The sequence below is a fragment of the Nuphar pumila genome, chromosome 2 (assembly GCF_984573655.1).
Source record: "Nuphar pumila chromosome 2, dmNupPumi1.hap1.1, whole genome shotgun sequence".
Taxonomy (NCBI): domain Eukaryota; kingdom Viridiplantae; phylum Streptophyta; class Magnoliopsida; order Nymphaeales; family Nymphaeaceae; genus Nuphar; species Nuphar pumila.
The window spans coordinates 35,005,701-35,077,789 of record NC_143250.1 but is presented as its reverse complement, the minus strand read 5'-3'; the positions used below and the strand labels follow the sequence as shown (position 1 = coordinate 35,077,789).

Genomic DNA, 72,089 nt, shown 5'->3' with positions numbered 1-72,089 from the left:
CTCCTTTTCAAAAATTGCGCATAAAGTATATAATTGTATAAACAAATAAATTACATTGCACATTAATTAAAAATGTCATTCTATTTGCAAATCGCTATAGAAAATAAATTAAAAAATGTCATGTCAATTTGTTTATTGTTTTGGTTTTACGCCTTTTATGAATCAGTAATTATGTGTTACACTTATTAAAAAAGGATTTATACACTTATAGAATGTCATGTTATAAAAAGGTAAATCAATTTCTATATATGAAGTTACCTTGATTTGTAGTTTACTAAGTCTAAACATCACGTCGATTTGTTTATTGTTTTTCTTTGCCTCCTTTTATGAATCAGTCATTGTGTAAATCGCTTTAGGACATATCATTCACATAGACAAAGCTCGTAAAGTAAAATTGCGATAAGATAAATCATTTCTGCTTTATGTTTGTGGCTTTAGGGTTTAGGGTTTTAGGGATTAGGGTTTAGGGATACACATCTACATATATATATTTTTAATTAATTTTATTTGATTATCAAATGAAAACAAATTCTATTTATTTAAGAGGATCCATTTGGAATTTAGATAGAACCAATCCTAAACCCCTAAACCCTAAACACCAAAACCTACAACCCCTAAAATCCAAAAACCTAAACCCTAAACCCTAAACCTAAACCCATAAAAGCCAAAAACTGAAACCCTAAACCAATACTTTACTAATTCTAAACAGGACGTCGATTTGTACCGTTGAAGCAATCATTGTATAAATCGCGATAGGACATATCGTTGACATAGACAAAGCCCGTAAAAGCAAATCACGATAAGACAAATTGGACACTTTCTCTATGAAAAATAATTCGCGATCTGTTATAGAAAGAATTATATAATCATAGAATGTTACGTTATATAATGAATTATAATTGGTTGCAAGTCAATCGATGTCAAGCAAATCGTGAAAGCATGTAACCTTTATACATACAAATCATTTCAACCTTTAATCAATCATTGTGCAAATCGCTTACGCAGAATATAACAACCATAATCATGATGCTTTGCCTTAATCATTGTACAAATCACTTACATAGAAAAGCAAACTAACAACTAAAATTATCTATATGTGCTATAAAAAAAACTTGCAATCGGTGTCAAGCAAATCACGATAGCATGTAGCTTTCATACATACAAATCGTTTCAACCTTTAATCAATTATTGTGCAAATCACTTATGCAGAATATAACGACCATAATCATGTTGTTTTGCCTCAATCATTGTGTAAATTGCTTACATAGAAAAGGAAACTAACAACTGAAATTATCAATATGTGCTGCAAAAAAAACTTGCAATCGTTGTCAACATTATTTATGAAGTTACATTGATTTGTATCGTTAAAGTTACATCGATTAGTACTTAACTAAGTCTAAACATTGTGTCAATTTATTTATTATTTTTCTTTTCCACCTTTTATGAATCAGTCATTGTGTAAATCGATATAGGACATATCGTTCACACAGACAGAGTTTGTAAAAGCAAATGGCTATAGGACATATCATTCATAATGATGAAATCGAACATGTCATTTATAAAGGAAACGTTGGTTCATCAGTTACTTACTGACGAAGCAAAGTGAAGCGACACCCTCCTGAACTTGTGCGGCGTGTCATTCATTTATAAATCAGAATTGTGTAAATCACGAAAGGACATATCGTTCACATAGACAAAACTCATGAAAGCAAATTGTGATAGGAAAAATATTGTTATACTATAAAACTTAAAGACTTGTGGTTGTAAGTCGATTTGTATTTATCAAGTTACAGAGATTTGTACTTTACCAATAGACATTGTGTCGTTATACCAGATAGTGTTCCATAGCGATTTACACAATGATGTTTGTATCGTTGAAGTTAACTTGATTTGTATTTTACTAAGTCTAAACATCATCTCAATTTGTTTATTGTTTTTCTTTTCCGCCTTTTATGAATCAGTCATTGTGTAAATTGCGATGGTACGTACCATTCACTTAAATAAAGCTCGTAAAGGCAAATCGCAATAGGATATTCAAACAGATTTGGTTCGATTGTTTGATAGGTTTAGGTGGGATGGTTGTACAGATCGTGATAGAATACCTTCTATAAAAAACAAATCTCAGTCTATTATATTACTGGTTGCAAGCCAATCGGTATCAAGCAAATTGCGATAGCACGTAGTCCTTATACGTACAAATTGTTTCAGCCTTTTATCAATGTTTGTGCAAATCATTTCAACCATTTATCAATCATTATATAAATCACGATAGGAAGACAGCTCGTAAAAGCAAATCATAATTTTTACAGTACACAACGCTAAATGTGTGTTCGATTTTTATTTATGAAGGCCGATCATTACAATGATTTGTTCAGTGACATTTGTATGCTACACTTATTAAAATAGATTTATACACTTATAGAATGTCACGTTATAGAAAAGATTTATAGAATTACAACGAAGAATTATAGAATCCCAACAAATAATTATCAGGACGTCGATTTGTATTTATGAAGTTACCGCAACAATGATATCGATATGTTAATAAAACCCTAATATAGATATGTGTAAAACCTTATTCTATGTAAAACCCTACCCGACCCGACCCGTTGTCCAGGTCTAAAACCCTAATCTATTTAACCTTTGTGGCAACACAACTTCTTCTTCTTTTTCTTCCTTTTCTTCTTTTTCTTCTTTTTTCTCCTCCGCCTTCGTCTTCTTCTTCTTCTTATTCCTTATATTTTTCTTTCTTCTTTTGTTCTTCTGTATTCCTTATACCTGTACTTGATAGATGGGGTTCGAAGCTTACGCAGAATATAATGACCATAATTATCCTCAATTGTTGCCGTCATACCAGAGCAAGCACATTTATTCTACATAATAGACAGGGGGTGATGTAAAACCCACAAAATTTTGATAATTATCAAAATAAATAAATATTACCATTCTTAGAAATAAATACGGTAAAGTGATCTAGAGTCGATTCAAATGGATCTTGTATCCAAACTGGATCAAATAGACCCAATATTTGGATTCAGATACAATGTATGGATTCAGATCTTGGATGGTTCCGAAACCCAATTAAAAATCCAATTTTCAATTTCAACTAAATTCTCAAACCATATCTTTAAATTTTCCTCTCTTGCGAAAAGCGCCCTCGTTATGACCCATATCCTATCGATATACGCTTTCCAGTAATTCACATGAAATAATGAGATTTTTCTCTCATTTGGGTCCCAAATTTGGGGATTTACTAGTCATATATATTATGAATTTGATTTATGATTCTCAAGAATTGATTCCTCATAAATAGTACTCACGCCACTTTGTACGTCTTACATGATTTCAAACCTCGCTCATCATTGAAGTAGTTTTAGTCGCAAAGAAGTGCAACCAAATAAGAGTTGGCGCACTGGCGAGGTTGGTTGCCTCAACGGGAAGAGAACGTAGTTCGAATCCCCTTGTATGCCAATTTTTTTTTAGAAAATGCTATTTTTGTAAAATGCATCAAAAGATGATAAAATGATTATTGTTACAAGAATATGCAACGAAACAAGTAGTGGAGCACTGGTGGGGCTTGTTACCCCTTAGGTTGAAGAACCCTAGATCAAATCCTCCAGTGTGCCAGGGATACCTTTTTACTAAAAATGTTTTGGATTGAATTTTTGAAATTCGAAAAAAAAAACCAATGTAGACATAAATGGGGGAAGGTCGACTTTCTAAAAATAGGAGGTTGAACGGTTGGACCTTATTGGAAGCCCAACCGTCCAGTTAGGAAAGGAGCCTCCCTTCCACCATTTCGAAATGGAAGGGAGGAGTTTCAAGAAAATTTTATAAAGGCAATAATGAGTGGGGCTAAGGGGAATCCAAAATGGAGGGGAGTTACAAAAAAAAATGGAAACTAAGGAGGGTTACAAAACTGAGTTTTTGGAAACTCGCCCCTCCTCTCTCTCAAGTTTTCCCTTTTCTCTCTCAAGTCTCCCCTATCAACCAGCTAGGCGACTCCTCATCTTCATTGCTTGCCGTCATTGATTTCGGCGAGGAGCTTGCATAAGGATACCGAGCGTCTGTAAGGAAGAATGCCTTACTTCCATATTCACATCTTCACGAGGTAGGTGTATTATTCCTATTTACTTATGCATATTGCCATGGAACGTTTGTGTGTGAGTCTGCATAAAATATTACAAAGAAATTAGCTTTCTTTTCTTCTATCTCGGTACCCTGCAAAAATAAAGTAGTAGAACCTGATTAGAAAATAACCTAAAATTGAGTGTAAAATATAACTATACCACTTGCATATGACACATAAATTCTAGCATATGAGAAACAATAGTTTTTATGGTTAAAAAAAGATCAGGTTACAAGAATAAAAAAAAAATGTCATGATATATGTTGCATATATTTGTTGATGCCCTACCATTAATGGGAACTTCCAGCTTCTATAAGATTGTTTCGCTGCAGTGTTTCATACTGTAGATCACAGTGACTGCGGACCAAACTGGTATGGTCGATAGTCTGCGCCCTAACCTGGGCCACTTGGCAAGGTGACCTATTTGTAGGACTGTTTACAAACTGGTGAGGTTAGGTCCAATAGATCGCACCCATCAACTCGACAGTTGTCCCAGGGTGGACCAATTGAGTTGCATTCACTCATTAATGGATTTGTATCTACCACCATGATATTCCTTATTCCAAACTATGGAAGCAAATGTGATCATAACTTCACACTTTTGACTATATAAACTTAGTCTGATGACATACGGTTCATGGGGTTCAATGAGATAATACCATCTAATACCTAATTGGGTTATTTATTTAGGGCTGTATCAAAGTGGATACTTAATACTACAGGTCAAAGTATCTTACTAAATCAACATGTATATATATGTTCCATTTATGGTTTAACTCTGGATGCTACTTCACAAATTTTATAAATCATGAAATCAAAGGAGTATATGACTTACACGCATATGAATATACATCTGCAGCTTCTATATATATATATTGAACCCGGAAGAGAGTGAGGGTATGGATTAACCTCAATGAATACTTTTTCTTTTCTTTTTTTTTGCGATATTGTGCACAGACCTGTCCCTAGTGGTCGGTTGGATCCAGTCCGGGTTCAGCAGATGAGTCCCATTGGTGTGGCCCTTGTCACTTGATTAAAAAAAAAACAGAAAAAAATGGTTGTCAGTCTGTCCAGCGGACTGAAGGTCGAACCTGGAACAGGTTCGATAGGGGTTGCGTGATGGGTGTGGCGCTGTTGCATCCCGATGTGTGACTGTCAGGTCGGTCCATTAATAGGATCCTTGTCATAACACCAGGGCCGGGCCCAGTAGACCGCGATCCTCCACGGGAAAGTTGTCTCTAAGTTACGACAAGAAAATATATATATGTAATCTGGTCCAACAGACTTGGGTCAAACCTGGAACAGGTTGTCGACGTTAGCAGCAAGATGGGTGTGGTGGCTGCACCTAGGTTTAATGTTAATGGGTTGACCGTGTCTGGATTCAGCATAATTGAGTCCCACCGTGACCTTGAATAATCATTGATAGGCGGAAATTATGGATTTTCCACTTAAAACTATGTGGTACTAATGTTGGGACTAAGCCCAATGTTTGTAGCAGTGGAATGTGGGGCTGTATACATACGATGGCTAACCGTGGATCATGACTCCAGTGTGGTACAACTCAAGTTGGAGTTTGAATTGTATGTCGAGAAAGACATAAGAATTATGATTATAGTGTGTATAACTCAAGTTAAAATTTTGAGTTATATGCCATGCGAAAGATAAGAAATTAGAGAACTAACTGACACAAGAAATCTTTGTTGAGTCAGCCGAGCATAAAATGAATGAGAGAAAATAAAGAAAAATAATGAATGCGAGAACTGGGTATACCGAAAAGGGTATATGTTACCGACTTCTCATTGCGTTTCTGGGTACACCACGATGGTGTATGTTACTGGATTCCCAGGTTCTGGGTACACTGGATCACAACGTATGTTACCAGACCCATGGTCCACTTTGGAGAGAGTGGGTGGTACACACTCCGTGGGACATACTTGTGTTGTGAGAGCGAGGCGTCTCACCCGATCCCCAGTCCTCGAAGTTAGGGGACCAGGATCACCAGTGAGTCCTAGGTGGTGGATCCAAGTCTTCTGCAGAAGAGTTATCGGTGCATCCAATGTTAGTTCTTGCCAATTTGGGCTCTCTCTCGGTCAAGCATCGTGCCCCTTTTTGGGTATCCGTACTGCTAGTTATACGGGTAATAAATAATGAACTCCTGAATAATCTCGGTCTGCTACGATGTCGAATGCCTGTGCGTACCCACAGGGTTAATAAGGGAATAAATAACATTATTAATAAAGCTGGTAATGAATAAAGAAAAGGTATAAGCTCAAGTCGTACAAAAACTTAGAAATTGAAATCATAGGGTCACTCATTTAGAAATCATACTAGATATGATAGAATTAGAAAGAAAAGTCATTTTTCATAAGTATTAAAAATTAATGGCAAACCATAGCTCACACATACATGTTCACATGACAATACACATATGTATTTAGGATTATATCACTTACTCAGACAGTGGTAGTCTGATTTCTTTGTGGTTTACTGTTTTCAGGTGAAGCTATAAATGAACTATAAGAGTGAGGGCGGCAGCATTGTCGGGCGATCATGGCACTACTACTTTTTTGTTTAATGTTTCTGGACATTTGAACTTGATGTAATAAATTTTGTTATGATGGAATAAGATTGAAGTTCTATGTAGCTTCCCATTTGTTTAGTTGAATGTTCATTTTTTTTTTGTTAAATTTACATTAAAAATAAATGGGGCGTTACAGGTGATGCTGATGACCATCTATTTGATCCATTCCTACTGCCTAATCTTCGATAAACTTTAAGACAAGTATGCTACAGTGACGAGGGATCCATACTTCTCTCTAAAGTAGCGCACAACAATTTTCGATATACTCCATCATTCACAAACTATAGTTCACAGTTGGAAAAATATCTGCCAAATGGTGTAGTGGGCTGCCATTACTAATGAACTCATTTGCTTGGAGAGAATGTATCCTCAACTGCACATAGAATCACTTTGCGGCAGAAAATGAACTCGACGATGAATGATATGGATGTTTTGGTGAACTCTTCTATAAAAATGAGAATCTCTAAAAGATAGATATGCGTTTGACAGAAATGTCCTCCCATAAATAACTTTCCACACCTGTATTGCATTAGAAGCACATCACTATTTGGACATGGGTTTCATACTGGTGATTATATCTGTCTTATTTGATGATGATGGTCATGTATTGTATCTAAGTCAAACCATTGGTCATGATGTATTGTAACTAAATACTAATATTTTTTTGTAAATGAATGTGGTTGTAAATCATGTGGATTTGTAGTTATGAAGTTACCACAACAACGATATGTCTTTGTTTGTCTTTGTGAACGAAATCGATTTGTATTTAAGAACTTAACTCGATTTGTATATTTGAAGTTATCTCGATTTGTACTTAACTAATTCTAAACGAGACATCAATTTGTACCATTGAATTAGTCATTGTGTAAATCGTTATAAAACATATCGTACAAATTGCTATAGCACATAGCCTTCATACATACAAATTGTTTCAGCCTTTTATCAATTTTTATGCAAATCATGATAGAAAGACCGTAAAAGCAAATCATAATTTTCATTGTACACAAAGCTAATCGCTTTTATGATTTTCATTTATGAAGGGCGAACATAACAACGATTATTCACATGGACAAAGCTCGTAAAAGCAAATCGCGATAGGACAAATAATGTTATTCTATGAAAGTTAAAGAATATTGGTTGTAAGTTGATTTGTATTTATCAAGTTACTTAGATTTGTAGTTCACCAATAAACATCGTGTTGATTAGTTTTTCTTTATCTTTTTCGCCTTTTATCAATCATTGTGTAAATCACGATAAGACAAATCCTTATACATATATTATATTTGAATCGTTATACAAGACAGTGTCCTATAGCGATTTACAAAATAACGTATATGTCGGAGGCAACGATTTGCCTTTGCTACAAATAATAGTCCAACTTATTGGCGTGTTTAGTAAAATTGAAATTTTATTTCAATCTAGAGAGATTTACATAATTTGTATACACAGTCTTACAAAATTTGCATACAAAATTTGTATATATAGTCTATAAAATCTGTAAGAAATCTCTATACATCATATTACTCCTGGAGGGTCGCGTCGTTCGTTGCCTTCTAGGTATTCTTGCCGGTTGATTTTTTTTCTCTTCCGCAATTAGCAACTTTGTCAATTTTTTGCATAGTTCTATGCAGAATCCAAGTATATCATCCTGCAACAAAAAGGTAATGTGACACCAATATATAAATTGAGTCTCCAATAATAGAGGATAATAAAACATGTTTAAGTGTAGAGCATACAACACCGAAATAAGGTTCTCGTCTATTGTATATTGCTTTAATATACTTTATTACAAAGGAGCATCGTGTGATAAACGAAACCTCCACTCGCCAATGTCGACACCCAAAATGTCTTTGACGAATCCCTACTGTGGTTAATGCAGAAGAAAGTAAATTCTGAGCCACCGTACAAGATACGATATACTTATAAATATAAACTTACCAAATGCATAATGTAACGTTGTACACCAGTGTGAAAGTACAATGAGTTATAGCACCATAGTTGTTTTTTCGTAAATCCATCATGTATAAAACCCAATGCTGAGAAGTTTGCCAGAGTGTAGGAATCAATATCTGCAAATCGATACAATATCTTACAAATTGATAGTATAAATTGTGTTAGGACTGTTATGCCTAAACCTTGGACAAGAGGTTTCTTCACTTACCTTTTCACTTGACCAAAAGACTCTGCAGTGATCATTGTTACCCCAACATGGTAATCCATCTTGAAATCCAATGGAGTATGCCATTCGGCAGATGAAACTCTGTTGAACAAAACAGTGATAATAGTAAGGTTAAAACACAAAGCAACAAGGGTAAATCAAAAAAGAAAATAAACATATAAGAGAATCGATATACCATGAAATAAGGAGTGACGACGCGTCTAGTATTGGTTGTTGCGTTGCTTTGAATACATAAGACACAATTGAATATAGTCTGTTTGCAACAAATATGCACGTGTTAACATACATACCCATGGCATACATAAATATATAACTGATAGTGGTTTCATACGTACAAAATTATTGATGGTGTTTCCTTCTGCAAATTCATCTTGCAACCGATTGATGTTATCTTTGAGCTCTTTGCTGAGTTTTCAAGCACTTTTTTTGTGGATGTTCTACTGACATTAGCATAATATTCTATAAATGATATTGAAATTCCTTTCTACAGTACACAACATAAATCGAATATACGCCATAAAAGAGACAAATTTTAAAGAAATTTGTCACGAGGTTTAGACAATATATATCTGATTCACCATCGTTAGCCGTGTAGCTTTCGTTGTCTCCTTCCTCATCATCGATACCCTCTTTGTGATGAAGCAGGTTATATGTTTGACCCACGAACACGTCGTTTATAAAGAAAATGCTGGCTCATCTGTTTCTTACTCACGAAGCAAAGCAAAGTGACACCCTTCTGAACTTGTGCGATGTGTAATTCATTTATAAAGGAAACGTCGTTTCACATACCACTTATTTTTACAAATCGCGTGCAAATAAATTGCATTGTATATTAATTAAATTAAAAAATATCGTTTCATTGGCCTTTTACAAAACTCGACTACTAAGTCTTGATTTTCATTTACAAAGGGTGAACATTTCAATGATTTGCTCACATAGACAAAGCTCATAAAAGCAAATCGTGATAAAACAAAAGTTGTTATTCTATAAAACTTAAAGAATTTTGGTTGTAAGTCGATTTGTATTTATCAAGATACCTAGATTTATAGTTTACCAATAAACATCGTGTTGATTTATTTTTTCTAATTTTTTTTGTCCTTTATCAGTCATTGTGTAAATCGCGATAGGACATATCGTTCACATAGACAAAGCTCGTAAAAGCAAATCGTGATAGGACAAAAACTGTTATTCTATGAAACTTAAAGAATTTTGGTTGTAAGTCGATTTGAATTTATCAAGATACCTAGATTTTTAGTTTACCAATAAACATCGTGTTGATTTATTTTTTCTACATCTTTTTCATCTTTTATCAGTCATTGTGTAAATTAGGGTAGGATATATCATTCACATAGACAAAGCTCGTCAACGCAAATCGCGATAGGACAAATCTTTTCTGTTTTATATCCATGGCTGTACAAATCGTTACAGTGAAATCGATTTGCAACTGTTACTTAAATCGGTATTAAGTTGTAAATCGATTTATATTTATGAAGTTACCTCGATTTTTACTTTATCTAGTATAAACATTATATCAATTTGTTTATTGTTTTTCTTTTTTGCCTTTTATGAGTCAATCATTGTGTAAATTGTGATAGGACGTATCGTTCACTTAGACAAAGCTCATAAAGGCAAATCGTAATAAGATATTCAAATGGATTTGGTGGGATGGAATGTATTCGATTGTGTGATGGGTTTAGGTGGGAGAGTGATTGGATTGGGTTGGTTGTGAGACCCATTTTGCTCTGAGGAAATCAAAACCCAATCTAAACTATTATTTATATATAGAGAGAGATATATCTACATATATATTTTTAATTAAATTTATTTGGTTATCAAATAAACCCAAATTTTATTTATTTAAGAGGATCCATTTGGAATTTAGATAGATCCAAAACTTAAAACCTAAACCCCAAACCCTAAACCCTAAAACCTAAATCCTAAACCCTAAACCCTAAAACCCTAAACCCTAAACACCAAAACCTACATCCTAAATCCTAAACACTAAACACTAAACCCTAAACCCTAAATTCTAAATCCCTGAAACCCTGAAACCCTAAACCCGTAACACCAAAACATACTTCCTAAACCCTAAAACCCTAAACCCTAAACACCAAAACCTACATCCTAAACCCTAAAACCCTAAACCCGTAAAACCCCAAAACCTTAAACCTAAACCCCAAATCCCAAAACCTAAACCCTAAACCCTAAAGCCTAAACCCTACAACATAAAATCCTAAAACCTAAATCCTAAACCCTAAAACCCTAAGCCCTAAACACCAAAACCTACATCCTAAACCCTAAAACCCTAAACCCTAAATTCTAAATCCCTAAATCCTAAATCCTAAATCCATAAAACCCAAAAACCTTAAACCTAAACCCTAAACCCTAAACCCTAAATTCTAAAACCTTAAACCCTAAATTTTATAAACAATGGGTGTACAGATCGTGATAGAACATCTTCTATAAAAAACAATTTGAGATCTCTTATAGAATTGGTTGCAAGTCAAACTGTATCAAGCAAATCGTGATAGCACGTAGCCTTTATACGTACAAATCGTTTCAACTTTTTATCAATGTTTGTGAAAATTGTTTCAGCCTTTTATCAATGTTTGTGCAAATTGTTTCAGCGTGTAAATCGTGATAGGAAGACAACTCATAAAAGCAAATAATAGTTTTTACAGTACACAACGCTTATTCAATTGTTATATATGAAGGCCGATAATTACAATGATTTGTTCAGTGGCATTTGTGTGCTACACTTATTAAAATAGATTTATACATTTATAGAATATCACGTTACAGAAAAGATTTATTGAATTCCAACAAATAATTATCAAGACGTCGATTTATATTTATGAAGTTATCGCAACAATGATATGACTTTGTTTGTCTTTATGAACAATATCGATATATTTGTAAAACCCTAATATAGATCTGTGTAAAACCCTATTCAATGCAAAACCCTACCTGACCCGTTGTCCAGGTCTAAAACCTTAATCTATTTAACCTCTCTTCCTCTTTTCTGAGGCAGCGCAACTTCTTCTTCTTCTTCTTTTTTCTCTTCCGCCTTCATCTTCTTCTTTTTCTTCCTTGTATTTTTCTTTCTTTTTTGTTCTTCTGTGTTTCTTCTACCTGTGCTTGATAGATGGGTTGTGATGCTGATAACGTAGTTATTTCATGCCGTGAAGAAAGATCTGTATAATCTTCGATGATGATTATGGTGGTTATCTTCTGTATATGCATCGATGTATTCATGACACATATGACTGTGACGTATTTGTCGTGAAGTATATCAAAGCTTACGCAAAATATAACGACCATAATCATCCTCAATTGTTGCCATCATATCAAAGGAAGCATAGATATTCTACATCGATATATTCATGCTTGTTGGAATCCATACCATATGCAACTTCGTCAACTCTGCCTCGAAGCTTTCTGCACTAGCAAGCCGGATTTCATGCACACCTGGATTGCATTCGAAGCACATCACTATTTGGACGTGGGGGTGATGCTGGTGATGATGTCTATTTTCTTTGGTGATGATGGTTATGCATTGTATCTAAGCCAAACCATTGGTTATGATGTATCGTTGAAGTTACCTCAATTTGTACTTTACTAAGTCTAAACATTGTATCAATTTGTTTATTGTTTTTCCTTTCGACCTTTTATGAATCAGTCACATATTATTCACATATACAAATCGTGATAGTACAAAGTCTTTTTACGTATAAATCATTTCAGGCTTTTATCAATGTTTGTGTAAATCGTGATATAAAGATAGCTCGTAAAAGCAGTTCATAATTTGTGCAATACACAATGCTAAACGCTTTTTCAAATTTTTTTTATAAAAGCCGAACATTACAACGATTTGTTCAGTGGCACTTGTGTGTTACGCTTATTAAAAAATGAATTATATATTTATAGAATGCCACGTTATAAAAAAAATTATAGAATTACAACAAAGAATTATAGAATTACAACAAATAAATATCAGGATAAAAAATTATATAATGTTTATTCAGTGACACTAGACGACTCAGATGAACTATGACATACAAATCGTCTCTTTCTTTTCCTTGGTGGACTCTCTTTCCTCAATAGCCGTTTGGTTCCCTCGATCTTTTATAAACGTTGGTCATCATCTCTACCAGTGTATCATATTGTGACCACATTTGTCTCCCCAAATTTCTCACATGCTTCCATAACTCCTTATTCTCCCTCTCCAACATCTCTAACCATATGGCAGATACTACCTTCTTTTTTGTGAGTTGTGTTCGCTCCTCATCGTGTACTACAACTGAGAGAATCATTATTGTAGCCGGAGGGACACGATGGATGTATTTTCTATGCTGGGAGACGACATGATGAGGGCCAGAAGGGACGCATGGGTTCCCAACATTTCCACGTTGCTTATTCTCAATCTCCAGATTTTGATGCATGGGTTCCTAATATTTTTTGAAATAGTTAAGGTCATATTGTTGTTCTTTATAATCATATGTTATGGCACGAACACCTCCTTTGTTCCAGCTATCCAATTGTTCCCTAAAACGTTCATGCCAATTCACGTTCCTAGTCCCACCATTATTCATCTTTCTTCTCACTTCCACAGACTACTTTGGGGTAGACTGACCCAAGCCAGCTAGTAGGAGAACTCGACTATCATGTTGCAACTCGACTTCAGATTTGCTAAACAGTCAAATATCAGCCAGACAATCTCGCAGCCTCAGAAACAACCTCTTGGTCCTCCTCCTCTCCATTTTCGTACGATCTCCACACAACTTGTACATTAGAGATTATGGTTTAGGTATAGACATAATTATTCATGCCAATGAATGCTAAATATTAAAATGATTTATAATAACGAGTGCTAAATATATTACAATGACGGTTACAAATGTGAGCTTTGTATTAAAATGATTTACACTAATGAATGCTACATATTACAACGATTTATATAACAAATATTAAATGCTAAAACGATAACGCTTTGTACTAAAGAAAAAAAATTCTGCAACAATTATTACTTAAGAATGCTAACGATTACAACAATTTACACTAATAAAAGTTAAATGCTCAAGCGATAACGATTTGTACTAAGGAATACAAAATCCTGTAATGATCATTACTTAAGAATGCTAACGATTACAACGATTTACACTAATGAAAGTTAAATGCTAAAGCAATATCGATTTGTATTAAGGAATACAAAATCCTGCAATGATCATTACTTAAGAATGTTAAACATTAGAACGATTTGTACTAATGAAGACAAAATCCTGCAGCGATGATTACTTAAAAATGCTAAATATTTCAATGATTTATACTAATGAATGATAAATGCTGAAACGATTGTAAACGATTTTAAACCATTTACCTCATTTAATTGGAGACTATCTAAAATGAACTTAGCATTATCTTCCTTGACATTTATTCTAGCCCATCGATCGATCTTTGAAAAATCACAAATCACAAAGTCACACTAAGGACGCAAGGCGACAATATGCTCCCACAACCATGCCTACAAAATTAATATATTAGCAAGACTATAACCTTCAACGATCTTAGTCTACAACTATAAAATATGTAATAAACAATTACCTGGACAAATGACCAAAACCCTGCGACAGTTTTTGTACCCTTACTCGCACATTAAAGTTGATTGTACAAGTGTGCAAGCATATCAACACCCCATGCATAGTTGTCAACTTTATCTAAGTCTTCCAAGAATTGCAGTCGTAAGTAACTTATCCTCGAACCAGACAAATCAGAAAATAAAGTAAGTCCAAAAAAATAAAGGAAGTCACGCAACTCTTGGTCAGCTCTTTCAGATGCATATGTAGCAGACCGGCCTTCTCATTTATTACGGAAAGAAGAAACTTTCATCAATGTGGAATTGCTTCTACCATAAATACATTGACTCCAGTCCTCCCTCGACATTCCTAGAAGGGTCGTGTACTTGTCCCTTGCATTATAATTTGAATCTTGTAATAGAACAACACTTATGGCCCGTAATCCACACCACATCTTCTAGGGTCATGGTGATCTCAAAAGAATCAAACTGGAATGTGTTAATCTTATGATTCTACTTATTTACTAGGTGGGTCATGGTGTTTCAACACGTTTTAAAAGAATGTTGGTCCAGAAAGCCGTCGAAGTGCATAGTTCGTAATCGATCATATGAATATTCACTCAATTGTTCATACCATAACAGAACTACAGGCCACTGACACCGCCTTCTGAGCTTTTCACCTGGTGCTCTACTTCTCTTTTGACCTTCCTGTAACACAAAATAACATATTATTTGTATCAAATCAAAATTAGTCTCATTTGTACTTCTACATGTCGCTATACACAATAATCGCTATAAATAATAATCGTTGCACACTCGCTATCACAGTAATCGTAATATATAGTAATCGTTATACATAATTATATTTAGAATAGTAAATCGTTCACAATAATCACTATCATAATAATCGCTATACATAGTAATGGCTATCACAGTAATTGCTATCACAGTAATCGCTATACATAGTAATCGATATCACATTAATCGATATACATAGTAATCGCTATTACAATAATCGCTATACATAATAATATCTATCACAGTAAATCATGACAGACATGATTGATTTACGTACCTTGATCACACTTTTCTCTTCTTCATCCCCTTCCTCCATCCTCTGCCTTTCCTCTTCCTTCTTTCGCTCATTCGCCTCCCTCCTTTTTCGATTTTTTCATTCATTTTCATTTCCTTATCTTCCTTCTACTTTTTCCTTTCCATTTCCTTCTCTTCCTCCTATTTTTTCCTTTCTCTTTCCTTCTCTTTCTCGTCCTCCTTCTCTTTCTCCTTCCTTTGCCTTTCCTTCTCTTCCTCGTTCTCCTTCTCCTTCATTTGCCTTTCATTCTCTTCTTCGTCCTCCTCCTTTCTTTGTCTTTCCTTCTTTTTCCTGTCCTCCTTCTCCTTCATTTGCCTTTCCTTCTCTTCCTTATCCTGATACTTCTTGCTTTGCCTTTCCTCTTTCATCTTCATCATTTGTATTTCCTTCTATTTCTCCTTCTTCTTCTTTAATTGCCTTTCCTTCTCTTTCTCCTCCTCCTTATTCTTTCTTTGCATTTCCCTCTCCTCCTCCTTCTTCATTTGCCTTTTCTTCCTTTGCTTTTCATTCTCCTCATCCTTCTTCCTTTGCCTTTCCCTATCCTCTGCCTTCTTCCTTTGCCTTTCCCTCTCATCCTCCTCCTTCTTCATTTGTCTTTTATTTCTTTGCTTTTTATTATCCTCCTCCTTCTTCCTTTGCTTTTCCTTCTCTTTATCATCCTTCTTCTTCTTTATCTTTAGTTCTTCCTCATGCTTTCTTTGCTCTTCAGCCTCAATATCTGATGGATAATACTCCGCATTATACAATTTCAACGCTTTGTCCCTGTCTTTATCATTCTCAATCTTCATTATATTTTGGTACCTTTCATAACACTCATATAGATGGGACTGGTGGATAATTTCTTTAATAGTCATCCCATCGAACGACGGGGGATTTTTTGTCTGACAAGCTTTAGACATTGCTAACATGCACAATACATAAATTTAACTGCATCATTATATGCTACAACCGCCTCCCCAAGTATATAATAATACAAATTATCTCATTCGTTAAACAATCACCAACATTACAAATCATCGCAATGTTTGGCTTTATAAGTAAACATCGTTGCAAGATTTAGTAAACTTAAGTACAAATTGAGGTAACTTTATAAATACACATCGTTACTGCTTTGAATGTATAAATTGTTGTTGCTTCAAACTTACAAATCGTTGTAGAAATCACAACCTTTGTAAGTACATATTGTTGTAACATTTGAGCTTTATACGTAAACATTGTTGTACAATTTATCAAACTTAAGTACAAATAGTGATAATTTCATAAAATCGTTACTGCTTCAAACGTATAAATCGCTATTGCATTAAATGTATAAATCATTGTTGCATTCTAACGTACAAATCATTATAGAAATTTAGCATTCATAAGTACATATCGTTGAAATATTTGGCTTTTATAAGAACAAATCATGTAAACTATTTTTCGATGCCCAGAAGGTGGATAGGTACAAATCGATTTGTTTCAGTATGAAAATAGGTGTTATTTAGCATGAATAGTACAATCGGTTGTAAGATTTAGCATTCAGATTTATAAATCGATTTGTTTGCATAACGAAACCTTACACAAAACTCACTGAAATGATACGAGTTTTGGTAATCCAACAGTGGAGGAGAAACACTTAGAATGTAGACACAACCGATGGTGACAACGATGCTGTCACTGCGCAGACGAGGGCAAAGGGTGCTCTGACGATAGCAGACGACGATAAAGGGTGCTCCGACGACAGCAGACGACAGCAAATGGTGCTTAGATGGCAGCAGACGACGACAAAGGATGCATCGTCAAAAGGAGCTCCTGTTACAGCAGATGGTGCAAAAGTTTACTGCTTAGGGTGAAAATAAAATGTTTGAGCTTTGAAGAGTTAACATCATCCTCGACTTTCTGGATAGATGATATTTTTGTTTTTTTCTTGAATCGTTGTTTCCTTTTTTTGGATGGAGAATATTTTTATCCTTTTGTCGAACCATTGTTTCATATGACCGAAAAGGATACTTAAGTCTTTGCAACCGCACCGGACTCCGATGCTAAGTAATGCTGACACACACACGGCAATACGAGCCCACATGCTTATATATGTGGCGGTCATTCGGACCCCCAAAGTCTTGGCCTTCCGTCCTTCCCGCACACCGTTTTCCGCTGGATCCGGCGAACGAAGATGCCTCGTCGAGACGACCCCAACCCTTTGACGAAGAAGACGTCAATCCCTTCTCGGTAAATAACTCGATCGAGCCCTTTTTTCGTTCTATAAAACTTCTCGCTCGTTCATTCCCTTAAATGCGTCTTTACAGGTTACTTTCCCCTGCATTTTCTATTTCACGCCGTTTTTTCATCTTCATTTGCGTTAAGTATAACCCTAACGGGATATCTTTTGCTAAATGCGGATAAAAACCGTCACTCTTGAAAATTCCTCTGTTGCTCTAAAAAATTCGTCGATCTGTGTTCATGCCCATCAGATTCAAGTTTTAATAGGTTTTACTCGTATTAATCTTAAAACTGGCTTTGATCGGTTCGAATCATCAGTGTCTAAGTCTTTTTTCTTTTCTTCTGTTTTATATGAGATGCTGCTTTTAGCAGTAAGATTTTGGTTTGCTGATTGATTTGTTGAAGTACCGGTGAAAATGGTAACATTAACGTTTTTAACTACTGCGTTTCGGTTTAGTCTGGCTGTTTGGATCCATTTATGTTTATAAACCCTAATTATTTTTTTGGAAAGACGTGATAGAAAGTAGAAACGTTGTTCATCTGAGCAGAGAAGTGAACACTTATCTGTTCACCCTGGATCGACGTCCATTGTGAGCTTCTATATATTTCTTAAACTCTTTTGGTTTTGCTTGTTATACATGCCAATTTATTTTTTGGAATTTCGTTTTACAGTTTATGCTAGTGGAAGTAAGGGTGGCAATCGTGTCGGGTTGGTGGGTCAGCATACCTCAACCCGAACCCGACCCGTTTATTAAACGGGTCGGCTGTGGCAAACACGAACCGGCCCGGCCCGTTTAATAAACGGGTAACCCGACACGACCCGCCAACCCATTTAATAAATGGGTTGGGTCGGGTAAACAGGTTCTCAGGTTGGCGGGTCGGGTTGACGGGTCGGGTTGGCCCGCCCGCCTAACCCGTTTATTAAACGGGGCAGCCAGGTTGGCGGGTTATACATGTCAATTTATTTTTTGGAATTTCGTTTTACAGTTTATGCTAGTGGAAGTAGGGGTGGCAATCGTGTCGGGTTGGCGGGTCGACCCGACGGGTTGGCGGGTCAGCATACCTCAACCCGAACCCAACCCGTTTATTAAACGGGTCGGCTGTGGCAAACACGAACCGGCCCGGCCCGTTTAATAAACGGGTAACCCGACACGACCCGCCAACCCATTTAATAAATGGGTTGGGTCGGGTAAACGGGTTCTCAGGTTGACGGGTCGGGTTGGCGGGTTGGCAGACGGGTTGGCGGGTTGGCCCGCCCGCCTAACCCGTTTATTAAATGGGTCAATCGGGTTGGCAGGTTGGCATACCCCCAACCCGAACCCGACCCGTTTAATAAACGGGTTAGGCGGGTCGACCCATTTATTAAACGGGTTGGCTTAAGCCCAACCCGAAGCCGCCTAAGAGGCGGGTTGGCGAGTCGGGTTGACGGGTCGTGTCAGGTTTTTCCACCCCTAAGTGGAAGTTCCCTCCCGACCTATTATGTACATTTTACTAGGACAAAATTAATATAGATTTTCATTTAAACCGAAAATGCCAAAATAGGAATAATATAAGCAAAAAGGATAATTAAAAAGTTTAACATGAAGAAAATTTGAAGAGAAAGGTGGGCGTGGGAGGGGGTTTACATATGAATAACTACAATAACCAATTCGTTGTTATTTAAAGTAACAATTGAAAGGTTGTAGGAAACGGATCCGTTACTAGGCAAGAGGCTGCTTGGTTGTACGGCTTTTGGATATGACTGAGAATATGTTTTGCTTGCTTAAGCAATGCTTTTGAGCTTGGATACAATAATAGCAGGGGAAAATTAATTTTTATCTTCCATTGGTACTGTCTACTAAACTTTGTTATTGTTATTTTGTTCATTTTTGAATTTTGAGGAGTTTGTTTCTTAAGAGCTCCTTCCTTCTTTGTCCAGTAGATTGTGGGAAAAATTAATGCTGTCAAAATTTAATGGGGGCATCCATGTTTAGGATGAAGTTAGTGGCTGGGTTATTCTCTTTGGGTGCATGCCTTTACTCTAAATGTCATTCTTTTGTATGAGAACTTAGTTGTCAAAAGTGCTAGTCGGAGCCTAGGATGAAGATCTTTAAAATGACTAGTTAGAGCCTAAGTGTGACAAAAAAACATCATGAAAAGTAGAAATATTACAATAAATAGTTAAATTTTAGTAACAAACATATGATCACGACCAAGGATGAAGTGTATAATTCGGTGTAACATATCACAAAATTCAAAAAATTGCATAAAAATGAGCATTATATATATATATATATATATATATATATATATATATATATATATATATATATATATATATATATATATATATAGCTTATCAGCAAAAACAGATATTAAAAATTGCACACACACACATGTATATGAAAAACATCAGCATATATGTAAAGAACAACATTAAAAAGAAGAAAAAAAGGGAAAATAAAGAAAAGAAGAGAGTGAAGGGGTGAGAGGAGGAGCAACAATAAAGTAGAAAAAGACAGAAAAAAGAAAATGGCAAAAAAGAAGAAGAAACAAGTTGTTGTGGCTCTCTCCACAACCGAAGCTGAGTATATTTCATTGGTTGTTCTTAGTTGTCAAGTTCTCTGGTTAAGGTGGATTCTCCATAAGCTGAAACATCCTCAATATGAAATCACTCATTTGTTTTGTGACAATAATTCAGCTATAACACTCACCAAAAATTCAGTTTTTCATGACAAAAGCAAGCATATTCGAATCAAGTATCATTTCATTAGAGACTTGGTCAAAGATGAAGATGTCTATGTCAAGTTTTGCAACACCCAAGACCAAGTGATTGATATTTTACAAAGCATTGAAGAATGAAACTTTCAATAAAATTGAGAGACAAATTAGGTGTCGTTATAGTCTAGCTTAAGAGGGACTGTTGAAAATATAAGCTAGACACTTTGTATTCCTTCCTCATTTAACTTATCTTGGGAACTTGTTTTGCATTTAGGATTTCTACAGCTTTTCTATGCAACTTTTTGTATTCCTCTCTTAATTATCTTTTTGAGAAAGGTAATAGTCTTTTAGTTTTTTCATAGTATGAATTTACTGTGTTAGTAAATTCGGTCTGGGCCTATATGCTATATATAGCAGTCTTGTATTCTCATTGTGTGATATTGGTTGGTTGGTTATTGAAGTCAGTAAAACTCTTGCTCCATTCTTGTGTGTTTTTCATTCTAGAGAAATCTTCTTCTCTAGTTTTTTTTGTTTTATTTTTTCCAAACAGAAATAAGCACCTACTCTGTAAGGATGTTGTGGATAGTTTGTTTAGTATGTGCACTATGATAACTATATGAATTGGGTTGGACTCTTGGAGATGAGGATGATCAAATAGTGGGCTCTCTAATTGTATGTGGTTTCGCCTTTCAAGCTCTGTTCCCTAGTCATACCTTGGCCACTGCTTGGGGGGGGGGGGGGGGATTTCTGTATCTTTCTTTCAGTTTTGGTTGTCTGCTTAACATCTATAAATGTTTGTTCTGTGCATCAAATTTATATGTATTTCAGAGGAGCCAAAAAATGAAGGGGATATGTTGAGCTTGATAATTAGAGTGAGAGGATATCATGCAAATGAAGGGGATATGTTGACCATCGATGATCCATCCTTACCCCTCGAACCGAATGTTGAGTGAAAAGGGGTTACCTTAATTGATTCCTTTGATGTGGAGCCCCACATCGTCTGATCCCTCTGTTTTTAAATTTGGATCAGGAGTTCATGTGCCAGCTGCGCTGCGATTGCTCTGCCTGATGTCCACCAATCAGCTGTTGGGACCCACAGCTCACAGGATCTCACACAGATGAGTGGTGGTCAGGTGGTGCAGCGTTTCACGTACTTTGTGCAATAAATTTGCACTTGATCCAGCCTCAAAAAAATTAGGGCGGGTGAGAAAGTGAAAAGACCTGATGGAGGTGTGGTGCCCAAGGCCTGATGGAGGGCGATCAGGTGTTTAATGCACATTTTTTTTGTGCAATCGTAATGCACCCAATCTGAACTCGGAGAGAAAGCCTAGACACTTGGGGATCAGAAGACACCATATCCTTCATTCACCTAATGGATTATAGAGTCAGCCCTTCTTGTCAATCACTCTCCGTCTACTACGTCTCCTAGTCTAACTCTTGTCCGTGCGTGTATGTATGTCATAGTAAGGTGTTTTTTGGCCGCGTGTTCTTAGGACACAAGTGGACACGCTGATCGGAAACCAGCATGTATCAGTTTTATTTTAATATAATTTCAACACTTTTTAATATTTTTTAACAAAAACATAATTTGTAAATATCAAAATATAAAAAATAGATTTTATTGACTAAAACTTAAAAATTTCTGTCACCTCATTTCCTATCTTTCAAACGGTTTCAAACTTGTAAGTGGAACCCATGTCATGTGTCCTTGTATCCTCGTATTTTTGTTCATCTTATTGTCTGAATGGAGTAAGAAAACCATGCCCAAACCATCTCTCTCTCTCTCTCTCTCTCTCTCTCTCTCTCTCTCTCTCTCTCTCACACACACACACACACACACACACATGAAAGGAATGGATGGTTGGTTCTGAATATATATGGGGATGTGCATATTACATGGGAGCAGTGGACCAACCAGTAGTGTTTCAAATCAAGGGACTAACGGCGAGACCATACTTTGGTTGCACGCTAGTTTGTGATACTCCATTTCTAAATACGATTTTTCAAACTAACCACGGTTGTATGGGCACTGGTAACATTCACCACTTTTCCTCAAGTTATTCAAATATATTTTCAATTTCCTGAACTTTACCATGGTATTTTTCATGAACTTGGTCATGTTTAATATGATGCCCCAACACTCAGTCGAACGGTGCAGCAAAGTAGTACTAGTTGGCACTTTGATTAACTAAGTGGGTCAAGCCGAGCTTCAACTAGGTACACTCAAAGGCACGCGTATACACGAGCTATCTTTCAAGCGATAGTTGCCTCACTTAGGGTCAAGTCCTCAGTGCAATGGGTATTCGTGCAACTATGTTCATATGATACAACCGAGCTTTTGCTTATTCACAAAAAAATCGGCCTATGCTCTGCACTGGGCGAGACCGATAACCTCAACACGAATCACCTTGAACAACCTTTTGACTAGGAGAGAAAGATCTAGGTTCGAATTTGGTATAGATCTTGAGTTTGAATATAGGTATGAATTTAAACTGCAAGTGGGTATGAATATGCACAACAATTAGATCAAGATCTTAGTAATGAATCTGAACATCAACTAGGTTTGGATAGTAGATGGATTTAAATTTGAATAACAATTGAATTTGGATTCAAATAACAACTGGATTTGGATTCGAATAATGATTGGATCATGATCTGAACAACATTTAGATATGAGTCAGATCAGCAACCGAATTTGGATCCTAGATAGAGATCTTGATAATAACTAAACTTGGATCCTGGATGAGGATCCAAACAACCAAATTTGGGTATTGAATAGAGAACTGAACTACAACTAGATCTGGATCTTAGATAGAGATTCAAACAATAATTAGATCTGGATCATGGATAGAGATCCAAACCAGAATCTCAAAAACCCAAAAGAAAAGAAAGAGGATAGATCTTGTGGATAAGAAAAGAGAAGAGAGAGAGAGAGAGAGAGAGAGAGAGAGAGAGAGAGAGAGCACTCATGAGAGAGGGATAAGAATGAAACGAGAAAGATGTGAGGTTTATATAAGCCTAAAGCCTCAACCCCCAACCACCAGAAATGCCATAATGGGTGTTTAAGAGGCCCAAAAGACTAAAAAAAAAATAGGTCAAGGCCAAATAAAAGCTCAATCGTTATGAAAGCATAGGTGAAAATTGGATAGAAATGATCCTAGTAAGGTCAAATTCGACCTCAATTGAGTCAAAAGTTAATGGTCAACTAAGCCAAGGATAAAGAGGGACTTATGGATTGTTTCTAACACACTACAACAAAGCAGTAGATTAGCGACGACCACATTCCGTCGCTAATCCGTCGCTAACATGGTTAGCGACGGATTAGCGACAACGAGGCGACAGTATGCTTACGTCGCGAATATTTCGACGCTAACTGGCGACGGAATGATTATGTCGCCAGGTCCGTCGCTAATTGCGACGGAATAACGAGCGCTATATTCCGTCGCCAATCCGCTGGTACTAAACGGCGACCATGGCTTGGCGACGGATTTACTTCCGTCGCTATGCCGTCGCTAGATTAATATGAATAGTGACGGATGGTTCCGTCGCAAACACGAAAAAAAATTAAAAAAAAAATTATTTGAAAATTAATTACCGAGAACTGTACAATTTCTATTTCCTGTACAATTTATATTTCCTGTAAATAAAAAACAAACCACACAAAAAAATTCATATAACAAGAATCTACAACAATTAATCGTTCCACCTTAAAATTAAGAAGTTTAATTATTTACAATTCAACAATTACAATTAGGAAAAATAAAAAGAATAGAACTTCTTCAACATAGTCTTCTAATCATCGCCAAGATTTTGTGCGTCTTCTTGTTCATTGTCTTTATCTGTCCCTTCAGCTCCACTACCCTGATTATCGCTAGCAGCCTACACAAGAAAAGAACAGTCAGTATTGATAAACAAAATATAATGAAATAAATTACACACTATATGTGATTCTATCATGTGCTCATGTGTGATCTAAGGCAATAAAAAAACTCTATATGTGACTCTATCATGCTCATATGTGTGCTAAGGCAGTCAAAAAATTGAATATGTGATTATAGCATGTTCATATGTGTTCTAAGGCATCTAAAAAAACTCTATATGTGATTCTACCATGCTCAGATGTGCTTTAAGGCAGGCAAAAAACTATATATGTGATTCGATCATGCTCGTATGTGTGCTAAGGCAGTAAAAAAATTGAATATGTGAATATAGCATGCTCATATGTGCTCTAAGGCAGGCAAAGCCAAAAATTTTATATGTGATTCTATCATAAATGATATATAACATGTTCATATGTGTTCTAAGGCAGTAAAAAAACTCTATATGTTATTATAGCATGCTCATATGTGTGCTAAGGCAGTCAAAAAACTGAATATGTGATTATAATATGCTCATATGTGTTCTTAGGCAGTCAAAAAATTGAATATGTGATTATAGCATGCTCATATGTGTTCTAATGCAGTCAAAAAAACTTTATATGTGATTCTATCATGCTCATATGTGCTCTAAGGCAGACAAAAAGTATATATATATATATATATATATATATATATATATATATATATATATGTGATTCTATCATGCTCATATGTGTGCTAAGGCAGTCAAAAAATTGAATATGTGATTATAGCATGTTCATATGTGTTCTAAGGCATCTAAAAAAACTCTATATGTGATTCTACCATGCTCAGATGTGCTTTAAGGCAGGCAAAAAACTATATATGTGATTCGATCATGCTCGTATGTGTACTAAGGCAGTAAAAAAGTTGAATATGTGAATATAGCATGCTCATATGTGCTCTAAGGCAGGCAAAACAACTTTATATGTGATTATAGCATGCTCATATGTGCTCTAAGGCAGACAAAAAAACTTTATATGTGATTATAGCATGCTCATATGTGCTCTAATGCAATAAAAAAACTCTATATGTTATTATAGCATGCTCATATGTGCTCTAAGGCAGTCAAAAAACTGAATATGTGATTATACCTGAGAGGGACCTGGAATCGAAGATCCCCTATCCTGAACAGCGGCCTTGATCTCATTTCGGAGAAAGGGGGCGACGGTGTATTGAAAGTAGTTATTCAGTGATTCATTAATGATCTGGCGTACATCATCACTGGAAAGAATATTCGGCTGCTTGGAGCTTATGTCGGCGCAAGAAGTCGGTGAGCCGTAACTGGAAGAACCAATAACTGGTGAAGTGTTCATATTACTCCCAAACCCGAACACGCGACCTTTTTTGGGTTCACCTGCTGCAGTCACCCATGCTGTAGGATCAAATGATGGATGCTGAGTAGCGTCATCGCCATATCGCTCTACCATCTGTTGCTCATATGCCTCCTACAAAATAATGTTTAAAGTATTCATTAATAATTAATGATAACATTATGATAACTTGCATATATATTGCAATGATTATTAATAGAATTAATACATACCGTTGTCGTTCTCGCCTTCTCTGATACGAAGACTCCCGTGGTCTTCCGTTTATGTGTTTCTACAAACACATCCTTATATGGTACACTGCCTCCTTTTTCTGCTTCCTGCGAAGTTAAATGACAAAAGATTTAGTACACAAGTTTGCAACAATACTTATAAAATTAATATTATATATTGATGAGTTACCATTTTCTTTAGGTGGCTCCCAAATGTCTTAGATCCACCTGTGTGTAGATGGGCTTCGGGCATCTTCGATCGATTTTGTGAAGTCTTCGCAGAGCGATTTTTAAATGCATCTCCCGCCCACTTATCGCACATTTCGTCCCAGTAATCTCTCCTGATAGTAATAGGACCATGGCCCTTCCACAGTAATGGATCATCTACTACGCCAGATGCTTTTTTTGCTGTAGTCTTCATAGTGTGCAGCATGTCTGCAAATCGATTGGCAACCACCTTCTGCCACACCTTCCTTGCATCATTTTCTTCCACCGTAGTTGCGAAGCGATTCGAAGCCTACAAATATTTTCAGAAAGTTAGTAGACATTGCTTAAATAAATTAAATATGAAACACATTAACTATGATGAACAACTATATACCATGAATGAGGACCACAATCTGTGTAACACCTCCTTTGGGTACTCTTTCCATTGAGCAACTGGTCCTGGTAGATGTTGAAGAAGTGAATTCCTAATCTCCTGTACTACTTCTTGTGGCTCAAACCTCGTGCTGCACATGAATTGTTACACAGTAAATATCAATATAAAATATTTAAAAGATATGCAATAATTGAAAACAAAATACTTACGGTCGATTATCGATATACACTATTCGAATGAGTCTTCTTGTGCCAGCCTGAGAAGACCATGTTTCCTGTGTTGGCTGTTGACTTGTGTGATCAACTGGTGTAGGTGGGTCGTGTACAGGCGCAACATCATCTGTAAAAAAATACATTAGAAATTCTCAGAATGTGCATTTGAACTAATCAAGCATCTAATTAGTTATATGATATACCTATCACAGGAGCCTGTGAAGATGAAGGTTGAGCCTGGCTACTACTGGATGAGCGACCACAATAACCTCCACGAACCATATTCTAACAAATAACATATGTCATACAATACATTCAAATAATTCACATCAAGTATTGCAATGCATTCAAGTCATTCACATCAAGCATTGCAATGCATTCAAATAATTCAAATCATTGACATCAAGTATTGCACTAATTCAAATCATTCATTAATTGCATAAATTATAATACATTCAGATAATTGAAATCATTCACATCAAGTATTACAATGCATTCAAATCATTCGTATCAAGTATTACAATACATTCAAATAAAATTTTTAATCATTCACACCAAGTATTGCAATACAACTCACATCAAGTATTACAATGCATTTAAATAGAGGTTTGTAGTATAAGATTTTGCTCACTAGCTTGAGAATTCTTCCTCGTCACTAGTTTGACTTTCTTCTTCTTCTTCTTCTTCTTCTTCTTCTTCTTCTTCTTCTTCTTCTTCTTCTTCATTGTTTGCCCATCCACTTGGTACATCATTTGGATCACATTCCTCTATGAATGTTTCATTGGCCAATGGAGATATGACATGCATATCATGCGCAACATCGTGACCATAAGCGAAGTCATAGACATCATCTGATTGATAGTAATCACTGTCTTCAACTAACTCATCTTCCTGTAACTGATCATACTCGGGATATAGTTTGGATTTCACCTTGCAAACTGCCCACCATTCATTTCTATCTGACTTTTTTATACTCGGATATGAAGTATAATAAACTTGTTGAGCTTGCGAGGCTAATATGAATGGTTCATATGTTCCAAACCTGGATTTATGATTCACCTCCACAATGCCTGAAGCTTTGTCGAGTCTTGTTGCAGTTGGATCAAACCAATGACACTTGAATATCGTAACCCTGTTATTCATGCCTAAGTAAGTCAACTCCATTATTTCCTCTATAACACCGTAGTAATCATGTTCATTTTCACCGTAGCTGCTACCCTTGACACACACGCCACTATTTATCGTTGATTTGTTTATACCGTAGTCTTTTGTATGGAATCGATAACCATTTACGATATACCCGTTGTAGCATTGCACAACTTTGGTCGAACCATTTTCTAAATCACATATTCCTTGATCTTTAACATCACCATTGCGAACCTACGCACAAACATAAACAATGATTGTGATCACGATCAATTAAGTAACTTAGTGTTGTTTATAAGTACAAAATTTATGTTAGCTTATTTACCAACTGTTTCAACCACTCCACAAACTTAGTTTCACGTTCTTTTTGTACTTCTGCATCAGTGAGATGTGAAACTTCGTTTTGCAACTCCAGATCAAATCGTCTGCAAACCACAAATACTTATATTACCGAGCCATGTATCCACATATAGAACATAAAAGGATTTATAATTGAGTTGCATATACATATACTTACTCGATGTATGGGTCGATCGCTGAGCAATTAAAAAGAATATAGATGTGTGCTGCATCTTGCTCTCGATCTATCAATAGCCTTGATCGGCAACTACCAAATGCATGCCCAAGTGGTTGAAATATCGACAGCTTGTCAGCTACAATTACTTGTTCTCCATCATCGTTACGGGGCGGGCATGTGTAACGTGTTGGAATATGAGGTTCGAAGTACATAGATGAGAAATTTGAAATCTCTTCTAAAGTGTACGCCTCACAAATAGAGCCTTCTACTCTTGCTTTATTACGAACCTTTTTTTTTAGGTCGAACATGCATCAGACAAGAATATACATTTCAAATTTTAAATATCTGTCATTAAAGAGACAAATATAAAAAAACATATACCTTTCAAATGGGTACATCCATCGATATTGCACAGGGCCACCAACCCTTAGTTCATATGGCAGATGTATGATCAAATGTTCCATAACATCGAAAAATGCTGGCAGAAATATCTTTTCTAACAGACAAACAGTGGTGATGACAGAGTCCTCGAGATTTTTTACATCTGATAAAATGACCTCCGATGCGCACAATGTTCTGAAAAATCCGCTCAACTCAGACAATACCCCCCATATAGGTTTGTCTAACATATCATGGAATGCTAGGGGTATCAATCGTTGCATAAAGATATGACAATCATGGCTCTTCAACCCATATAACTGTTCATCGTCAATCTTCACAACCCGAGCAATGTTAGAGACATATCCATCTGGAAATCTCAGTTGTCTCAACCATTGACATACATGTTTTATTTGATCAGGTCCGAGCACGTACTTCGCCTTTGGTTTCAGTACTTTGCCATTATACTCTTTGAGTTCCAATTCTGGTCTTTTACATATTAATTTTAAATCCATACGGGCCTTCGGATTATCCTTCATTTTTCCTTTAATATTCATTACTGTATTGAACACATTATCAAACACATTTTTCTCTACATGCATCACATCCAAATTATGTCGTATCAATAGGGTCAGCCAATACGGTAGTTCCCAAAAAATAGATTTTTTCGTCCAATTGTGATCCTTCCCAAATCCACGAAAGGGTGTAGGACTGCGGGCATCTGTTAATACATCTGGAAAGTATCGCAATCTTCTTAGAATCTCTATGCCGGACAATATTGAGGATGGACCTTCCGTTTCAGTTGTGCCTGCTTTAAATGCATTCTTTTGACGTCGGAACGGATGATCGCTGGGTAGAAATCGACGATGACAATCAAACCAGCAAGGCTTCCTTCCATGCCTCAATCTAAAAGCTTTGGAATCCTCCATGCAGTACGGACAAGCCAACCTCCCATGTGTGCTCCAACCAGATAACATACCATATGCAGGGAAGTCACTGATTGTCCATAGAACAGCGGCCTTCATGTTGAAATTTTGTTTTTTGTGGGCATCATACGTGGTAACACCGTCATCCCACAGTACTTTTAATTCATCAATCAATGACCTTAGATATACATCAAGATTTTGGCCAGGTGAGGTCGGACCAGGGATCAACAGAGACAAGAAAAGATTTGGATGTTTCATACACAAGCTTGGTGGAAGGTTGTATGGAGTTACAAATACTGGCCAGCATGAGTATGGAGTTGACCTACCCCCAAATGGATTAAATTCATCTGTACATAGACCGAGTCTAACATTTCGCACTTCCATTGGGAAGTTCTGATGAGTACGATCAAAGTGCTTTCAAGCTTCAGCGTCAACAGGATGCGTGATCTTGTTTTCATCGTGTCGAACTTTATTTGCATGTCATCTCATGTGTTTAGCTGTCCTTGAAGACATATACAATCGCTGCAATCTAGGAGTGATAGGAAAGTAGCGGAGCGACTTGTATGAAACTTTCTTTGATCTCGTGCTACCATTGCCTCTTGTCTTTGACTTGAACCGAGGATGCCCACATGACGGGCATGATATGTCATTTTCCTGCTCCTTGAAATACAACATGCAGTGATTTGGACAAGCATCAATCTTTTTGTAACCCATACCTAGAGCGTTGACCATAACTTTCGCACGATAGAAATTTTGTGGCAATTTCTCATCTTTAGGCAACATACTCTTCACAATCATGCACAAACGGTCAAAACATGATTGACTCAAATTATATTCGGACTTCAAATTCATTAGTTGAAGAACTGCAGACAAGATAGTGTGACTCTCACAACCGTTCCAAAGTGGCTCATCAGCATCTCTAAGTAAATAATAAAATCTACTAGCTGCATCGTTTGGTGATTCTTCATCTACGGCAGTTCTTACATCACTAGAACTCATAGCAGAACCCAGTTCTGTTCCTGCAGCATCAAATATCAAATTCGTATATGGATTATCGTGCACCACATTTACCCGTGCATCAAAATCGTTTCTAAATTCTTCTCCATGAAACGTCCAGTTCTGATAATCACTCACAAAACCCTTCCTGTATAGGTGATGTCTAACGCCATGAGGTTCTACAAATCGATTATTCTTACAAATCTTGCAGGGACACCTAATCCGACCTGTGGGATCTACCGTACTGACACTTGCCGTTGCAAATTCAATAAAACTGTCGACACCATCCATATATTCATGCGATAACTCATTGTCCACTATCCTACGGTACATCCATTCACGGTTTGCAGTCATTCTTTCGTATGATGTTACGAATAGTATCCTAACCAGTTAAAAGAGAACCATCAGAATGCTATGATGAAGAAAATATCAAATTTATCATGCAATATATGATGTCATACAATCACAAGAATTATGATGCATGCATTGATAACTTAATATTTTCATGTGCAAACTATTCATGACACGATACATTCATTTGAAGCATGCTTTCAGTATACAATTTCACATGGAAGACATAATCAAATTGAAAGCAACTACATGTAAGCATGGATACAATCACATCAAACATTACAATACATCGAAATAATTCATATCAAACAAATGTCAAACATGTACCTGCAGCAAACACACTTCAATATCCCACTAACTACTACCATGCATAGCATGGACTCCGTACTCCAAAAATAAGAACACTTCCATATTCATACATTAAAATCATGCTCAGCATGATCTCCGAACTCCAACAAAGCAGTCCTAGATATCAACAACTAAGTGAGTGTGTGAACAATAAAGTTTTACATTCAATAAATTAAATAACATGTGATGCGCTTGCATCACTTACTCACCACGGGTATTTACCCGATTTGCATTATTTTTGTCACTTACTTACCACGGGTGGCGGGGCACAAGCGAGTTCCGTTGAGAAATCTGCACAAAAAAAATGATGTTTTAAAATGAAGTCACCATGAAAAAAAACTCACTCTAAACAAATGATTTATAAAAGGGACACGCCTGGTAATAAACTAATTGGTTGGCCATATATGGTTAGAAAAAAAATGTTAAAATATTTATCTCTTATTCCAATAACAAAAGAACGTAAGAGTGGATATTAACAATGAAGGAAAAGGAGTAATTCTATACACCAAGTGGCTATTGAATTTTATCATGGATAAGCAGGCACTACAATGTAATAATCTAAAAGTTGAGCTAGTTTTTGCAAACAGAGTGCACAGGCTTTTGTAATTTATTCAAATAAAATAAAAAATTTTGATTTAAAGTCCTAACTAAATTAACTAAAAATCCTTAATTAAAAAAATTATGATTCAAATCCCTAATCATAGAAAATAAAAATAAAAGCTCTAATCAAATCCAAGAAAACCCTAATCAAATTAACTATAAAATGCCCTAATTTTTAAATTTTGATTCAAAGCCCTAATAAAACAAAATCAAATAAAAAACCCTAATTAAATTAACTACAAATAGCCTTAATTTAAGAAATTTGATTCAATTGCCTAATAAATGAAAATCAAAATAAAAAATCCTAATCAATGAAAATCAAAGAAAACTAAACAATGAAAATAAAATAAAAACCCTAATTTCTGAAAAAAGAAAAAGAAGAGCAAGAAACCAGGGGGTCGACCCCCGGCCGGACATCAAAAGGGGTTGACCCCCTGCCGGACACTGCAGGGGGGGGGGGTCGCCCCCCCCCCCCGGCCAGACATGGCGGGGGGTCGACCCCCCCCCCCCGGCCGGACACGGCAGGGGGTCGACCCCCGGTCAGACACGGCAGGGGGTCGACCACCTACCGGGGTCGACCGCCTGGCGGAGTCGACCCCCTGCCGGAAAACGCAGGGGGTTGACCCCCAATCCATTTCACGGTGAAATACCTGCGGTTGCTCCGAGCAGCGGCGGCGGCAGCGGAAGGTTGACGGAGATCGACTTCCGGCGAACGGTGGGGGCCGGCAGAGAGGTCGACGGGATGTATAGGGCGGCCGAAGGAAGAGGGCGGCAGGAGGGAGAGGTCGGCGGGCGGGAGCAGCGAAAGGAGAAAGGAAAAAGAGGGCTGGGATTAGGGGTAATGCGACATTTAGCGACGGATTAATTTCGTCGCTAAGCCATCGTAATTCAAAAAACCAAAACAGCGACGGAATATACTCTGTCGCTAAGCCGTCGCTAATTAGCGACGGATTCACGATGACAGAGTTCCCTCTCTAAATCCATCGCTGAAATGGTGTTCTTGTAATAAGAATTAGCGACAAAAAAATGCAATCGCTAATCCGTCGCTAAGTAGCGACGGATTAGCGATAAAAGTTGTTTCCTCGCTAATCCGTCGCGAATTAGCGACAGATTGTTTCTCTAGCTAATCTGTCGCTAATTCGCGACGAAAAAAATCCGTCGCTAATTAACAATTTTCTTGTAGTGACATTTAATGCCCATGAAAAAAAATGTTGGGCAGATTCAAATATATCCGAAAAGCATTAATGCTAGGTTAAAGTCAATTAATGGGCTTATCAAGAGTCGGTTTTAGACTTGAGGATTAAAACAATCCCAAGTATTAAAAAGATAAGGCAAAGAAGCTCAAAGCTCAATGTTCAAGATCTAAGAATAAGTGATGCAAAAGCCCAAGATCTAATGTTATTGCGGGCTTTATTCTTAAGGCACAATTGCTCTATATAAGGATACAAGGACAAGAGTTTTTGCAAAACCCTTTAACGTGGAAGTAAACTTTTGTAGAGAACTCTTTACGTACAAATTTAAGAAAAAATGAAAAATAAAAAGAATACCTAGTAATGCAATGAACCATGGGTGTGACCCACCAAGGTTTACCTTCTCCAATATCCATCAGTTTATATGTGCGTTTGCATGTTTTGTCATTGTTGAGGGCAGATCTGGTAATATTGTATATAGTCAATCATCTGGTATATTCAATCTCCAATATGACCCTCCTTTTTTTTGTTTTTTTTTTTAAAGGTAAGCTGTCGGCAGACCCCTACCAATTATATAACTATACCATTGGGTTTTGAACCTGCAACGTCCCAACAGTGAAGCTGCTCCTTCCAGACAAGCGGAGCCCCCGTTGGTATCCTTCTTTTGTGTGGACTTTCAATGCCACAAACTACAAGCCATGCACTGTATGTAGTGACACAGACAGAGAGACTTGAGAAAGCTAAAAGCTAGGAGGATTGTGGGGTTTCTGCATGTGGTTGCTAAACAATGTAAAAAATTCAACATGATCCTTAGGATCATTCTAATTGGACCACATCCCCTCCATCCCTCATATTTCTCATCTCCAACCAACCACCCTCCACCTGCCACGTGGCAGAGCCCTTTATCCACAGCTCAGCCCAACTTCACCATACAGCCTAATCATCATTAATTTACATTAATCACTCTTAAACATGCAGACAAAGCAAATTTTTTTTTACCAAAGACAGCGCCCCACGTTTCCTGGTAACTGTGTCCTTCCTCAGTGTTGCTACCTCTAAGGTTTCGTCTATCAGATAAATAAGGGGTGCATCATCTATCATCTAATCTAAAACCATTCTTCTTCACCCAAAATCTGAAGTTACTTTTTATTCTGATCCTATCTATCAGCCACGCAAGATTTGTTGTTTGTTCTTCTTTTGTATATAGTTAAAAGAAAGACACCATTTCCCTGCCCTCTACTGCCACTCTAAATGTGTGCTTCCAAATTTGGAAGAAACCCAATTTAGATAAACTAAAAAAGAGGGAGAGAAACCCTTTTGAGCAGAAGAAGAAGAAGAGATGGCTTCTTGCACAACAGTCTACTCAGTTTCCACCACCCCAACAAAAACCCACTTGGGTTTTCACCAAACCATCCACAGGCATGAGAGCCATGTCTTCTTCTACAGCAGCACAAAGAGAACAAGGAAGTTCAGTGGGTTCTCTGAGATCTCATGCTCTGCTGAAGAAGCAAAGACTGTGGTAATTGGGTTGGCCGCAGATTCAGGGTGTGGGAAGAGCACATTCATGAGGAGGCTGACCAGTGTCTTTGGAGGGACAGCTGAGCCACCAAAGGGAGGAAACCCGGACTCCAACACCTTGATCAGTGACACAACTACTGTCATCTGTTTGGATGACTATCATTCTTTGGATAGGAAAGGGAGGAAGGAGAAAGGGGTGACTGCACTGGATCCAAGAGCCAACAATTTTGATCTCATGTATGAGCAGGTGAAGAAACTAAAAGAAGGGATTTCTGTGGAGAAACCAATCTATAATCATGTCACTGGTCTTCTAGACCCTCCTGAGGTCATTCAGCCTCCCAAGATTCTGGTCATTGAAGGGCTTCATCCAATGTTAGTACTCTCCCAACTCTGTTTCTAATACCTTTTTTGGTCTTCTTAATTTTGTATCATTGAGTTTTAGAGCTGCTTCTGAATTTTTTCAAATGACTTCTTTTAGCTGTTCTTTTTCTTCTCCTTATATATTTTGTATAGCTTGCTATCTTTCTTTTGAGCTAAGATGGCCAGTATGGTCAGTTTCTTGAGATTGGTGTACTTACTGACCTATCATAAATTTATAACCATGCTTCCACTGTTTAAGGACTGCATTTATGGGAGCAAGGTTCCTACTTTGCTTGTGTTTGCCTTTTTGAAGAGATCTTGGATTTGGAATCTCAAACCAGAAGCTTTCATAATCAATAGCTACTCGGGAAATTTTGGAATTTATTCTTTTTCAGTCAGTCTAGTTTAGTGAAATTAATTATTAATTATATATTTATTTTAGGAATAAAGTTGTGAGTGCTGATGGTTCCTCTAAATTGTTCAATATGGGAGACATTCAGACAGACTTAAGAAAAAAGAGGAAGAGGACATTTTGGCACGTTCATATTGCTTGAGAATTGTTTAATAAAAGTAGGAAAATTGTTTGAAATTTATCGACTTTTAATTGTGCGCTCGATATGTAATGTATTGCTGATGTTATGAAAATGGTTTCATTAGCCGGTCCTGAATTATATCTGTGAAATATTTTCTGTGCCATGCAGGTGGAAGTTCATTTCCGAACTCTCTTTTTGGAAAAAAAGGCTTTATTTTGGCTATCACAATCACATGAAACAGAAACTTTGTATTTCCTCCATCATGTTAGAATTTACGGTATAAAAATGTTGAGTCCAATTTTATGGGATCTTTTGTTGGGTTAAAAATTTCTATTCAGAATTCTCTCACTTGAAATTGTTGAAATGTTTTACCGTATCATGCTTCCTCTTATACGATTACATGCAACTATCAGATAGAAGAAACAAATGCTTCATATCTATCTGACTTATATCTCAATATTGGCTTGTGCCATGTATTTCACTAATTCCATTAATGAAAGGCATGGATACTGAATGATCCAGCTATCAAATTATCTGAGACCTGCATGATTGTTTAAGATTGTCAGCACCAAGAACTTAAGAATGTTTTGTATTTTAGGCACTTATTCGACAATGGTATTTTCTGATTCTCAGGTATGATCCTCGTGTAAGAGAACTTCTCGACTTCAGTATCTACTTGGATATCAGCAATGAGGTCAAATTTGCATGGAAAATTCAGGTTTGTAAACAAAAAAAGGATATAGCAGGAAAGAAATTGATCATTGCGTGTTAATTCATTTGCACTGGTTTAAAAATTACAGAGAGACATGGAAGAGCGTGGGCACAGTCTTGAGAGTATTAAAGCTAGCATTGAAGCAAGAAAACCAGACTTTGATGCGTATATCGGTAGCCATTTCACTGAATTACAACAGAGATTTGATGCATTTGTGTCACCTGTTAGCTTGTTTAAGTATCTGAACTAATTGGTTTCACCACGTCAATCATGCAGACCCGCAGAAGCAATATTCTGATGCAGTGATTGAGGTTTTGCCGACACAACTTATTCCTGGTGACAACGAAGGGGAGATCTTGAGAGTGAGGTTGATAATGAAAGAGGGAGTAAAATACTTCAGCCCTGTTTACCTTTTCGATGAAGGCTCCACTATTTCATGGATACCCTGTGGGAGAAAGTTGACCTGCTCATACCCAGGCATCAAACTCTTCTATGGACCAGACAGTTACTACTCCAATGAGGTATAACATGTTTTTAGGCCCTCATCACTTAGTACCTTATCTAAATTTTCATCTCTTTGAGCTCGCCACTGCATCAGATCATTATAAATCAGTAGACAAAATTCTACCAACATCTCATGGTTCATGTAGAGTCTCTGCATGGCTGTGTGTGTGCATGTGCTGTGTACGTGTATGTCCGCGCGCATGTGTGAATCATTTCCAAGGAAGGCTTCCTTCTTCAATTGCATTTAATGGTGCATGTAGAAGACTTGCTGTGTGTGTGTGTGTGTGTGCGCGCACGAGAGAGAGAGAGAGAGAGAGAGATTCTCCAAGGAAGGTTTCCTTCTTTCATGATTTCATCTTCTAACAGAAATCGTGCCAATGTTTAACAAAAAAAAAAGACAGTAAACTTTCCCGTTGATTGAAAAGGCATGAAAAGGTACAGCTTTATGTTCACATAGTAATTTGGGTACTTTTCTTTCAGGTCTCTGTAGTGGAAATGGATGGCCAATTTGATAGATTAGATGAACTGATCTACGTTGAGAGTCATCTGAGCAACATCTCTGCCAAATTCTACGGTGAAGTTACGCAGCAAATGCTGAAGCATGCTGAGTTCCCAGGAAGCAACAATGGAACTGGTCTCTTCCAGACCATTATTGGCTTGAAAATAAGGGACCTTTATGAACAGATAGTGGCCAACAAGGTAGCAACTCCATTACAAGCTAGCAAAATCTAATTTGTATTAGCTTCATTCATTTTTGGTTGAATGTGGGTTCTTGTTATTAGTAGAGCCTTTTGTGTGTACTTCATGTGGTGTATGCAGAATTGGTGTAATATAGGACAAGATCAAATGTATTCACATTTCCAATGTTTGGCGCCTCTGAAAATCATGATTTTGCAGTTCCCCACCTTTCCTGTTTTATTTTATCTTGACTTCGTGGTCAAGATAAAAACGGCCAAAACAAATCGCATCTGTTTTTAACAACTTCCACTTTTTATCAATGTTAATCAGTGTCTGAACTGAATCCTTTTCAAATTGATTAAGAGAATCGGCCGATTCAGAATCGTTTTGAATGGAAATTTTTAAAACATTATAGAAAATGTTCATGAAAATCGATGAAAGTACATCAGTAAACTAAATGATGATGTCAGGTTTGGTTTGGACCCAGGTGAGACCAAACCCAGTTCTGATTTGAGATGCTGATACCGGGTCCAATCGAACTTACCAAAAAGAACCATACCTGGATCCTATAAGAATGACATGAACTAAACCCGGATAATACCCAATAAAATAAAATAATATATATATATATATATATATATATATATATATATATATATATATATATATATATATATATATATTTACATTGAAAAATTACAGATCTTAGTAAGAACTCTGGTCGGGCTGTGGTCTGGTATGAATTTTCACAAACCATACTCGTCTCCATATATTAATCCGATCATTTGAGTCTGACCCGGATTTTAATTGGACATCCTTTCAGGGTTTGATACTGACACGGGTCAAAGCTGACCCATTGACACCCGTACTTACAGTGTTCAATCAATTCTAAAATATACATTTAATGCCTAAAAAATCAAATAGTCAACAAATATTATAATTATTCTAAAAACCAAATCAGCCCATTCTTAAGAAATTCTGTGAAAGAGTGCTTCGATCTGAATGTAGTTCGATTCCATTCGATTCTGACAACATTGCTTTTAAAACCTGAAAAGAGAACACGGATCCCATTGTTTGAATTAGGATGGGTTCCATCCTACATTCAATCTTAACCATCCAATCAACCGTTAGATGGTTCTGCTGGACGGCTAGGATTGAATGTAGTTCAAATGATGGGATCCGTGTTCAAAGGTTACTCTGAGCATTTGGCTGAAAGAAGTGCTGACAAACCAGAACGGTTCAGAGCTAATACTCCTAAGCAAGTGATCTTGGGTTAAAAGTTAAAACCCAAACTGTTCAGACCTGAGATACAGAGAAAAAAAAAAGGCAAGAATTCCTGAACAAAAGGCTCGAACCATTCACAGTTACTGAAGCCCCATTTCTTCCCTACCTTCAAAAAAGCATCTGATAGGATGTGACGAGAGAAACGCTGGCAGGGGAGGAGATAACTTTGTTGAAATGCGTGCATTCCGTCCCTTCCACACTGCCCACCATCCAGCAAACGCCAAACGTATTTCCATTGCCTCCCTCGCAAACTGTCCCGCGGGTTAAGAAGCAACTCCCTTTGCCACGACTCCTTCCTTGCAGTGAGTTGAGAGAGTGACCAGGTTGAGTTGAAGAGGCATTGGAAAAAATGGCACTCCCAAAAGAGAAGTAAGTACTCTTCAGCACAAAGACAGAATGCATTGAGTGGTCAATTGGAAGCCCCACCGCCCAAGGTTACATTGTGTTTGAATCCTGTTAGATGAAAGGATCCAGACGAAAGTTTGGGAGCCCCAAATGGGTTTGCCGAAACATGACGATTCTCTAGGGGGGAAGGGAAGGGGGTAAGCCCAAGGAGTTTTACGCCTGTCAGGATAGCGACAGTAAGTACGAAAAGCTAGCGCAGCTAGTATGATCCTGAGAGTGGTTTTTCTGTGTAAATATTAAATGACAAAAAGACAAAACTTTGGGAAGAGGGGGAGAGAGAACCAGGACACCAGAAACAGTCACCTGGAAAGGAGGAAACATATAAACACTGGGGAAGAGTCACAGAAAGGTAGCAGGATGCCACGGTGAAGGATCCATCCTTTGAGCACTTCTGGATAATGCTCCCCACGTTGTTATCATTGTACTGACAGCATTTCACAAGTGGATAACGGATATCAACTCAGAAAATTTTATTCCCTCCATGACCATTTTGTTTTTTTTGTTTTTTGTTTTGTTTTTTGCTAACATGAAAGTCCTTAAAATAATGGTCAGCATGTCAAGCAGTTATTTCATGTGAATAACACACGAAATAGAATTCGTGAACCGTCGTCAGGTGATCTTCAATGAATTGTGTAAATAAGGGATGACCAAACAAAGAAACCAAAGACCATGCATTATCTTCGTATGTCCTACTGCCAGATGGGAACTCCTGTATTGCTTGTAGATCTCATTTCTATGTTATGCAAATGCTTCTTCCTTAGGACCGCTTTCTATAGATCGAGATAATGGAGGAACAGTTAGGTGTCAATCCATAAAAATAGAAATGATCTGAAATTAACCGAAAAGTCTCCCTCCATCAAGAGTGATTTTCCTGCTGATCTCCAGTCCAACAACACTTGCATGACCATATTTCTCTTGTTCATCTTTCAACTTCTATACTTATATTGTCCCAACACTGGTATCAAAACACTATTCGGACTAGGCATACACTGCAAACACCCCAGGATTGAGCCACTCAATCAACACATTCTTAAACGGTTAAGAATAACCCAATTGGCCCTCAATTGTATATTTAGGTTAGAAATTATACCTCATTTGTTGAGCAACCTGCACTCTTGTCACATCGCAAGGTCATTGAGACATTTCAACAAAAACAAAGACTGATAAAAAACAGATTTATAGTCTAAGCAGATTGCACATTTTTTACAATTGATTGTGATCAATTTTTTTTTTTTTTGAACCAACTACTACGATATATTACTGATGATTTAGGTCAGATCATTTAGAAACTTTTATATATGAAAATATTTATAGATATGTTAGGTAGACAAACCTCTTACTGGCCAATTTTCTCTGTAACTTTGTGCTCGCTGGAAAATATTTGAGGCTAAGCAGATTGCACGTTCTCTGTAACTTTGTGCAGATTCCACGTTCTCTGTAACTTTGTGCTCGCTAGAATTTAGCTTGATTTTGAGGCTATCAGAAGGCATCCCACCAGTGGTAGGGGCCCACCAACCCCACCTTGCTGGAATATAGCCAGCTAAGACCAGGCATTGCAAGGCATAGGTTGCAACACATGCATTTGCATTTGAAGCACTTTTCACCTGAGAACTTTGAGGACCATGTTGATACTTCTCGATAACTTTTTTTTAATGGTCTTAACACAACAATTTCATTTTTATCACGAAAACCTCTAGACATTATTTTTAAAATTTACATTTCAGTTTTTAGACATTTATTTCTCAGTTTTAAACTATTTTATGTCAATGATTCTGAAATATGTTACTGCATACTAATGGCTGTGATTTGGTCAAAATATAAGTAAACGGTTTTGAATATATTTTATGTCAATGATTCTCATGCTTTGGTTTGAGCTCCTTTCTTATGTAGTGCCTAAGCTCTGTTAACCTTAACAAGTATGGATCATGAATGCTCTTTTTAATGAACTTAAGGATTTAGTGTTTCATCTTTTGGGGGATGTAGATGTTTTATCTTTTATTTTTTTTCTTTTGGAACATGCAAGCTTTTTGCATGATCAATTCTGAACCAGGGTAAGAAATGGCAGTATGACTCAGAAGGCATTGAGGCCACCTCTTGTTCTTTGTGGTTATAAGCAGCCAAAGGCGTAGCTAGGGGGGGGCAGGACTGGGTTGTAGCCCAGTCCTGCCTCCCGAAACAGTTAAAAAAAAAAATTTTTAGAAGCTCAGTCCTAGCCCAGCCCTGATTCCATATGAAATAGATTTTTATCCATTTTTGTAGCCCAGCCCAGTCCTAGCCCAGCCCTGACTGCAGCAAATAGTTTGATTTGTCCATATGAAATAGATTTTTATTAATAATTGTAGCCATTTTTTATTTTATCTCAAAAAAAAAAAATTTGGGGGGCGCTGCCCCCGAACCCCCGACTATCGCACAAATAAATTTTTTTTTGCTACACCCCTGTTTGCCCCCCCCCCCCCCCTCACATGAATCCTAGCATTGCATGTATGTTTTTCACTTGACCAACTGAGGATATTAGCACTTATCACATGGTCCTTGAGTTATTTGGTGATTCTCATTGCATTCCTCGTTATATGTTTTGTTTACTGTAGATTTTAAGATCTTTTTTGTTCACTTTTCATTTGAAAAAAAAAGAGAGAATAAAAACCATGCTGGTTAAGGAATTGATATATGAAGATCATTTGTCCCTACTCAATCTAATAAGCTTTTCAAGCTGCATAGTATTGTTTACAATGCTAGTTATTTTCATCAGTCTAAACATCTCTATTGCTTCTTAGCATGTGCTTCTACTGTCACCTCATGAGCATGTCTTAATTGAAGTTTTTATATGCTGCACTGTCTTCCTGATGAAACCTGAAAGTGTTTTTTGTTCTTAGTTTTCAGTAAAGATAAAGTAGCTCCAGATGTATTGAAATTGAATTTGAAGCAATAAATGGTGACATGGTGGCATTGTGTGCTTGTGATGTGTGCATACTACAGGTAGATCTTTGCATAATAATTGATAAAATCTATCATTGCCAATATGTTGGTGTCGGAAGACTTGGATCATTGAACTGAAGAAGACCTTGTTGCATCTAGAATTTGACTGTTATTGCATCCCAAAATATAGAACCTGCTAGCTTTGGATGGAAATAAGTATGGAGCAGGCAATTAAACAGTAACATGAGTCCATTTTTGTAGCTAAAGGCTACAATATGTGGCCTTGCGTACAATGAAAGTTGACCTGCATGTGGACCTCAATCATTCTCTGATTTGTTGCAACAAACACATGGTTTCATTTTGGTAGCAACACTGTCTCTGTTTTACCATTTTAATTGCTAGCAGCTCAATTAACGTGTTCATAATTGTAAAGCTAGTGCATAGGGCTATTATATAGTACAATACAAAAATTTGCATCAATATGGTTTAGTCAGGAAGTTCCAAGCTTTTCATGTTTGTACACATTGTGTTTCCAAGTGGGGATACTAACATGAAAAACAAGCCTTGCGGCATTGAGGACCTTTATACCTTGGTGGTAGCTGTGGATTTCATTCTAGTTTTGCATTTTGGCGTCACCTAGTTTTGCATTTTGTGGTTGATAAGTGGTGATGGACAAAAGAAGTATGGATCATGTGGAATGAACCGCACGATGGGTGGCATTGTTATACCATCTCTCAAACAAGCTAGCAGGAGCTTATATGTATTGCTGTATTTTCCCGCACTGCAAAGGCCATGCAATAAGGATGTGTACGTGAAGGAATCTTTAATCTTCATTTCATTAAAGAGCTCTGTAGCAATATCTAGGAATCTTTAACAGTCTTTGGAATAACCAACGTGATTGTATTATTTGCATATTTCTTCTCACCAATCATGAAGTCATATCCTCTTTCACTAAATGATCTAAATTGCCAATGCCAAGTTGATCTAAACTGCAGCATGTCTAATTCTCCATGAATATGATGGCAAAGATCGCACACTATTTTTATTTTTAGATCATGCATTGAACTGCAAAATATAAAGACAATTGAAACTGAGACAAATGTGTATGCATAAAAGATATATCCCCCGAAGAGCTTTAAGCTAATTTTAGTCAACCCATTGAGACAAAGGATAAAATAACTAACAAGAACCTTGTGGGAGATTCCACAAATGCTATGAATTGAAAGATTCTTTCAATCTTCTTTACCTTTTTAAGACTTTGAGGTAATCCATAAAAATCTTCTTTACCTTTTTTTTTGGATAAATGAGAATGTAGAATAGTTTTTGAAAAATCATATTTGGGGCAATAAACCAATTTGATATCCATATTTGAGTCAAAAATCCATATTCACGGCAAAATCCAATTAGAGATCAGTATTCGGGGCAAATATCAAATTCGAGATCCATATTCAGAGCAAAATCCAATTTGAGATTCATATTCAAGGCAAAAATCCAATTTGAGATCCATATTTAGAGCAAAAATCTCATTTGAGATCCATATTGAGGATAAAAATCCAATCCGAGATCCATATTCAAGGCAAAAAATCCAATTTGAGATCCATATTAAGAGCAAAAATCCATATTCGGAGCAAAAATCTCATTATAGATCTATATTCGGAGCAAAAATTCAATTCCAAATCCATATTCGGGGCAAAAATTCAATTCCAAATCCATATTCAGGGCAAAAATTTATGATTTTAAATATAATTTCATAATTGGATCCATATTCGGGCAAAAAACCATAATAAACTTGTTAAAACATGTAAAATGATAAACGGATCGGGTCATACGATCTAAAAAAAAATAATTCAACCCATTATCCATGACTATCCAGGTTGTCCGCACATCGTCATCAAACAACGAACATTTGAAACATAGCATCTGAGTATGATCCAAACAAACGTTGGACTTGAAACAGTTGTTACAGAATGAACAGAACCAATGTTCTGTTCCATTCATTTTGTCTAAACCTGAACAAGCCATCAAACATGCCCTAAAAGAACAACGGCAAAAGAAGAAGAATTTAGCCATGTTGGTGCTGTCTCCTGAAACACTAATTGGGGTTGTATGCATTGATCCATTCATTTTAAAAATATACTCCATATACAAAAAAACAGAACTTAATATTGTGTTCATCACTTCAAAATTTCCATAATCCACAAAGCCTCCTTGGACAAGCAAATTGCTGAAGGTAACATGAGAACCATATGCAGAGCCCTCATACATCAGACTAAATGCCCAACTGATTTAGACAAGAAAAAGATAATTTTTGCAAGGGAAATGAGAAGCATATCGTGCTTGCGTGAAATGGTACATAGATTCAGTCCCAACTCCCAACAGTATCAGATAAAGGGAAAGAAAACAGAAAATGCACATGGAGCCATTTCAACTAAAAGTATGATAATACTACCTATTCTATCTGCACTTTAAATTAAAAAGAAAAAAAATATCAGATAAATTCTATTTGTTTGAGAAGGCAATAAGACAACCAACATTTCAGAATCAGGAGCAAACAAACGGGATTGAGAGTGGTTGAGCCAGGGAAATATGTGGATATCTTGGGTTGAGACTTGAGAGCATTTGAACCTAGAAAGAGAGATCCAAGCTGTGTGGTAAGGCAGCCTTGCCTACAAAGCATAACCTGGTCAAAAGCCCATAGCAGAGTCTGAATCGAACCACAGGCAACTTGGTTCGAGTTGCTTGATAACAGTAGATGTTTCTTTAAAATTGAAAACGTCCAAGCAGGCCAAGCATCTATGTCACATGGATACAGCTGTGGATACAGGGATCCGACCATTTTTATGAATCCAGTATAATTAATATATAAGGGGAAGGGATACGGAGTGAAAGTTAAAACATACTATCAGTGTGACAACCAAGATAGAACTAGCACCACAAATTTGTAAGTCATCACAGGAGATGCAGAGAACAAATACAAGATGCACGAATCCAACAAACAAAAGCAATCATGTATACTAGAAAAATTTTCACTTCATGACCTGAAATAATGGTTTTCTTGGAGAAACACACAATTCATGCATGTAAATCGCCCCATTTGGGATACTGATAGTATTTATTATCATTTTTTAAATAAATCACCGAGATGATCATTGGTTATGCATAAAGTTCATCAAATTCCACAGTGATCATGTATATACTCCATACAAGTCAACAATTCCATAACATGTGGATCGCCCTTGGCAGCAAAATATCAAAAATAGGTAAAGGTACCAGCAGATAACACACACACACACACACACACACGCAGAGAGAGAGAGAGAGAGAGAGAGATGACCAGTTCAACAATGTTCAAATGTTAAATGGCACTAATGCTAGTAATAGGGGTATTTCATATCCAAAGCATTTGTTAACATGCTAACACCAAGACAGTGAAGAAATCACCATCATACATAGGGTGTGGATGCAAAAGCTAACCTACAAAAGTACACACAGACGGACACAGGATTTACCATCATGGATTAATGCAATGCAAGTTTGATCAAAGTCCATATAAAAAGCAGTGAGATTTCCACTTCTTTGGACGTGAAATTCATGTAAAAACAGGATTGGGAAACATTTCATTTTGAGGAAACTACACAAGATCATGAGACAATTATGAACTGATGTTGATACATGTGGGGTCGTACAACAAATATAAGTTATTCTCCAATGGCCTCAAGTGCAATCCATCCCTAACTTTAAAACCATGCCACAAAGAATTTATCTAAAGTGAAAAATGCAGCTGTTGTACCTAAAAACAGAAAGAGATCTGACTATGTAAGAATTAAGTAATTTTCATTTTCTTAATAGTTCTGATCAACATTCAGAAGCCAAAGAAATGAAATGACAAGATACTGAGCTTAAATTACACACTTTATTTACAGCATGTTTGTTAAACATGCAAAAGGTACAGTGAGCAGAGAGTCATGTTAAAAAGAAAAGCATGAAATAATATTAACTGTAAAAAAGAAAAAGCATCGTCATCTTATCTACCTGATTGTAACAAATTTATTTGTACCATGTTTGGCCCAATAATTTTTCAAGTCAACCGCAGTAGAGAAATCATGGCCTTCAGCTGCTACTCTCTCTAATACTTTCCTATATGCTCCATTGCTCATCTTTCTTCCAGCTATACGTGCTCCCGGTCTTGTATGACCTAGTGGCAAAGGATAAACTGATATGCTTGTGGTGCAACATGAAGACTGCCATCCACCAGCTCCCCATCTATAACACTGGTGAGGGACACCAGTGCAAGAGCAAACTGGAACTGGTATACTTGAGATGTCATAAGTTGCCCCATTAATAACAATGTCAAGGTTCTTTTTATCAGAATTCTCGGGTGGCGTAGAACCACCCTCTTTGTTGGTAGATAAAGATTCCTTCCTCTTCTTCACCTGCTTTGGCTTTAAAGCCTTTGGCGCAGAGTTGTTAGATGTCTTTGTTGAAGCTCTTGGCTTCCTACCTTTTCCTTGTTTTGTATTGTTATTACCATTGTCTTCTTCCTGTGATGGTAGTCCAAACACGTTATGCATTTCTTTAACACCAATATCAGGGTTTTCCTCCGGAACTTGGGCTGAATTCATGTTAGGTGGAATCATAGCCCAAGGGTGGTGCCCTGGAAATCCCATAGAGGATGTGCCAGCTTGAGCTTCAGTAACTGAAGCTTTTCGTTCTGCAAAAGCCCCATTTAGCATGATTGCAGCTGTGCGCTCTGCAACGGTAACTGAACTGTCTAGGACTGCACCGCCAGCCAACGACTTCAACATTGAATTTCCATTCACCGGTTGCCCGGGGAAACCCCAACGTCTAAAATGATCCATCCGACTCCGCTCGTCCATGTAGAAGAAACACCACAAGATGAAATTTCAAGCTCAGCTCATCCAATAGATGTTTTGACCCACACTGCAAAGCGCTTCAAGAGTTAAGCCATGAGCTAACGCATACACTAGTCAGTGAGACCGGATCACCAGAATGAAGCATTCATTATAGAAAAAGACTAAAATTGAAAATACCTAGATTCATACAATTGAGTTCTTTCACATGCACTGCAACAGTGGTCTAATTGTTAAACTATGAGACAAATATACACTGGTCACTGAAACAGAGCAGCCCACATGCAGGATTTATTACAGCAGAGTACAGATCACACGAGAATTGTAAATTTGGCAATACCCACAAATAAATCTAAGACATGGTTCGCAAAGAACTATCCCTAACTGAAGCAGCCTTAATCTGATAAGCATCTAAAATGTCAAAAACCAATCTATAGAGAGATGTAATTGAGTAACTATCCGATCAAATGATTAGGTCTGGAATGGCCATAAAAGGAACAGTTTTTAAAGGAAACCAAAAGGGGAAAAAGGAAATCTCCTAATTTATGTTACAGATAATGATAAAAATCATCACATAGAAATTTCAGCACCATCCAGAAAGCCTAATAACACGAACAGAAAGAATCTGGGTTGTGAAGCTAACGGAAGACCCCAAAATACCAGATACAAGTGTAAAAATCAGATTTTGAACAGAAATCTGAAAGCAACCAAGACCACAAGGAGGGAATAGGAAACCCTAATCATCAAAAACATGCATGGAATTTCAGAACCATGAAAATCTAAGTGGGTCATGTGGATTTTCACACATGAAGGACCGATTAAGCAACGAAGAACGATTAAAGTAATAAGAATCCGGGTTTATAGTCGCAAGATGGGCATCCATCTAATTAGTAAATAAAAATATGAGGGAGAGAGAGACTTACATTTGGGAAACGGGCCTTTCAAAAAAATACATTTGGGAAACGGGAATTGAATGGTTTTCTTGGATTGTAGAGAGAGAGAGAGAGAGAGAGAGAGAGATTTCCCCTTTTTTGTAAAATATTTTTCTCACCCTTTTTGTGAAGTCCTCTTTTGAGTAGTCATCTAAACGCAAATAAATTTTTATTTGATAAATTACGTATTAGCCCCTCCAGATTGTTGGGAAAAATTACGAGAATATCCTTCAGATGTTACGAATTTGTAAAACTACCATTTGACCTGCACCCAGAGTCCAGACCCATAAAGCATAAACCAATGGGTGCAAACGGCTCGGATACAGGCCGAATCATTGTTGATCCGAATCCAGACCTGAATACTGGGCAGGGAATCTGAATCCGAATCTAAACCAAACGAATGATCAGTGTACTACAGTTGAATCTGGATTGGAATGTGAAACGTTAGTATCCAATAAAAAAGGTTCAAAACAAAGGGTTTACATGTAAGAATGCAAATGAATTGGATTTGATTTGATCCAGACCCGAATTTAAATTCGAGTGAAAGCATCAATCGAGATATAAATCCAATTTCAGAAAACGTCCGATATCGCTCCACTCTGAATATTATTCTGAACTTATTTTCAACACATATGCGTGATTATTCCAAAACATTTTAGAAACGGGTCGGGTTTGGATCAGGTACCCATACCATTATCAAGGATATACAGTGGCGCGGAGAAATGCGTGGCTCAAGTATATTTTCTATACAGGCCCACAAGGGCAACTCTCATCTGGTAGGAACCACTTGTAAATGTCATCAAGTTGACGGAACGTCACAAGTTCGAAACCCATGGGTGATGTCTCTTGCGGCAGGGTCGAAGCTGGGTGTACTCCCCCCGGTGGGCAGCAGGACCTTAAGGGTTTTACCAACTGGGGGCCAGCCAGAGTGCGATCAGTGATGAGGTTTTTCCCTTGGATTATCCAAAAAAATGTGTATTTTTCTATACAGAATACATGCATTTTGAGATGAGAAAAATGATGATAAATATGAATGGATCATTTTAGATATGGATTTAAGTCCAGTTATAAATGGGTACACTCAACCTATAGTCAAGTGACTTCTAGGTATTCCTCATCTCAAATGCATCCCACCGTGGATCAATCCAGGACACATCCATATCCCACCTGTCTCAGAGGTGTAAAGTGTCTGAAAAGTTTTGGATCCTGGTAAGGTCCATGTAGTTCAATTGATTTCCATTATATAGTCATGTTGGGTCTAGACATGGTTCTAATCAATTTTAGATAGATAAAGGGAAGTAATAAAAAGCATGCCATAATTATTGCTGGTAAGTGGACCTGCCTGGTCGCAACTCAGCTCGGTTGGGCTTGGTAATGAGTTCACTCATGCTTGTGAAGTAGGCTTGCTTTCAGCTGGACGAGCCTATTTTACAGATTGGGTGGTCTGAGTGAACTTACTCACCTGCTACAACTGACCCAACTGGTTATAAAGTATTTATATGTTAGTTATCAAATAAGAATTACCAATGCCACAGAGAGAGAGAGAGAGATATGGTTCTTGGGATCCGAAATACCTTAAGCCAAAGAAAATCCAAACACCAAAATTCAAAGTTTTCACCTGTTGCAGTTGATCAAATATTCAAAAGTGTAATTTCAGAAAGAAAATTTGATAATTTTACAAGTGGTGGCAGATGACTGCCTGATCTTGTTTTTCAAGTGCATAATGGGAAAAAAACAAAGCTTTTGTTACTTTCAAGTGGTAGGGTTACGGGTGACCAGCGGTTCGGCCCCACCCGTCCTGATTAGGGGCCAACAGGCCCAACCCATCTCTTGGCCCGAGCTCGGCCTACTTATAATGAAACGTGAGTTGGGTTCAGGCCGAACCTTTTAGGTCCGACCCAGTTAACAGGCCAGGCTTGTCGGGCTCTGTGTAAATTACATAGAGCCCGATTATCTAATCGGGTCAGGCCTAGCCTGACCTCATTCGGGTCTGGGCTGAAAAATGCAGTCCAAGCCCGAAGCTAGCACCCGGCCCGATGGCCAACCCTAGGTAGGGTCAAGAACTTATGGATCAAGAGTCGAAAAAAAAGATTATCACTCAAGTTGAAAATTCCAAATTTCTTTTGGCTTAATCTAAACGCAGTCATTTTTCTGGCCGAGTTGTGGATTCGAAAATCAAGTCCTGTCAGCCGACTTCTGCCACGTTCATGTAATAAAAACCTTTTTTTTTATAAAGATACCTCCAAAATTAGTATTAGGAGTGCAAATGGATCGGATTTGGTCAGATTTTTCTAAATCTGATCTCTTATATTTTGATTTTGACTTAAGATTCTAACTTAAATATGGAGACTTTTCTTATGGTCAAACCTGCATTCAGATCCAGCTCAAGACTAATCCATTTGTACCTTTCACATATAAAACGCTAGTTTTCAATATGTATTTACCATATCCAATTGTGGATCTGGTTTCAAATCTACTTCACCGGATATATTTTATAAACCCAGGTTCGAGCTTGGATTTACTGCTTAAATTTTTGAATCTAGATCCAGATCAATTGTGATCCAACTGCGAGCCAACAGCTCATCTGTAGGGGCAGTCTCTGAACGTCACCAGGGACATTGCAGGTTTGAGAAGTGAGTTCCTGCCACAAGGTTGAAGCTGGGTGTACCCCCTTAGTAGGCAAACAGGACCTTGGGTTTTACACCAATGAGCTCGAATATAGCAGAGCAAGGTGATGTCTCCACGGCTTATACTTTAGAGGATCTTGGGGAGCTCCAATATAGTAGAATGAGGTGGCTTATCTCAGTCTTGATTATGGTACAGCAATGACCAAATCATTAGGACCATCTGGTTAACACAGTATCACCACTCAAAACACAAATTTATTTTGTCTGCTGCAGACAAGGCTTCGCGGCAGCACTTGCCATGGAAGCGTAGTCTGCAAAAACAAAGTCGGACCACCCCCCAACAGGAAACCTTTCAGCGGAAAGGGGGTCCTTGCATTGAAACGAGGGCCTCTTTCCTTGAGGAAAGGAGTTCCTTTGTTTGTGTGGCTGCAGAAATGCATGAGGCCCCCTGACATTTCTGCAGAAAGCCCTCACTTTCGACACAAACGTGCCGTGCCCTTAGGACGCTTTTGTTTGTCATATGCAGCACCTCTTTCGCAGAACCGCCTCCCCCCCCCCCCCCAAAAAAAAAAAAAAAAAAAACACTGAATCCATGTAAAGGAGGTTGAGTGCTGTTTTCCACAAGGAAAGCAGACCTAAAAAAATGACACGAGCACCTATGCATTTTCGTGAAAAATCCCCCTTTTCCATGACATGCAAACAGGCCCTTAATCTTTGGGCAGCAACTGGCATCATGTGAAATGCTGGAGTTTGTGAACTTGGCCACTTTTCAGGTTCATGCCATGAACTCCAATTTCTTTTGGCAGAAATGGTGGAGCTCATGCATTTGGACTCGTTCCATTTGATGGCAACATAGTAGCAAAAAAGCATTTTTAAAGACAGCCATGATAGAGGATGCAGACTGTTAGGATTTCGGATCAGAAAATATATTGGAGGATTCAGGATAGCCAAAATTTGCAAAAAGCCCCTTCCTCAATCCCACCCGTTTGCAACCCTAGCCCATGATCTTAGACATGCTTCAAACGTGCCCTTTCTGGACACTAGTTGGCAAAACTCCATTTAAAACGTGTTTTTCAATTAAAAAAACATTGAAAAAAAGAAGAGAAACCCCATCTTTTTCAAAATATCCATAAAAAACTTGCATAGTTAAAATTCCTGCTCAGTAGCAAACATTCATCAAATACTTGAAATGTTGTGGAGAAGAGAAAAACACAAAAATCAAATTCTCTACTCCAAAGTAAATTTCAAACATGATGGAAGGGAAAAAATTTCGCACCCAAAAAACCAAAACATACCAAAAGGCAAGGCAAAGCAAGTTTTTGTAGGCCCAGAAGGCGGGCTTTACAATGCCTTATCACCATGGTCACTGCCCAGCATCCTTATGTGAAGCCCAGCTTCAGGCTTAAACCTCTCAGAATACTAATTCAGTTAATGATGGCATTTTGCAAGTAGAGTCCAGATTGGCACTTCATTTTAGCCCGGAGACAAGGTGGGGATGAATCAACCTAAGTCAGGGTTTGCCACAGCCCCCTGAATCAAACCCTGAACATTGAGGTTTCCAGTATGACTGACTCCAAATTCGAGATCTTTTTCCATTCAAACTCTTGTTTTTCTTGGGTGATACTTAACTACTCAAGTCAAACGCTTGGAACAGGATATGTGCCTTTGATGCAGATAAACAGGCCCATATTACATGAAGCAATCGAATAAAGTTTATTGGTATGACTAATAGTAATAGCCAAAAGAAGAACTCGTCCTTATTTCCAGTTCAACTCTTCAGTAAGTCATCAATTGCAGGAAATTAAGACATTCAAAATTCACAAAACCATGATTTTAAAAGAATTGACTTCACGACAAAAGGTTAAGAAAGCCAAACCGACCAACTCTAGTGACAATCCTATTCAGGATTAGTTAAGATTGCTGGATGCTGAACTCCAAAATCAGAATATTTTCTAGGTCAGGTATGTCTATAGACCCTATACACCTTTTGTTAGACAACTTTGCATATCAAAACCATCTTGTTTGACACTATGCGCAATGATTCTATTTTCCCACAAATAGTATTTCAAGAATGAGTTGCAAGGTGGAAATGGTGAAGAGTGAAGACTAAGCTGAAATTTTTTCTTATTTACATTCCACATCTTTTACAGCACCAATCTCAGCAAACCACTCAAATCTTCAAACATTTTTTTTTTGTTCATGAGCTCTAGATGTTTAACTTGGTAAGAAACTAAAACCGAGAAAATATCTATACAAACAAATCGGCCATGTACTTGCATACATGGCATGCAATGAATCATCCAACAATCAGCAGCAAACTTTGCCTTACAGTTGGAACTGAACAAAGTAATGAAGCAAATATACCTGTTAGTGCATAAGCAATTGCACAGAATGGCAAGGCCTCGGGTTCCTTGGCTGATAATGCTGCTGTTCCCAATCCATGAGCACTGAACCATATTAAAGGCAACTTCAGACAATTGGAAAATGGCATTACAAGCCACTGAAACAACAAAGAATCATTTCAACATTGTTTTAAAAGGAAGAGAGTGTTGAAACTCAAATCTGGTCTAGGGTTAAGGTATTTCACATGGGGCACAAAGGAGAAGACGAGTGAAGCACAAGTTATCGTAGGCTTGTATTCAATAAAGACTATAATAAGAGGGTATCATCTCAAGAGTAATAAAGGGGTCAATCCCCCTTGTGTACAAACAAAATGAAATTAATGGACTTGTTAAATTACCCCCAAATATTAGGTTATATACATTAGGTCCTAATACAAAGGGGTACTATGTTACTTAATGTAAAGTTGTAAACCAACATAATACATAGACTTCAATACTCCCCTTCAAACTTGGGAGGATGCAAAGGGATCATTCCAAGTTTGGAAAGGAAGGTACTGAAGTGAGAGGGACAGAGACTTTTTGTAAACACATTTATAGCCTGAATCTTTGAACTGATATGCTCCAAAGTTGTAATCCCATCTTAATAAGTCCTTGTATAATGAAAGTCAATTTCAATATGTTTTGTGCACTTATGAAACTCAGAATTCTTAGCAATATGAATTGCACTCATATTGTCACAATATAATTGAGTCTTCTTTTTACATGAAATTCCTAGTTCATTTAACAACCATCTTATCCAAGTAATCTCAGCGGTGACTTGAGCCATAGCTCTGGATTCTGCAGTAGACAAGATCTGTTGCTTCTTGCTCTTTCATGAGATCAAAGAACTTGTAAGAAAAACACAGAACCCTGTAGTAGAAAGTATGTCTAGTAGATCCTCCAAAATAAGCATCACAAAATGCTCTCAACTCAGTACCAGATGAAGCTGAGAAAAACATTTCATAGTGCATTGAGTCTATTACATACCTGATAATTTTGAGTACAACTATTAAATGAACTGATCTAGGAGCGCTTATAAACTGACTAACTATAAGAACTGCATGAGTTATATCTAGCCTAGATATAGTCAAGTATATAAGGCTTCCATATATACTAATTGGATCTTCTAGCTCCACTCCATCTTCATCTTCAAATTAGTCTCCATGGGAGAATTTACTCTTTTTGAATCATCAGCTAATCTTGCTTTCACTACCGAATTTGTAGCATGCTTATGTTGAAACAAGTATAATCCCCTTGGGGAGTATGTTATTTCAAGTCCAAGAAAGTACTTCAAGCGGCCCAAGTTTTTCATTTCAAACATGTTAGCTAGTTTCTTTTTGGTCTCTTCAACCTTCTTTACGTCATCTCCTGTAAGTATCATATCATCAACATAAAGAAGCAATATACATCTCCCAAGCGCAAAGGAAGATACAAACAAAGCAGGATCATAATGACTTTGCTCAAAGCCGAGTGATCTCACTGCCAAACTGAACTTCTCAAACCAAGCTCGAGGCACTTGTTTGAGTCTATATAGTGCTTTGCGAAGTCTGCAAACTCAACCTTCTGGATCTGAGTATCCTTGTGGTAGCTCCTTATATACTTCCTCCTGCAAATGTCCATTTAAAAATGCACTCTTGACATCTAACTGCCAAAGATCCAACTGTTGAACTGCAACCACTGCTAGAAGTATACGAAGTGTGATCATATGAGCCACAGGAGCAAATGTTTCAGTAAAGTTAACTCCAAAACGCTAGTTGTATCCCTTAACTACTAGTCTAGCTTATACCTTTCTACAGACCCGTCTGACTTTGTCTTCACTTTATACACCCACTTGCTTCCAATTCTTTGGAGGAGGTTTCACCAGTTCCCATGCTCGCATTCTTTCAAGTGCACTCATTTCATCAACCATGACTTTTTGCCACTCATCTTTTCCTGTTGCTTCTGCATAGGACTCAGGCTCAACATACAAATGGATTAAGGCCAAAAATGCACGATGATGATGAGCAAAGGACTCATAGGATACAAAATGAGAGGGAGGCAAAGAGAATCTAGAACTTTTACGTATCTGAGAATGAGTAGAAAAGGAAGATGACACTTTAAACCTTGTTGGCCTGGATTAGCTGATAGAGGAATGGGATCAGAATTGGCCTCTTCACTTTCCTACTTTTCCACTTGATTTAGAAAGGAAATTTCAATTACATCTTTATGTCGCCTTAAGTAAGACTGACCAAACCTATTTTCCTTCGAGCTCATTCTCCCCTTGCACCCCTTGACCCTCTATTTCTTTTTTCATATAATCCTTTTCTCCAAAAGAAACCAAAAAGAACAAGTCAACCTCATTTCTTGTCTTTTCTTCATGCTAACTGAAGTATAGCGTATTCTTATGAAAAACATACCCATACTTTCTTTTCAACATGATCATAACACTTATACCCCCTTCTGTCCATTAGCAAAACAAAGAAAACAACACTTAACAGCCTTAGGAGATAATTTATCTATGTATTTGTGAGGTAATAGAACAAAACATATACAACCAAACATCTTCAATACATCATAATTTGAAACTTTTTCATATAATTTTTGAAAAGGAGACATGCCCTTAAGAACTCCAGAAGGCATACAATTTATCTGATAAATGCTTAGTTGCACTGCATCTGCCCAAAACCTTTTGGGTACTTCTCCTCCAAATAGAAAAACTCTTGCCATCTCCAATATATGTTTGATCTTTCTTTCTGCTACATCATTCTGCTTAGGGGTGTAAGGACAAGATTTTTGATGAATCACACATTTCTCCTGCAAAAACCTTTCAAACGCACAACTTATATATTCACCACCAGAATTAGTTCAAAGAATTTTAATTTTAAGATTCTCAATCATGACAAAAACTCTTAAAAATTTCAAAAAGATCACTTTTATTTCTCATAAAATATATTCATGTAAATGTTATACAATCATCTATTAAAGTGACAAAATAGGATGATCCTCCTTTTGACAAAACAGGAGAAGATCCCCACACATCTGAATGCACCAAGTCAAACGAACCTTCTAACTCCCTATCACTAGACTTGCACGAAAAAGCATGACTCTTAGCCAGTCTACAACTTACACAATCTTTTACATGATTTGACACAACTAACATGAACTTTCCAAGATTTTCTAAAGACACTAAAAGTTGCAACTTAGAGCTAGAAATATGCCTAGTCTCTGGTGCTACAAAACCAACTCACCTATGACGGAAGCTCCATATCCAGTTTTAACTTTCTTCTTCTCACTCATATCAATCCAGTCCAAGTAGTAGAAGTCCCCTCTCCTATGGTCAGTCCCAATCTTCTTTCATTTCCTAACAATTGATCTTGCACAACACAACCAATAAGAGAGAAGATAACATTACCGTTAAATTTGGTAAGTTAACCAACAAAAATAATATTCATAGCAAGAGACAGAACATGATACACTTGAGAGAGATTAAATTTTCTATCATAATAAGAATCACAAGTAATTGATCCTAATTTGGAGACAGACATAGAGGAATCATCCGCAGTACAGAAATTACCACGACAGGGTTTACAATTTGCTAGAACAAACTCATGAGGTGTCATATGACATGAAGACCCAAAGTCTATTAGCCAACCAGAGGAATGACCTAAGATACCTAAGAAAGCAGTACCAAATGAAGAGGCAGGAGTGAACGAAGAAAAGGGGACAATAGCTGACTGAGTAAAAAGCTGCAGTTGTTGAATCTCATGCTCAACTTGTTCTAGCCTTTGAAGCTTCCCACCACCTAATGCCTCACTACTAGTAGGTGATAGGCCAACTGACTGCTCCTCATTGGATATTAGACCTTGATTATCAGAAGAAACTACATATGCCCAACATTTCTTTCTCTTAAGAACTGGACAATAATTTTTCATATGCCCAAAGTTCTTACAATAATGACACTGAATAAAACTAAGGTCACCTCTTCTACCAAAACCCAAATCTCCTAGTCTTCACATCCTACCACCACCTCTACCTCCAACTCAACCACCCCTAGGCACAACCATAACATTATCCCTAGATAGCTATGTCACATGGGTGCGGGTGCGGGTGCGACACGGGTGCGGCGCAATTTCAAAATTTTTGGACACGGGGACTCGGCTATATATATATATATATATATATATATATATATAACAATAATTCTAGTAAACAATTAAAATTAAGTAGCCAAAACTATATAAGATAAAAGGATATTATCATTGTACAGATATAATTTAAATTGACTTGTAATAGTAAACTTCAAGTCTGCAGTAAATTAAGTAGCCAAAACTATGACCTTAATTTTTTCGAAAGTTTCAATTTGGCACTCCCATTTCTTTATGGTAGTTCTTAAGCTAGCTTTTCTAATACTTGTGAAACTAGTATTTTTTTAAACTGGAAAAGCATTTATTTAGCTACCTCAAATGGTTGGGTTACCTTTTATCGTGTTTTATACATATTTTTACATAAGTTGTGAAACAGTCACACAGACTGTGCACACAGTCTGTGCAATGCAGTCTGTGACTGTGCAGACTGTGCACAGTCACACAGACTGTGCACAGTCACAGACTGTGTGCAGTGACTGTGCAACTGCATTGCACAGTCTGGTTATATATTAAAAAAAAAGATATATAAAAAATGTTTTTTTGTCTTAAAAATGGACATTTTTGGACTCGGTCAAAGTTGACCGAGTCCAAAATGTGGACGGACTCGGCCTTGACTCGTTGACCGAGTCCGACTCGGCGTTGACCGAGTCCGGGCCGAGTTCGAAGCCGCACCCGTGTCCGCACCCGTGTCGGGGCGTGTCGACTCGGGTGCGGCACCTCCCTAGCCGAGTCCGTGTGACATAGCTAGATAGATATAATCCAAGAGACTTCATCTTAGTCTCTTCTGCAATGACTTGGGTCACAGATGGTAAGTTGGAGCGATGCAGAATAGCACTCTTTGTTCCATCAAACTCAGGTCTAAGAGCCATAAGAAACTCAATAACTTTGTCATTTTCTTTGTGTTGATCAAGAAGCCCCAAACATATGTACAAGACTCAAGCTTAGTACATTTCTCACACTTCTTTTGACCCTCCATAAGAGCCAGAGCATCCCAGATTCTCTGCATTCCAGAATAAAATTCTTTAATCGACTTGCTCCCTTGGCGCATGCTCTTCAACTCGAGTGAGTTGATAGTGATTGGTCTAATTTTTTTGTCAATAGACTTGCCTGAGGTACCCCCAAGCTTCATTTGCCTCATGAAATTTTGAAATATTCATGGCAATTCGCTGTTCCACAAACCCGAGAATCCATGCCTTGACTCTCACATTATTCATGACCCATTCTTCTATAGATTTATCAAAATCTTCATCCGAAGCCTTGGGTTTTATCTTCGAGCCATTCAAGTAACCTCCCAATCCTTTCCCCACAATTAATGCTTTCATGAAGTAAGCCCAATATGAGTAATTAGTTCCATTCAATTTTACTAGAATAATTTCAATCGAATCACTCTTCTCCATTCTTACAATAATATCCAACTACAATATCAAGTGTTGCACAAAGACAACAAACACAACAAGACAAAAGCCAAATAGAGGGAGAGTACGCACAAACTCAACTACTACTAGGGGTGGCAATCGGGTCGGGTTGGCGGGTTGGGTTGGCGTGTCAGCATACCTCAACCCGAACCCGACCTGTTTATTAAACGGGTCGGCTGTGGCAAACACGAACCCGACCCGTTTAATAAACGGGTAACCCGACACGACCCGCCAACCCATTTAATAAATGGGTTGGGTCGGGTAAACGGGTTTTCAGGTTCGCGGGTCAGGTTGGCGGGTCGGCAGACGGGTTGGCGGGTCGGGTTGGCGGGTTGACCCACCTGCCTAACCCGTTTATTAAACGGGTCAGCCGGGTTGGCAGGTTGGCATACCCCCAACCCGAACCCGACTTGTTTAATAAATGGGTTACGCGGGTCGACCCGTTTATTAAACGGGTTGGCTTAAGCCCAACCCGAACCCGCCTAAGAGGCGGGTTGGCGGGTCGTGTCAGAAATTGCCACCCCTAACTACTACTGTTTGATGCAAACCAAGTACCCCAAAACGAGAAACAGATCAGATTTTCAAGATTTGTGAAATCTGGTCTGAAAATCACATTTCAAAAAAAAAAAACTTGAAAAGCAGTCTCACACTCCAATGCTCAACCGCAACTCCAATATAGCCTACTAAGGAACACCCAATCAACCTCTCACAACAACTCCCTGCTAGAAACACCGAGATCAGGGTTCTAATGACCCTCACACGAGATAACAACAATACCCAATAATGCAGACCCAACAATCCCAATAAGAAAAACTCAATCAACACAATATTAAGAGTTACAATCTGTGTCAAAGACCCAAACTTTACTCCAAGACACTCGAAGAGCAATCCAAAATGCTTAACAACACCTACACAAGAAGATTAATGCTGCAAACAACACATACAAGCACAATACAACACTATTGACACCCAAAATCACTATTACTGTCACCTCTATGCAACCAAAGAAGCTTCAAAACTCCACCAAATCAACAAATCAGGCCAAAAACCAACTTCTGATAGATTCTCTATATAAAAACGACCAAAATGGAACAAAACCCAAACAACAGAGCCCACCGATAAGATCAGAATAGGCACAGGAATCAAAACAGAACACTGTTCATCGCTATTTCAGAAAAATCTGAGAAAAATCATAACAAATCCCACACTGCTCCCATGATCAAGATTTTTTATTCAAAAGTTTTCTAAAATCACACACTAACAAACCCCCAATTCAAATCTACGATAACTTGAGGTAACCGAACGACTCGCCCCTCCAAAAGCTGACGTCAGCTTGGCAGCCAACCCACGAACAACAGCAGCTCCAACTCTTCCTTCTCTAATCCTTCTTAGTCAATTCTCAGGCTATAATACCATGTTGAAACTCAAATCCTGTCTAGGGTTAAGGTATTTCACATGGGGCACAAAGGAGAAGACAAAAGTGAAGCACACAAGTTATCGTAGGCTTGTATTCAATAAATACTATAATAAGAGGGTATCCTCTACAGAGTAACAAGGGGTAGACCGTAGACTCCCCGTGTGTACAAACAAAATGAAATTACCCCTAAATATTAGGTTATATACATTAGGTCCTAATACAAAAAGGTATTACATTACTTAATGTAAAACAACATAATACACAGACTTCAATAGAGACATGGATCACACACGTTACACTGGCTGTAACTCTAATTTGATACCTTAAGCCAAGCAGGTTGTGCCCCCAGTTGACAAAGGCGAGCTAATAATAATACAATGGATGGATGAAAGCATAAATGCACCATCATGCTATCAATGTGCACCCACCCAAACAGCTAATTACACACACATATATGGTAAGGTCACCATGACGACTGAATGAGTTTTTTTTTTCTTTTTTTGTTGTTTTTCATGAAAATAACCATATGGATGTGATCTACATGGTTTGATTAGTGGGAATCTCTGACTATGACACATAGGCATGATATTATGAGCCTAGAAAAATCAACTGCCTATAATGTGCAATATTTTCTCAGCTCATAAAATCCTGTTCATATACTAAATCCATCTATGAGGTCTTATTGGGTCCACAGGACCTAAACCTATGATTTATAGCTCGTTCAAATAGTGAGGTCAACATGACCAAATATCAACCATATATGTGTGTGTGCGCACATGCAACCAGTTCATTTTTCATGCATAACTTGTTTTTTGAGTGATAAGCTTTACTACACATTTTATAAAAATCATACAACTGTTAAAAAATATGTGCAGAGGCAGAATTGGACAATATTACACAAGAATTTGACCCGATGGTCACAAAAACTACATATGAAATCACAAATGATGGTTTTTATAGTATTCAAATTAAATCAAAGGGAGAAACAGTATGAATTTGACTAACGAAAGAAAGTTACATACCTAGAAGCTGTTGCGATTCCTCGAGCAATAGGATCATATAATCCAAGTTTGTCAAGCATTGCTTGCACAAAATTGGCACCGATAAGCCCAGTCAACACAACCACAGCAGCTGTCAGGGATGGATTGGCAGCTGAAACATAAAAGGCAAAACCTGAGACCTTTTTCCTAAAGCATTCTTGTTGTCCAGTAACTAAAAATTAGGTCTCATTTTATGTTTGCGTGTGTGCACAATATGTTATGCATGCACGTGCATGAAAAATTCTCATTCCATGTTTAAAGTCATCTTGGAAAAATAATTATATAATAACATCATAGAGTGGAAAAAGGCAATAAATAGCAAATTACATCATTCATGGATCTAAAAGGAGACAAAGAAACTTGAATAAGCAGGGTTCTATGTTTAGAATATGTTACCTTGACACTTCTAGACGGCTAATGTTTCGGTGACCGACACTTGGACACCGACACTCCTAGACGTTCCATGGACACTTAATTTTTCAACATAGAAGTGTCCAAGAAGAAATGGAAAATCGTCATCGTATGTCAGACACTTTTGAATGTCTTAGACACGAAAATTCTGATGTCGAACACTTTGTGTAAGCCTTGCTTGGACTTTAGACCTTATTTTTCTCTCCATATAGTTTATTGGGTCCTAACTCCATGAAAATGAATCGTCGTAGCCTTTTATTAGATAAAAAGGACTCTCTCTCTCTCTCTCTCTCTCTCTCTCTCTCTCTCTCTCTCTCTCTCTCTCTCTCTCTCTATATATATATATATATATATATATATATATATATATATGAATGAGTCGAGCTAGTTGGTAAAAGACTCTCTCTCGTTGTTGCCGCAGTTGAACCTCACTCAATCTCATTTAAGAACCAACTCTTCTCTTTCACAATTTTGATGAATTTTGTGGTGCCACATACAAGGGAGAGAGAACAGAGGATGTCTCCCTCTTTTTTTTCAGAAATAATTCTTTTACTTAACCACTCATCTCTCTCTATACATATATATTATTATATAGCCATGTCCACATATCTAGTTTTTCAAAATCCACGGTGTCCAACACCGACACTGTGCTAGCGTCCAAGTAACACAGTGTTTAGACCGTCCATTGCAGAGCACACTTAGGCATGGTATGCTCCTTTTACCAGGACAGTGGTGCAAATCATAACAGAAGCACACCTTTAGTTTGACAATGTTTGCAAACATTATCACATCGCATAGTTGATATACTTAGCGAATTAAAATAACAACAGCTATTTTTTTCATAGAAGTTCCTTCTAGAAAGTAGTTTTTGCTTGAAAGAATAATCACTATTTGTTAATTTGTCATCAGCTTCTTCTAGAAGGTACTTTCTGACTCAGATAGATAATGATGATAATGGGAAAAACTCAACTCCCTCATATCTTTTTACCTTTTCTTTTTCAGTTCTGTGGGGATGGAAATTATGCACAACTATGTTTTCCATTTTCAAATGACGAAAATAGTTGCATTTTATTCACTTGCATTACGATGTTGATACACTGATGCCCATGAAATTTAGAAGATAAAGTAGTTAGATAGAGTTTGGTTCTATTGCCCTGTTAAGGCTTTGAAACTGCTTAACAGCCTTGCAAGAGCATACTATCATGAAGTGGTATGGAACCCGAGACACAAACGAAAGACAAATAAAGAGGAATAAAAGCCATAGACATAACTCATTTGACCATAAATAAGAAATAACATGTTTATACATTCATAACAAGCATATACTAGTCAACAAAGAATAGAAAAAATATCATGTTCTCAAATTTCAAAAATTGTATATGAGAACACATGCTCGAAAAGGATCATTTGCATACATGAATATGTTATCATTCCAAAAAGTCATAGATCAATGCTATACGTGCATAATCAGATGCATATACTAGTCAACAAAGCATAGAAAAATATCATGCATCCATAGTGCACACAAGATACAAATGCATTTTATGCTATAAACCCAAGATGCATAAATATTCAAGGTGCCTATAAGTAAAACAAGAATAGCATCATGCACTCATAACTCAAGAGCATAGGAAATAAAATCACTATAGCCCATGCCAACATGCAAAGCATGTATATGTAGAAGGCAAGCATCAAAAGCTTATAATTATCTATAAAACCACAACATTTTTTTTTCAAATAAGAGAAGGTTTTTATGACAAAAACAAAAAACAAAGAACCAAGAGCATATTAGGTTAAAAAACAAATACAAGAACACACACCAAAGGATAACAATATCCCAACTTAATACAAATGAACTATTTATCAATGCAAAAACAATTTAAAATCACGATAAACCAACATCAAACTTAAAACATCAAGTTGAGAAAAAATAAACACCAAATAGACATTTCCTAGGGCAAAACAACTTATATTTTTGAAAAACAAATGAGTCATAAGGATTTTTTAAAGGGAAGAAATTTTACAACAAAAAAACTCTCTCACACACAATGCATGAGAGTACCAAAAACAAGAAGATTTTTTTTAAAAAACATCCTAAGAAAAAAAATTGAGATACATACCGAGATCAAGGAAACCTTACAAAGCACGTAGTCAAACCAAGAGGATCCCGAGTCCATCGCCAAAAGAAAAACACCAAGGTGCCCGAGACAAACAAAAGACAAATAAAGAGGAACAAAAGCATAGACATAACTCATTTGACCATAGATAATAAATAACATGTTTATACATTCATAAGAACACCAAAAAACAAAATAATATTTTTTATTAATAATAAAAAAACAAAAATTACATATAAACCATAGTTGGCAAACCCGGTGAATCGACTTAGGGATCGCACGAGTTGACCCAGATTGGACCCCAACTGGGTCACTGATTCAGCACTGCCAATCCGCATGCTTCTTATGTGTTTCTTCATTCATTTTGTGATTTTAATGCATACCATAAAAGAATACTTGTTATAAAGAATCATATGTTTTCAAATCATAAACTATGTCACAGAGATTCGGCTAGCAGGGTGCCGCACCCGCGTCGATGCGACTCGACGCGGGTGCGAGTGCGGGTGCGGCACCGGGTGCGGTCAACCCGACCCTAGGTGCGTTGACCGCACCCAAGGTCTTAAAAAAAATTTCTGCGGAATTTAAAAAAAAATCGTAAGAGTGAACTTCCCAAAACTAAAAGCACCGGACATCGCGAAACCATCGGAATGCAAAACATAGCAATTACGTCCATAAATTTTCAGAAAAAGCACTCAGATCTACAAAACTTCAAACCAAAACAACGAAAACAAACAAGAAGAGAGACCAATCTTACGAACTCCTGGAAGAAACCCGCAAGAATAGAAGGATAGGAACGATAAACAAATCGTTGTTAGCTAACTCGTCATCTCTTCAGCCATCGATCTTGCCAGCGTTTCAGAGTGACCTACGGTCAAGATCTCTCTCTCTCAAAAGGAGGGAAGAAGTACCAAGAGAGAGAAGGAGAATCTCTTTCGTCTGCAACGATCCCGAAAGGGCGGAAGGAGGAGAGGAGAAGAAGAGGAAACCCTCGCCTTCGTTCTCTCTCTCTCTCCTCGAAATCTTAACTCGACGGAAAGCAAGGGGTGAGGTGGGCTCCACCAGTGGTTGAGAATTAACCGCAGTTAACTGATCAGGTTCCCTCCCCCCGTCAAAGCCTCTAGAATCCCGTGCATGCAACATGCAACTGGATCGGGTTTGTTTCGATCCGGGTTCGGTATCCTTCTTCTAGATCCAATTTATTTGAAAGGTGCTACCCGAATTGGATTTGCATGTATCAGGAGAAATGGGATACAATTAACAGCGTGAGACCTTTACCCATAATTGATAACCTGTAGGCAAGATGTCAATGGATCAGGTTGATTTAAATATCCAACCACGATTAACTTTTAGTTGGATTTAGTAAAGCATTCCAGATCCCAACAAAATACGGGCTAGATACCATACCGTTAATCCAAATCTGAATTCCAACTCAAAACCTGAATACATGTAAAAGTGTATGTAACAAGGTCACGGTTTTGTATCTGGATCCAACTCTTGTGTGGAAAGAGGCCACATCCTATTAGGTGGGGATGCCAATAAATTGGATTTTATCCATATTACACCAAATTCAATTCCGTTTATATTCAAATTTGATGGATATGGTTATTATTTTTTGCTACTGAATCCGATACAGATTCTAATTTGATAGATATTCAAATCCATCTACATGTAAAAAAGCGGACCTACTATGAGCTTTTCACAACCAAATCCAAATGCAAATTTGAACCATGGTTGCCAGTTGAGGAAGCGGGAGCGGGAAGCGAGGCACTTTCAAAATTTTAGGAAGCGGGGAAGCGTGGGACCACTTAGGAACGATTCGGGAAGCGTCTCGGAAGCGACCTAGGAAGCGTCTCGGAAGCAACCTAGGAAGCGTCTCGGAAGCAACCTAGGAAGCGTCTCGAAAGCGAGGGGGAAGCGAAAAAAATAAAAAATACAAAAAATTGAAAAAAACAGGGGAAGCGAGGGGGAAGCGTGATGGGAAGCGCGCTTCCCATTAAAGGGAAGTGCGCTTCCCAAAAAAGGGGGACGCTTCCCCCCACGCTTCGGAAGCGCGACGTTTCGCCCTTCCGAAGCGCGCTTCCCCTTTTAGCTAGGCGCTTCCGGTAACCCTGATTCGAACCCATTTAACGAACAACCGGACCCCCCTTATATATATATTACATTTTTGCCCCTGCCGCACCCCCGCACCCGGGTTTTTTGGAAGTGCCGAATCCCCGCACCCGCACCCATGTGACATAGATCATAAATATTAACAATTATGTATAGTTGACTACTTATATTAGCTTAGTCATTGATGTCATGTGCTAAATTCAGTGATTATACAGTATGAATTTTGATTTTTTCCGTTAACTGTCTGAGTTACCGAATCGACCCGCTAACTCGCGAGTCAAGGGTTGGGTGATCCGAATCCGAGTCACGAGTTTGCCAACTGTGATATACACCTCACTATAAAACACACACACAATCTGTACAGTCATCCTCTCTCAAACTCACAATGAGGCATAAGCCTCATATAAATAGCCAAGCAAAATACTAGCCGTTAAGATGGTCTACCAGCTAGTTTGACTTGCTGTTAGACCATCCTAACGGCTAGTAGACTCCAACAACTAGTTGGACTAGCTACCAAAAATACAAAAAAAAATAAAAAGAATAAAAATAAAAGAAAACTAAAACTAGCCTACAAGTATACTTATCTTAAAATACATGAAAAAGGTACCTAAAGTATACCTTGAGTACAAGACTACATAAAAAGAAGAAAATACCTAAAATATACCTTGAGTACAAGGCTATGTTCTCATTTATAACAAGAAAAATTGTAAAAGCAGAAGGGAAAAGTAAAAGAAATGGCCTTAGATGTCTAGTAATGCACAAAAACACTATCACATGTTGTTATGAACCAAGGACTATACGTGCAACCATACTTCACAGCCATCTTCCACTAACTAAGCATGTGCTTTGTTTTTGGTCTGTGAATGTTATGACAAAACAACCTACACATTACAACCTTAAAGTTTTAATTCATCAAAGCAAGAGAACTCTAGAGATAGATGTACCTTCAAAAAAGGAGACAATGCTGAGAGCTAAAGCGACAGTAATACACCTCGGTAAGATCGATATGGTTAGAGCAGATTCCAAATTGAGAAGGCGCCCTACAATGGCAGTTGAGTATAAGGAGAAAATTGTTGAAATCATCACAGATGAGAAGATCTCTGCAGCATGCCTCTTCACCAGCTGAAAAGATGCAGAACATATTATTTGGGAATAGATCAAACAAATGTTTCATCATGTTCTGATTCTACTTTCATTAGAATACTGGGATGTTCCCCAAAAGCAGAACAGGCCACACAATAATATAATTATCGAGAGAAAATATAAACAGAGCATAAAAGTCCGTGTCAATTAGCATTTACACCACAAGTTTATATAATCTTAAAGATCACTGCAGCAGTCAGCAATCTTCAAATGTTCCTGAAAAACTTTCCTCATATGAGTTTCTAAACACTAGATGATCAGACTTCAGTCCTTACCTTTCTTTGCTTGAACATTGAAAAGGCAAATGAAATAATGACTGATCCTAAGAATCCCATTAAGATGTCACCAGCTCCAGGATTTGATGAGACTTTGGTGAGATAATCTCCTGCATAGAGCCATAGTGTGCCAACATTCACGTGTGGGAGAGGAATCAATAAAAACAAGTAGAATTCTAAAAACTGAATCACATGGAATTGATAAGAAAAGTCATTACATATTCCTTTCCCGAAACACTTAAAAGCATGTGGTAGATAATAAGCTAACTTATTCATTTTAAAGGTGCAAACAGGTTGGGACTGAAAAATCCTTAAGCAATGATCATTTGCATTTCACTGTCATATACGATCCTCAACGCACATAACTAGTATTTCAAATGAAATTAAAAAGCATAATCCCACATGCCAGTAGTGAGAGAAGCCATGCATAGTAGTGCACAATTTGATAGTCAATTTAAAATAAGCAGCTAAACTTGTAAGAAGATTACAGAACAGTAGTCAGCATGATATTCAACATTGAGGATTCCAGATATGAGATGGCAAACAGTTAGCCATGAATAACATCGTAGCATCACTCTCAAAGTAAAGAAGATAAGAATTCCTTTTTGTTGAGTCTATCTCATAGGGAAACAACAGATAAATACAAGGAGTAATAGTTCCACATGGTGGGATTGAAATACTTGAGATGGAAAAGTAGACGCATTCAAGTAAGAAGAACAGAGCAGGTCTGTACCTAAAACAGGTTCCAGTCCAGACCTTGATAAATACCCATAGAAGAATGCTGCCAAGTCTGCAGATAATGCACAACAGATAATCGGATGAAGCACCTTCTTCACACCAGGTGATAATCTGAAAGTTACACAACAGAAGGCCATCAGACTTCAACCAAAATCAAAATTTTGAAGCTCATTTAGCCTGATAACAACGAGATTGCAAATTACCCTGAGCCAACCATGTATCCTAATACTGTAGCTGCAAGCAAGAAAGCAAGGCAAGTTCTTGCAGTGGTCCCAAGTGCCATTGGGGAAACTAACGCAAAGACAAATGATGAAGAGAATATAATCGCCCATATCCATATCTCCATAGTTGAAAATGGAGCAGGCTTTGACATAGGCTCTGCAGGTATCACTTCTGTCTTAACCATCTTCCTAACAGTAACGGCTGTGTATCCCGCAACTGAAAGAGAAGCCAGCCAACCACCCACTGCATTTTCGTCATCAATAAAAGAAAACACAATTACTAACAGATGAAAAACAAGGGCAATGTAGAGAAGAACTACATTCATAAGAACGTACAATGCGACACAAACCATCCTAATTTTCCAAAAGATCTGTAATTTGACAACCTAGTTCTTGGTGATGGCATTGTGTTCACATGCATTGTGAACTACAGCACCTCAATGTAAGTGAGAGAGAGAGAGACAGAGAGAGAGAGAGACAGAGAGAGAAAGAGAAAAAACAAACATCTACAGCAAGAAATACCATTTTTTCACACTGCCGAATGCCATCAAGATCATTAAATTCACAAATGAGCAGTTAATCAAGACGAAGATTATCATTCTTTCATCATCATTTACTGAACAATAATCTGTGAAATCTAAAATCGAATTATAGAAATCCATTGAACAGATACATACCCAAGATGATGAAAATCTTGGCACCAGAAGCTGCAGGTATATCCTTCACTGCCAAAGGCAGTACCACCAAGGATGGAACATAGAACAGAGGGAGCCACCTCTGGATAAACAAAATTGCAGGCTCAAAGAAGCTCATCAAACTCGCGGCAGCAGGCGGCACCAAAGAGTCCAGCACTAACAGAAGAGAGAAAACGCAAAACATTCCAAACAGAGCGCTCGGAAACTTAATGGCAGCTGATACGAAGACCTTCTTCAGAAGCTTATCCATTGCCACAATGATCCCAAGAGACACAAGCAAGTGCATAATTCTTGCCACCTGATTAAAGAAGAGCAATTCATGCATTCTCAGACTAACCAAAATCAAGTCAAAACACAAAAAACTAAGGTTCATGCTTAGATGGTAGATACTATTCTTTAAATTTTAACTTTCTAGACCACCCAAACGGCAGTTCATCCATTTTAATGCTAACCGAACACTAGTTTCTAACAAAACCCAATCTGAACATAGTGAGAATCTCTATTTCTCAACATTTAGCTATCAAAATCGACTAATTGACAACACCATCTTCTTAACAATAAAGAAAAATGCTAATTTACACATATGTAGACATAGTTGTACCCAAAATAGGTGAAAAAAAAGGAGGAAGACCACTATTGATGCTAACCTTCTGGAAGCCATTGGATGAAATGGAGCCACCGAAAGAGGACGATTTCGCTAGAATTCGATGATTTCTGCTACTTTTGGCGAAACCCATCCGAAGGAAACCAGGTTTAGCACCAATACCCTTGGTGGGCACCTCGTTTTTTCGAGATTGAGGGGATTTGGCCCATTTGGGGGTTACCAAAAAACCATGGAGGGAAATGGGCCTCAATAGAGGCAGTTTTTCAAATTTGTAGGATTTTGGAGGGCTTATTCTGGGGATTGAGAACACAGTGGCCATGGGGATGTGTGAGGGAGAGCCATGGCTACACCCTTTTTGGATTTAAATTGTGTGGTCGCACCCTCTTATCTCTCTTCATCCAACGGTTGATCACCGTCATTTCTAGTCCCAAGCAAGCAGGGGAAGGTCCGAAAATTGTTCGGGTTTGGGGCGAGGACGGGGTGTACCTCCAGCCCGAATCCAAATAATATGTATTTTTTTTTTTACTAAGGAACTCCGGGCTGCGGACACAATAGGGATGGCAGTGGACCGGGGGAGAACGGGGTCCTATCCTGCCTCGCACCATTTGGACTAGGGATGGAGTACATGAAACAATGATGGAGGTTAAATCAAAAAAACCCTGTCCCCGATCCCCGCTAGTAAAATAACTAAAATACTTTTAGGGATGACAGTGGACCGGAGAGAAACGGGGCTTAGCCTTACCTCGCCCCGGTTTGGACCGAAAATGAAGGACATGAAACGAGGATGGAGGCAGGAATGAAGATTAAAATCAAAACTCCTGCGGGGAAGAATAACAGATAGAGGACAGAATTTTGAGACAAGAAAGGGGTAAAGACCAGCATTTTTTTTATTTAATATATATGATGTCATTATTATTACAAGGTAAATAATAAATAATGAGATCTAATTTTTCAAAACACATATCAATTTCATAAGAAACTCATACCATTAAAAAAAAAAACGCTTATCATAAGCTTGTATCAATGTCTATTAAAAAACTCATACCAAATTTTAGAGAGACACGTTTCCATTAAAACATACCCGAAACTTTTGAGGGCTTTGAATACCTATACCCCATATCCTTACACGTCTTTGGCAACTATGTTGCAAATAAAAGCTGAGAAAAAATGAAAAAATTTGTCTTTCTTGGTGGAAATTAAGAAAATTCTATAAGAGAATAAAACCTGTTTTTCTCTCAAGACAATTATGTATAAGCACTATTGAATAAATAAATAAACTCTTTTTTTTAATAAAAAATTGTTAAAAAACTTGTTTCATGGTGAACAATCTCAACTGTAAGTGCTCCACTCATTTAGTAGGGGCAACTCATGAACTTTACCAAGTTGATGGAACTTCACAAATTTAGAACTCATGAGCGCATGTCTTTAGCCACAAGATCAAAGTTGAGTGTCTGATAGATGGGGATGGCAGCAGGTCAGGCGTAACCCAAATTCAAATCCAATTAGTCTTATTCAATAGCCAAATTCGGATCCAATTAAAAAATGGATTTGGATTTTATGTTAATTTTGCATTGGAATTCAAATCCAAATATGATTAAAACCCAAAACCAACTAAGATCTGAAACCGATTAAGTGTAAATATAGGGTTTTAGACTAGTTGGATCCAGATTTGGTTTTATCTTTTTTCATGGGACTCCAAATCTGATTAGGTCAGATCCGATTAAGTTGGATTCAGTAATGCCTAGATCCAACCGGTTGACATCCTTATGATTGATAAGAAGGATATTTATTGCAAAAAGGTTCCCGTATTTTATCGATCCTAGCCGTCTAGCTGAAGTAACGGGCTGCCAGGATCAACTCATAACTAGGTGAAAATGTGGGTCAATCCTAACCATTGATTGGATGGCTAGGATTGAATGTATGATGAAACTCATCCTATGTCAAATGATAGGATATGTGCTCTACTTGCCGTGGAAGAATACTCTACTGCTTAGGTGTAGAACCTTCTTAGGGTTACACAAGCATGCCTTTAGTAACGGTGTTTATTCACATAATCTTTTTTTATGACAAATTTTTTTCGTTTGGATAAAGTGGCTATTGAGAATTTTTTTTTTTTTTTTTGGGAAAGGCTAGCTGGGTTAGGCATACCCTTACCAGTTATACAATGATACCATTGGGATTTGAACTTGCAACGTCCCAACACAAGGTGACGTGGATTAACTGCTATTGAAAAAGTTACATAGGGTATTAGGGGCCATTTTGCGTAGGGGAATGGTACGATTGCACAAATATTTGTGCATTACGCACCTGATCACGACACAGGGTCTGTCAGGTGTGGGCCCCAAGACCTGATGGAGAGCAATCGGGTGCTTAATGCACAAAAATTTGTGCAATCATACTGCACCCCATCCTGACTCAATGGCGTTGAGAGAGAGGTCACTCGTCGTTCCTCTTTCCTTTTTTTTTTTTATTATTTAAAAATTTGAATTGCACGAACTAACGTGTAACACAGTTAGGGGCTTTGGCTGAAAACCAAGGCAACCACATGTCAAGATCTGACACCCATTTAAACGGTTAGGATCGTCAGATGAGACTAAGTCATTTGGCAAATGACCCTATCTGAATCCACTTTATTTTATAGGGATCAATTTTTGGAATGCTCAATTCCAACACAAAGGTGAGTTTTTATAAGATTTGAAAATTCAACTGTTCAAAATCTATAAAATTTGTTCAAACCCTAATTATTTTTTTATTGAAAGCACCATAGTTGGCAAACTTGAAGAGTCGACCTGGATCATACCTTAATTGGGTCACCAATTCAGGACTGTCAATCTACATGCCTCTTATGTATTTTTTTCCATGTATTTTGTAATTTTAATGCATAATTCTCATAAAATAATAC

The 72,089-nt window shown here is 37.5% G+C and overlaps 3 protein-coding genes and 1 long non-coding RNA gene across 4 annotated transcripts; 1 reads left to right on the top strand and 3 right to left on the bottom strand.

Annotated features, from left to right (window-relative positions):
• Positions 1 to 24,186: 24,186 nt before the first annotated feature.
• Positions 24,187 to 26,147, bottom strand: LOC149845232 (uncharacterized). Its single transcript, XM_089997516.1, has 4 exons — positions 26,083 to 26,147; positions 25,896 to 26,000; positions 25,444 to 25,797; positions 24,187 to 24,332 (listed from the first exon to the last, which is right to left on the bottom strand). The coding sequence occupies exons 1-4, from the start codon at positions 26,143 to 26,145 to the stop codon at positions 24,246 to 24,248; spliced, it is 609 nt and encodes a 202-aa protein (XP_089853642.1). The 5' UTR covers positions 26,146 to 26,147; the 3' UTR covers positions 24,187 to 24,245.
• Positions 26,148 to 34,265: 8,118 nt separating this feature from the next.
• LOC149845231 (phosphoribulokinase, chloroplastic-like) lies at positions 34,266 to 37,649 on the top strand. Its single transcript, XM_089995626.1, has 5 exons — positions 34,266 to 35,047; positions 36,202 to 36,286; positions 36,369 to 36,453; positions 36,557 to 36,801; positions 37,265 to 37,649. The coding sequence occupies exons 1-5, from the start codon at positions 34,497 to 34,499 to the stop codon at positions 37,514 to 37,516; spliced, it is 1,218 nt and encodes a 405-aa protein (XP_089851752.1). The 5' UTR covers positions 34,266 to 34,496; the 3' UTR covers positions 37,517 to 37,649.
• An 8,227-nt stretch (positions 37,650 to 45,876) lies between these two features.
• On the bottom strand, positions 45,877 to 47,964 carry LOC149845230 (uncharacterized). The gene is made up of 2 exons (XR_016430430.1): positions 47,862 to 47,964; positions 45,877 to 47,008 (listed from the first exon to the last, which is right to left on the bottom strand). It is a non-coding gene; the product is annotated as an uncharacterized LOC149845230 (long non-coding RNA).
• Positions 47,965 to 52,597: 4,633 nt separating this feature from the next.
• LOC149845229 (plastidal glycolate/glycerate translocator 1, chloroplastic-like) lies at positions 52,598 to 69,526 on the bottom strand. Its single transcript, XM_089995625.1, has 8 exons — positions 69,231 to 69,526; positions 68,566 to 68,881; positions 67,871 to 68,132; positions 67,663 to 67,778; positions 66,930 to 67,039; positions 66,456 to 66,633; positions 60,857 to 60,986; positions 52,598 to 52,944 (listed from the first exon to the last, which is right to left on the bottom strand). The coding sequence occupies exons 1-8, from the start codon at positions 69,504 to 69,506 to the stop codon at positions 52,794 to 52,796; spliced, it is 1,539 nt and encodes a 512-aa protein (XP_089851751.1). The 5' UTR covers positions 69,507 to 69,526; the 3' UTR covers positions 52,598 to 52,793.
• Positions 69,527 to 72,089: the final 2,563 nt, after the last annotated feature.

Coding starts and splice junctions, on each gene's coding strand:
- LOC149845229 (XM_089995625.1), bottom strand. CDS start 69,506: ATGGCCACTGTGTTCTCAATCCCCAGAATAAGCCCTCCAAAATCCTAC. Junction 67,779..67,870: donor GGATACATGGTTGGCTCAGG/GTAATTTGCAAT, acceptor TGTAACTTTCAG/ATTATCACCTGGTGTGAAGA. Junction 60,987..66,455: donor CATTGTCTCCTTTTTTGAAG/GTACATCTATCT, acceptor TTTATGTTTCAG/CTGCCAATCCATCCCTGACA.
- LOC149845231 (XM_089995626.1), top strand. CDS start 34,497: ATGGCTTCTTGCACAACAGTCTACTCAGTTTCCACCACCCCAACAAAA. Junction 36,287..36,368: donor AATTTGCATGGAAAATTCAG/GTTTGTAAACAA, acceptor TAAAAATTACAG/AGAGACATGGAAGAGCGTGG. Junction 36,454..36,556: donor AGACTTTGATGCGTATATCG/GTAGCCATTTCA, acceptor TCAATCATGCAG/ACCCGCAGAAGCAATATTCT.
- LOC149845232 (XM_089997516.1), bottom strand. CDS start 26,145: ATGCCCGAAGCCCATCTACACACAGGTGGATCTAAGACATTTGGGAGC. Junction 25,798..25,895: donor AGAAGGCGAGAACGACAACG/GTATGTATTAAT, acceptor ATTATTTTGTAG/GAGGCATATGAGCAACAGAT. Junction 24,333..25,443: donor CGATTCCAGGTCCCTCTCAG/GTATAATCACAT, acceptor TTTCTTGTGTAG/GCTGCTAGCGATAATCAGGG.